Raw genomic sequence first — 72,089 nt, forward strand, 5'->3', positions numbered from 1 at the left:
TTTAGACATAAAATTGTAACTCAGGAGGTAGTGACGCAGCTGGAGTTTTGATCACTGCTGTGTGTTATCTATAAAAAGCATCAGAAAGAAACTTCACCAAAAATCAGTATCAACCAAAAGAGCTTAACCTTTACTGTGTTGCTCAAGTTTTTTAAGGTAGATTGAACCATGGTGTTGTTTCTGTATAATAGTCCAAATATACAAATCCATCTAGAAATTTGCCTTCCCAATTTGATGCTTCATTTGGGTACACAATATGTTCACCCACACAAATCTGTGGTCTCCAGAAATTGTTTAATGGACATAAAATCTTTCTCCTAATGTTGCTGCCTAGAAGAAGCTACTAGTGCCCTTATGAAAAATCTCATTTAAAAAAAGAGGAAAAAAATCTGCCTATGCAAAGTCTGTACAATGCAAGTGCTCTGTCACTTAGTATCGTTCTCTAGCTCCAGAGAAATTTAGGAACTCACTGACCTCAGTTCTTTGTTACAATGTTTCTCAGTCCCTAGAGTGTTGTTTATTCTCTGCTTCATTAGAAATGAAAATAATTTAAGACTGTTCCTGACCTAGCTTTTTGAGGGTTTTATTGGGACAATGATGCATGAGAGAATTCCAGCAAAATGGAATGAGGGATTCTAGGATGAGAATAGGTCACGGGGAGGTAGACACACTAAGAATTAGCAGTACCCTCTCATGGATGCATCGACTTAACACATTAAACAGTGCAGAAGACTCAATAATAAGAAGAAACGGAACCTTGCTCTACATTGTTATGTTATTTTTGCTACCTTTCAAAAGCAGATTTTGTTTTTGCTTGCTAAATTTCAGCTAGCAATTCATTAATCAATTAGAAGTTTACTTATTAGGCATGTCTTTAACAGATCTGAGATCAATGCAAGTTATCTACATCACAATACAGGAAATAAACACTCTTCTTTCAAGCTAAACACTAAATAAACACTCTAGTGTTTATTTTCTGTGAAGGAAAATAATGTACTGATGATTATGTTTTACAAAACTAAAATAATTGGGAGAAGGTTCTTCATGGCTCTATATGTGTGTGTGTTGGGAACATAGTTACCAAGAGGTTGATTAAGCTTCTGATATTTAAAACTCTAAGTGTTTCTGCACTTGCATGGATTTGAACAATTTAGGTATTGCTCTAAATTATGACTGTTGTCTGTGATTCCCCAGGGGATCACACTCTAGCTGGGAATTACCAAAACAAGTCTCACTCCAACTCCAGCTTGCAAACAATCTGATCACAGATAGGGAAACTGTATATATGCTATCCTAAAGAAAAAGAAAAGTTATTAGAGATGGCTACAGAGGTAATCTGGTGTGCTAATACAACCTTGCCTTCAGTAAAATTGCAATGACTGACAACAGCAGAAAATCTGGTCCCAAGAATTCAACACCATTGAAAATTTTCAATTTGATTGAAATATGCAGTCACATATTTCACACATTAAAAAGTCATTTGTGCCCAAACTATATGATTTCAACAACTCAGGTCCTACATTTCAGGGTGAATTTGTAGGATTTTTTTTTTCTTCTTTTAGTATGGCACAAAACTTAAACCACTGTAAATATATGTTTTCTTTTTAACTTTCATTCCAACTGATTCTTGCTGAAATTTTTCTGGCATTTTCAAAGAATCCAGAGAAACCTGGCCCAAAAATCCTCCTTTCAGTACCTTAAAAAAATAGACTTTCCTCCCCACTCCTGCCCTTTCCTCTTCTCTCCATTCACAGGTTTAAAATAGCAGGGTCAGTGATATTGAGCAACTTTGTCTTTCTCTCCCTTTTTCTAGACTGTTAAGATATTCAGTGTGTTATTTTCCCTGAATACAAATTGCTGTCACAAAGCTTTTTACTAAGACTGAAATAGTTCTGCATATTAGTCCAGAACTGGAGTTTCCACAATTGTTGCCTGAAGAATTTCCAGTTTATTTATCTTTCCCCCTGCATTGTCTAAGGGCCTTGTATTGTTTCAGTATCTGTGAATTCATAATTCCCCATTGTCCTTCTCAGCCCCGGCAGAACACAGAGTCTGTGGAATGTTCAACCTCTCGTTTTTAAAGTCAACTGAGGGGAAGAAATATTTCTTCCCCATTATGCACCTCCACACTTCCAGAATCAAAGTCTTTCATCATCAAAAAATCTGAGGCTCTGCCTTTTGCTATGGATAGATTGAAATCCAATACTTTCAGATGGGCTTTTGGCAGAGTGTTTGTTTAGCTTCTTGCTTCTGTTACTTTATTTCCCATTATAAAGCACCGTGAGACATCCCATATGAATAGCACTGTATAAATATTGCTGTTGTTCTTGAACCAGCATTAGGCTACATGGGTGCCAAGCCATGGTAACACATGGAGCTTTCACAGTTCAGTACCCAGAGTCACATTTTTGTAGGGGAGAGTTCTAAATGATGCATAGGTCCAGTTCCCTGAAAAGTGACTGGTTGCCAAAAAAAACCCTTAAATTAAAGAAACACATATGGTCATGAAATATTTTCCAGTTTTTAAGCTCGTTTAGTAATGAAATAATGATGATTTAATTTCATGAGCTTGAAAAATGTAAAAATAAGCTCTACTTTTTTTAAGAATCTTTTATGGCATTGATGGTTCATTGTTCTTTGCCTATACTATTTTTGCCAGTTCAGATAAGACAAAGACCATATTAACCTAGATAAAGAAGGACAAGATTAAAGAATCAGCTATATCTCATTTCTTCTGCATTCTTTTTCAAAAAATAGTAATATATTCTTGCACTACTGGTATAATCCTTTCTACTAAACAAGTTTCTGTATTCACTTATATGTTCCTCAGATCAGGCAATTCTTTTAACACGAGTAGATTGACTAGTTTCAATGCAGCTGTAAGAACCTAAATCTCACATTTTTAATACCTTCTACAAAATATAAACTTATATAAAGAAACCCAAAAATCAAAACCAACCAACCAAAAAAAAAAACCCCAGTAAAATATTGAGCAGACAGCCATTTGAAATGTGAGTATTTTTAAAAAAAAAAAAAAAGTATTGTCCCTTTGACTATGGACATCTGCAACATACATGGACTCCTCTTGAAACATTATATTTTAATGTGCATTTTTGACCTCTCCTGCTACAGTCTTCTTTACAATAAATTAAGGGTCTGAGAAGATTAATGATTACTTCTCCAGCCTTAGGAAATCCTCCTGTGGTAGAGCTGAACACTGTAAAAACCTACATATTTGCATCTCTGGTGTCATAGTTACCCCCGTTAGATTACTTCCATGGGACAAAATCATATGGACAGCCCAGTTGTTGCTCTGAGCCATGTCTAGACTGATGATGATGTTGAGACAGCTTTATATACTAGGAGTCTGCAAGGATAGCTGCTGCAATAGAGAATATGTTGTGACTGGTAACAGCAATCTTTGTCATAGGATTATAAAAGAGTCAATGGACTGAGTAGAAAAAGTACAATCACACAATAGCCAGAATCTAAAATGTTGTGTAGTAAATATGGTTTGCTTTTCTATTAGTGTTTGTTTCAATTATTCTAAAAAAAAAAATCAAAAAAAAAAGAAGAGGAAAAGTAGATGTAGCAAGACAGTGGATGTGGAGGATTGCATTTTTTATAGGTAAATTGAAAGCGATTGAGATAATAGTATATATTCCATGAAAAGGGAAATATTGAATTAATTGAATAAGTTACTTGTTAAAAGTTTTTTACTGGCTAACTCCAACATACTTCATAAGATCAAAAGAGAACTTCAAATGCTGCTGTTAAGCTTCAACACAAGCTTAACCCTTGTCCTTTAGAGAAATCTTCTCTTCAGATATTCAGATCACTTCATGAAATTCAGATTCATAGGTTACTGCAGTGACTGAGGTGTTTTTCCCCTAATTTTGGGGGTATGCTGCATGGGTTACTAGCCATCTGGCTGATTCTCTACACTTGGGACCTGATCCAATAATTTCAGCTTGTGTCAGGTAACACTATGAATGCTACGATAGCTGGTGGTGTTTTAAGTCAGTTTTGCTATGGCATAAATGACTGTGCAAAGTGTTAAACCATGCAAAGCGTTAAACCATACAAAGTGTAAGACAGTGCAAAATCATTTTCTACATCTTCAAACCTTCTAAAGGTGTCCATTATTATACTTATTAAGTGATGAACACAAGTATTTCCATACATATATTCATCTTTCCATACTATTGAATTTTTTGAAACAGCTGCATATTCCTCTTGTATGTGTATCAGTTTTTCTATAAATCTTTAAGTAAAGCTCTATCAAACACATCCTCACAGTCTATTGCAACCACCTGTTAAGCTTAAGCTTGATGGGATAATCACTGGTGTTACTTCTGCCAGTCATCCTTGAAGACTGTTTAGTCAGTCAATTGAAACTGGTAAAAAGATGTGGGATTTAAAAAGATACACAGGTAGTGCCTGCTTTAATAGGATACCTTTTTAATAATTTAAATATCTGTAACTTAGGTATCAAAGAAAGCAGTTTATTTTCACCTGAAATATAATTTTTTTGAACAGGAGAACTAAAAACTTTCACCTGAAAAGTTAAGATTAGCAGAGAGTAATTTATTTTTATATCCAGTGAATTGATATGATAGTTTAGGGAAACTATTTTTGAACTGATGGGTGAAGGTAGGAAACATTTGTACCTTTCATACAGAAGTCATGACTATATGCATTTGGATGTCATGGTCACTGGTCACTGGTGCCTTTAGCTCTAAACAACTAAGTCCAAATAAACATTCTTTTTTTTCACTGCAAGCAAACAATTATCTCGAGGGTTGATCTTTCCCTCTTTAAGACTGATTTGTGAGAAAAGGTAGATAATTCACTCTCCAGATATGTCTATTTCTCGTTATTGATTACAAAGGGAAGTGATCGCCTCAGACTTAGAATTCTGATTTTCAGATACAATAAGTCAGTTGAAATTAATTCCACCCAAAGGAAAGAAATTTTAGATTTGTGATTTCAAAAACCTAACCAACTTATTCTTATGTGCTGAAATCAAATTCTTCTCTTACCATATTCTTGTTGCATTTCTACATGTTCATTAAGCCAGCATCAAGGACAGATCAGGCTAAGAACAACTGAGTTTCCATCAGTGGAACACTATTGAACACAAACACAGCATTCCGTCTCTGTATGTGATACTACTGTAGGAAATTCAGGCATTATTTCTCCCTATATTATTTGTCTTTCCCTTCTTCATAATGGGTAATATGTTTTAACTGTCTTTAAGGTGAAATTCTCAGCATATCTTTGTAGTGTTTGAAGAAAGAAGAGGATTTTAATCTGTTCCAAAATGAGAACTGTTTCCATTCTGATTTGTATGGTTTGTCTTTTGGGGTTATAGAAATGTAACACGCTTTAAAAAGTCTGTAATTTCACCATAATAAAGGGAATTTTTAGTATTTGCATTTTAAGTTATGTCAAGGGTTCCCAGAGTAAAAGAGTGGATATGAAATCTAAGTAAATTAATTAAAGTTCTTTTAGGAAAATGATCCACATTTCCCCAGAAATTTCCAACAATTTTAAAATAAGAAACTCCAGCTTGGTGGTAATTTAAAATTTAATAGCATATTTTGAGAGTAAGTACTTCAGTGGAAACAATGTTCAGTAACAAAATACATGACTAGGTTTGTCGTGTGTTAACGTGCAAAATCCTCACCTGGGACACATTTTCTTATCATTAAAGCAGAAATTAACAAGTCAGTAATTGGCACTCTGAACTTCATTAGTGTATAGCTCACCAACAGTCTACCTCAATATCTGCAGGTCAGATAGAATTGTAGAACAATACCCACTTCTTATGCAGGTTTTAAGTGAAAGTATATGCATCCTTGCAATAACATTCACCTCTCTATTTGTGTACATAAGGTTGGCTCCCAAGACCATTTTCATCTAGTCACAGAGAACAGATCTGTCTTCTGTAGAGGTAGAAAATGAAAATGAGTGTACCGGAGAAACTCCTGGGAGAAATACTGCATATTTTTTAGCTTCAAAATAGTGCAAAGAACCACCAAGTTGCAGAAGGGCAGAGATGCAGAGAGGCAGGGCAAGAAAGGAAGAAAACAGAGAAAGAAAGAGAGAGAAAGCATGAAAATGAAAGAGAGAAAGAGAAAGGGAGAGAAAGAAGGAAAGTGAGAAAGATAAAAAAGAGAAAGGGGAGAGAGAAAGAAAGAAGAAGTGAAAGAGAAAGGACAAGAGACAAAGAAAGAGAGAGAGAGAGAGAGAAAGAGAAAAAAGAAAGAAAAGAAGGAAGGAAGGAAGAAGGAGAGAGAAATGGAAAGAAAGAGGTTGAGGAAAAGGAAGAGGAAGAAAGAAAAGCAGGTTATACATATATATAGTGCCTTGTAGTGTTTAGATTACAGGTTGAATTGTTTTCGTTTTGCTGATACTCATGAAAGAAGAATTTAAATACCATACTTTTAGTTATGTTATTCTGATTCAAAGAATTTTTTTTCTTGTTTAATTTATTTCTATTAGTGAAGTCCATAGCAAGGAAACTTTGTTGAATAATTGAACACATATTCTACACTGAATTGTAAAATATTGTCATGACTGTGATGAAATTCAGTACAACAGAACTTTAATTGTGAGAATTCAAGGAAGTTTTGGGTGGTGGTTGGTTTTTTTAGTTTGTTTATGTGGGTCTTTTTTTCCTATCTGATCATGGGTTTTTCCTTATTTCTTTAGTGTAATTTTTATTTGAGTAGAAAACTGTTCTGCTTATACTGAACAAGGATGGGGAAGTTAGGTTTCTAATTTCTTAATAAGGACATAATTCTCAGAAGACAAACATAGCCATATACACTGCTGAAATCAAATAGCAGGTAAGGCCCAGTGAGAAGAGTAGGATTTGCTTCATGATAGTTTTAATAAAAGTTGTAAATAATTGTAATTATTTCAGAAGAGAAAAAGAGAGAAGGATCTGTCACTGAAAACAGTTTGTAGAAAAATACAACTGCAAACTCCACCATTAAGACTCTGGCTATGTTAATAAATAAGACAGTCCAGGGACTCTTTGAACCTCAGGCTAATTGGCACAGCATAGCAGTTTTCTTTACAGCTAAGCTCTCTTACCCTCCTAAATAGACCAACTGTGTTCAAACTGCTATAGGGAATGATCTTTGGCTCAGGTTTTGTCTGGGAGAAAGTTAGCCGGTCTTAACAATGACATGCTAGGGACTGCGCTAGCAATTTTGTAGTATAGGTGACTCCATGCCAGTGCTCAGGCACATGCCATGTCCTATTAGATTAACTGTTACAGAAGAATCTCAAAAACACAAGTTGCTTGGCTCACAATACTTGAGTCGGATACCTACCCACAGTGATACCTACAAGGCTGAATACTGCAGGTCTAGACCTATGTCAGTTTGGGTCCTGACAGAGTTGACAAGCCAGGGCACTTATATGCCAGGGCCCTTATTTTATCTATATTTAAATTAAAGTTAGGGTTGTATTTACCCTATTTCTTTATGCGGACAAAAGAAATCTTTTTTTTGCTGAGGGCAGTGTACACATAGCTGGGCTAAATCATGTTTTGAAGTTTAAGTTTGTTTAAAATCTAAAACAGCTTTCTCTAATTTTTGTGCCTCGAAGAAGTGACTAAAGTAAATGGGACTAATCTTGTCCCTGGCAGTCTCTTTCCTTCTTGAATATTCCATGAATCTAACTGTTAAATGGTTCATAGTCGTACTTCAGATTTTTTATTTAACAACTAGTGTAAAAAAAAAAAAAAAGAAAATGTAATTGTGTATATTACCTTGTAATTACCTCTGTGTAGTTTCCACTCCATTAAATCTCTTCATACAACTCAGAAATTCTTCTCATTTCTTGAAACTAATCAAGGTGGAACTTTGACACTAATGAAGGCACCTGTTCTGCTTCAGTCCAGTTTCCCTAGATGGTGCCTAGAAAGGAACAAAAGAGATTTTAGTCTTCTAAAAAATTACTTATAGTGACAAATGCAAGAAAATATTCAGCTTATTCAGAAGCAGGTTTTAGAAGTTGAAGAAGATACCTATGGCAGCGATGGGTGATTAATTCAGTAGAAGCAAAAGATGGAATAAATTCAAAGATTGAAAACAAGTTAAGAAATTAATGCAAGAGTTGCAGTACCAGTTTTTTAATAATAAGATAAATAAAACATTACAATAACTTGCAAAGGAATATGGGAAAACACTTTCTGTTGGAAATGTAGTATTTTCAAATGTTATAACCTCATTTTTTCTGGATGAGATTGTAGCAGTTGACATGGGTTGGACATGGTTGACTATAGTGTTAGTGAATGAACTTTAGTTCTCTAGTTAGTAAAAGAACTTTAGGAAAAGGAAGTAGCCTAATTTAAGAATGGAGGAGCACCTCCAACATAAACAACCTGTCAATCAATGAGAAAGCTGCGAACACATGGAGAACCTTCCAGGGGGCAGATTTTGAGCACCAGTGATGGCAACAGCCAGATGTTAAGCACACAGGAACTCGAACGGGTTGATTGGGAATCACGTTTTCTCTACCTGATCCTACCAATGATGGTATCCAGACAGAGAGTGGAGCAAGAAGCCTGGGGATCCCATGGCCCAGCTCCAGGACCACATACTGCATGGCAGGGACCTCAACACTGACCTGCCCAACCTTCCTCCTAGACTGTACCATACCTCCTGCAGGACAGGGAAGTCACATAACTCCTAAAATTATGCATTTATCTATGGTTAAAATGTCTTGGTGTCAGAAGTGGGGTAATGATTACATGAATAAATTACAGATAGCTGTGGGAAGGGGAGCAAGAAAGAAGACGATCTGGTCACTGGATGGGAGGATGAATGGCACCTCTTAACATGATGTTTAACCCAAATGTATGCCCCTATTAGAAGGTGAGTGTAGAGAATCCTGGGGTATTGGGAAACCAACTTCAGGAAGGGTTCAACCTGGATAAGGGGAACAGGCAAAAATGTACAACCTTAGTGTGGGGTTGTACCTTTGCATACAAGATTTTAGTGGAAAAAGTACAGAAACCGGAGGAAGAGAAGGATGATCCAGAAAACAAAGCAAGTGCATTAGAAAACAGTAATCACTTGTTAAGAGAAACTCTGAGAACTGCCCACCAAGACTGTGATATAGAGGAGAAAAATGCACAGAGAGCAGTGGTGGAGCTGCCCCAAAGTGGAAGTGGCTGCCAAGTGAAAAGGGCTGTGTTCTTGGTCTCAAAGGTCACTGTAGCCATGTGCTCCACTGGGACATGGAACGTTGGGATGGGGACATCTGGTCTTCCTTTTTCTCCTCCTCCTCCAAAGATAAGGGGATTGGTTGACTCTACAGAAGGGGGCAGCCCATCACAATCATTAAATAACAAAGGTAGAGGTGGGGCAGAAATGTTGGCACCAGGAGCCGGCTGAGGCACATGACCAGGGGGACAGGACAAGGTGCTCAGGCTTCTGTGATGCAGCCTGAGTGGCCACAGTGGCACGTCACCACTCACGCTTGCACCCTAGCAGGGTTGTGAGACCTGGAGGGGGGGAGTGATCACATGGTTGCTGCAGCGCAGGAAGCTCATGTAATTTGTAAAACTGCATACATGTGTGATTAAATGATCTGGTATCATGTCTACTTAGTCTCCACACTATCATTTGGTCTTGAACCGTGACAGAGGTGGCAGGGGTGTGTGAATCATAGAATCACAGAATCATAGAATCATTAAGGTTGGAAAAGACCTCTAAGATCATTGTGTCCAACCGTCAACCCAACACACCATGTCCACTAAACCATGTCCCTAAGGGCCTCATCTACACGTCTTTTAAATACTTCCAGGGATGGTGACTCCACCACTTCCCTGGGCAGCCTGTTCCAAGGCCTGATCACTCTTTCAGTAAAGAAATTTCTCCTAATATCCAATCTAAACCTCCCTTGGAGCAACTTGAGGCCATTTCCTCTCGTCCTATCACTAGTTACTTGGCAGAAGAGACCAACACCCACCTCACTACAACCTCCTTTCAGGTAGTTGTAGAGAGCGATGAGGTCTCCCCTCAGCCTCCTCTTTTCCAGACTAAACAACTCCAGTTCCCTCAGCCGCTCCTCATAAGACACGTGCTCCAGGCCCTTCACCAGCTTCGTTGCCCTCCTCTGGACACGCTCCAGCACCTCAATGTCCTTCTTGTAGTGAGGGACCCAAAACCAAACACAGTATTCGAGGTGCGGCCTCACCAGTGCCGAGTACAGGGGGACAATCACTTCCCTAGTTCTCCTGGCCACATTATTTCTGATTCAGGCCAGGATGCCGTTGGCCTTCTTGGCCACCTGAGCACACTGCTGGCTCATGTTCAGCCAGCTGTCAATCAGCACCCCCAGGTCCTTTTCCTCTGGGCAGCCTCTTCCCCAAGCCTGTAGCGTTGCCTGGGGTTGTTGTGGCCGAAGTGCAGGACCCGGCACTTGGCCTTGTTGAACCTCATACAGTTGGCCTCGGCCCATCGATCCAGCCTGTCCAGGTCCCTCTGCAGAGCCTTCCTACCCTCCAGCAGATCAACACTCCCGCCCAACTTGGTGTCGTCTGCAAACTTACTGAGGGAGCACTTGATCCCCTCGTCCAGATCATTGGTAAAGATATTGAACAGGACCGGCCCCAGTACTGAGCCCTGGGGAACACCGCTCGTGACCGGCCGCCAACTGGATTTAACTCCGTTCACCGCAACTCTCTGGGCTCGGCCGTCCAGCCAGTTTTTTACCCAGCGAAGAGTGTACCTGTCTAAGCTGTGAGCCGCCAGCTTCTCTAGGAGAATGCTGTGGGAGACAGTGTCAAAGGCTTTACTGAAGTCCAGGTAGACCACATCCACTGCCTTTCCCTCATCCATGAGGCGGGTCACCTGGTCATAGAAGGAGATCAGGTTAGTCAAACAGGACCTGCCTTCCATGAAGCTGTGCTGGCTGGGCCTGATCCCCTGGTTGTCCCGGACATGGCTCGTGAGCACCCTCAAAACGAACCACTCCATGATCTTCCCTGGCACCGAGGTCAGTGTGTCTCCTCCTGTCAGCAGTGCTTTGTGATGCTGCAGCAGAGCATAGCTATAAAGCTTTTACCACTTTCCACTTTTACTCATTATTAACATTTTTGGGTCTAGTTACAGATTAAAAACAAGTCATTATGTTAATGACATGACTGCCTTGTCTGAAGAGTTGCTGAAGCTGAATGGTGATTTTAGTCTCTTCCACTCTTTGGTCAAAATTTATTCCAGTGCCCTGAACTTTATCAGATAAGCACCAGCTTGCATTGGGATCCCTCCAAAGGCAAATGTCAGAAATAAAACTCTCAAAGCACTATGCAACAAGACCTAAATCTCGAACCAGACAGCTTGAACTAGGCACGCAGCATTTGCCTGAAGTCAGGCGAGGTGAATCCGTCCTTGCTTAGATGCCTCAGCTGATTGCCTAAAAGTGGGTGGAAGCAATCTGAAACTTGATATCAATGAAACTATTTTTAAAAAGAGTTATTTTCAATAACCTAGTGATATTAAAAGATTATTCTGTCATCACAGAGTTTTCCTCTCCCTATGTCTCTACTGTGAATTTAGAACAAAGACCACCATACAACTCCGACAAGAAATCCCAGGGAGTTCTTGGGAATACAAAATGGAGATCAGACCATGGGTTGGGTGCAACTTAGTGGGGCCCATGGCTGGGCAGGGTAGGACTGTGGTGAAGCTGGAGACTGGCATGCCTTCAGCATCGCTGAGGCAGGGACTCATGGACCTGGGCTGAGCTGAAATGGGGTTCTTGGGCCAATGGGCAGGGTTTGGGAGCAGGCCCAGGGGAAGGGCATGACTAGTCAGCACCAGTGAGGCCCATTAGAGCATTCAGGGCCCCAATAATTTTTGTTAATGAAAGTTGTACTTGCAGAGCAAATATGGGATGATAGGCATGGAGAGGAACCTTAAACTAACTTTCAGGGTGTGATCTTCATTGCACTGATTTTGTCTTATGCTTGTTTTCCCAAATATATTTCGTCATCTCACACTGGAATAGTACAATAAAAGAACTTACATGTGTGACATTTTGTCTCTTGATACAGCTGCTTGAAAGTCTCTTTAAACTGCTTCCAACTCAAAGCTTCAATGTGGGGGCAGAGTACTTAGCAGCTTCATCTGTAGCAGGGTTTTTTTTTCTGAGAATGGCAACAAGGTTAGTAATGGAAGAGTTTTGTTATTTTTTTTTCCTGTTGTTGCTGCTTTTATTATTTTTTCCATAGCACTTTATTCACTGACATTCACGTTCCTGTTAATGCTTCAGCAGAACTCAGAAGCATTCTTTGTAGTGCCAAAGCTGTCAAAGGAAGGTTAGCACTTCAGTGGAAACACAGCAGAAACATGGACAACCCAGAGATGATTTTCACAACATTGAAATAGTTAAACACTGATCGTAATGGCATGCCAATCCAAAGTCTAAATGGCTCACAGATTTGTGCTGAGTGCCTATTTATCAAGGAAGTCTGTCGGTAGAGGTAAGGATATGTGTGCCCACAGAACCTCTACTTTCCAATTTAATTCTATTGATTAATAGGTTTATCTACTTCTTTATTACCTGGAGGCATTAGATAATGTGAATTTAAAAAACAGAGCAGAGTAGGAGACTGTAGCCCCATCCATGTATTGTGCTCCTTATTGTATCTTCAAGAAAGACCATGTGTCAAAATCAATACAGGAAGCAAAATGCCACCAGAGAAACTCTGGGAGTAATTGTGCTTGAAGCAATAATAATTCTTTCTGTAACTTTGAGGAGTAGAGAGGAAAAGTGGATATCATTCCTTATTTGCTAAAAATTGTCATTTTAGTCTTTACCCAATAAGTTTTGAAAGCTCACAGAGGCAGGGTGTGTTTATGGAGCTAACACTTTGCAGAAACCAGTGACAATTCCATAAGATACTTGGAATTTAAAAATCTCTTGGTCAAGAAAAATCAAACATTCACATTTTGCCTGATCCTCATTTAATGAAACAAGATGTTTAGAAAAACCTTTTTCTCTCTCACAGTCAGAGCAATGACAGTTGTACCCAAAAGCTTTAAGGGAAACACAAAACTACATAACTCCTGTCAGTAAACGGCACATCAGGTGTTCCATAATGCCAGCTTCTTTAAAATGAAATATTTTAATTTCTATTTGAAGCTAAATGAACCACAGAAAATAATCCAATTGAAACCACATCAAAATAAAATACAGAATGGATTTTGCCTGCAAGCAGCACACAGTTCACTCTATATTCTAAATTTTGCCCCAAAAAGAAACTAGTTATCATTACATTCTATAGCCATGGCAACAGCCTTGCTGTTATTTTTTATTAATTCATTCACCTGCTCAGGTTAAGGCGTAATACAAGTTAATCCACAGTGTAACTGAGTACCAGAACTTCCCCATTCCATTGCTATGACAGACAAGGTTTTAAAACAATAAAACTCAGGGCATAGATTTCTCATCTGCAGGATGAATAGGTAAGAATATGTGAACTCTGAACTACGTCTTATGGTGCTGAAAAGTTGCAGCTTCAATTACTTTTGAAATTTTTTAATAGTAGTTACTATAGATTAGTATGTTCTCAGAAGATTTTAAGACTTTCAAGTATGTTTTTGGAAAAAACCCAAACAAACAGAAAACTCTTCACCCACTAAAAAAATCTCTGGCATTTGACCTTCAGAGCACCAGTAAATCTTCAGTCATTTAAGAAATTCAAGGCCCTTCCAAGGTGTGGTTCACATTCTAAAACAGAATCTGAAATACAGCTGATGAATGGCACCTTGGTGATTTCTATTTCTCCTCTTTGACTATGAAAGGGCAGCTGATGGTGACTTTGACAGTAAACTTCAGACCTCTATGGTGAGTTTAATACCACCCAAGGAGATTCACTCTTTGCCAATAACACACACAATCATGGCTGTGCCACATTCATCCTTTTTGGTGAAACAACCTAGACTTAAAATGCTGAGCCATGAAATGAGACCAGCAATCAGGTATCCAAACCTCCATTTTACACATTATTTGTAATATAACACTGACAATAGGAAAAGCTAGGGTTTAAAGTGGAGCAACAGAGTTGCTCTGTATTCCTCCCATGGATTGGTTTTGAGATTTATGGGATCACACAAAGAAGAAAATATATGTAACAGCATATTAACCAGTAAGAAAAGCATCCACTTGAAAAGGCTGTTGTCATCTGTTCCAGGTAGAGCTTAAACATTTGCATTAAACATTCACTGTATAAAATGCAAACAGACATTACAGTGAGCTGTCTGCCTTAAGATATCCACCATAGCCTTTAAAGTTCACTTTCATTTTTTGTGGCTGTGGTAGTTTTTCTTGATCATCTTCTGTTTTTCTAGCATCCCTTTTAAAATCTGGACTGTAACACTATAAAGTATTCTAGCATGTGTCTCAGAGCACTGGCTTTCAGTATAAAATTTTGTTTTGGCATGGGTTACACAGGAAGCAAGTGTAGGCATCTTCCTAGTTAACCCCAAAACAAAGTTTTCACTTTCTCTAACCACCTTCTATATCTTGCAGCTCACCATTAAGTGCCCCATTGTCTACCTGGTCTCTCTTGGCCTTCCCATACAAAACTGCCCTTTCTCTGAATCATGTCTGCCAAATTTCTTCTCTACTGCCAGAATTGCTTCAGTGTTGTTAACTTACGCACATGCCATTTGGCACTCAGCAAGATCTATCAGAATTTCCAATTTATTGGATGCCCTCTATTCTCCACTTGGCTCCCTCTCTTCAAATAATACCATGCTTCCATTTATAATCATACAGCCACAATGCAGAACAGCCTGACAAGAGCTTATGAGAAAAGAAAGGGAACAGCTGAGAGGAAACAGGATAAAGAACCTTATTGTGTATTAGCCTGCTACTCTTCTTCTCTCCTCCTAGGCTTCCTATTCTGTTTGGTCAAGTCTTTCATGTCTGTGTTTTCTATTTTATAGGGTCTGGGTTACTTTTCTACTTTAATAATTGTTTTTTTTTTTCAGTGTATTTTCTTCAAATAATACAGTATCTTCAGTTTTCAGAGGGGCATGAATAAAAGGCCAGTTTAAACATCTGAAGCTCTTGACATTCTCTTCCAAGTCAGGAACATATGTACTCTAGGTAAGCATATGCTCACTAGACTTTCAAACCTGCCAAAGGCTTATATACAAGCAGATGTGTATATAAGCCTCCCCGTTTGAAACTTTTTATCTTTCTTATATATTAACATGTGGTGTCAGTTTCTACAATACCAATTACAAGTGAACTTCTTTTAGTATCCCTAGCAAAGATACAGCCAACAGAGTCAATGATTTTTTTTTATGTTCTGGTAAAACATACATTCATGTTCACAAACAGAACCTTATTACTAGAATCAAAGGCTAATCGGCTCATAATTTATTTTTAAGATAAACCACAATAAGCAGCCCTTCAAATGGAAGGAAGTCCATGAATAACGGCTTGTCATCTATCAGGAGTCGATAGTTATGTACTCAGGAATGACCTTAGTATGTTAATCCATTTTCAAGGAAAGCTGAACAGTCACCTATCTGGGCTGCCTCCAAGGCTGACCCATTTAATTTTCTGCCTGGGAGACATTTCAGCGTTCTGCCTTCTCTTTCAGACCAAAGTGAATAGTTACTTGCCTGGGAGGCACTATACCAAGTTTGATGAATTGCCTCACAGGCTGGCCCAAACCAATACCTGTCTGGAAGGCACTGTCTTTCTATTGACCTAATTATTAAGCAGACTGTAACAGTTACATACCCTAAGATGTGTAATGTAAATTATATCTAAAAGTGAATGTCTGTAGCTTTTGATTAATAATTCATATTTAAAGTCATCTTGATTTTTAAAAATAGCAGTGACTTTTCCTTCAGAAAAAATATTAGAATATTCACTTAACCATTGCAAATCATAGTTCTTTTTTCTTTACTTCCTCAGTTTAATGATCTTTATGCTGTAAAGTGTAAAAGAACAGGCATTTATATTTCAAGTTTTCAAGGTCATTGCGAAGCTTAATTTATGATCATAAACACCTTTGTAATCTTCGTTTAAAAGATGTTATAAATATAAAATAATAGTGGTAGTATTTCTTAAATCTGTTCTGGAGATCACTAACCTCTTAAAAAATGAGCAATTGACCTGACAGCTTAGTTTTCTAGTTGAACATTATCAATGACTACAGAAGAACACAAAGATGAATTTGATAGTGGAAGAATAATAAGAATAAATAACAAATTATGTGCTAAATAAAGAAGGTTAAAAAAAAAGACAAGTAAAGGATGATCTGGGTAGTAAGACTAAAGGAAGATTAGAAAAAATAAACAAAATTAACACAGGAAAAATTATGAGTTGAGAAACATTCAGAAAGAATAAATTAGCATCAAGAAGCAATAATTAATCCCTTAAGAAATGTTATCTCCACCATTATCACAGTGAGGTAAATATATTTTCTCTGCAAAAATTTTCAGAAGAACAAACGACAGAGAAAAAATAAGAAGAAGAAATAGAAAAAGATCATTAAAATCAACTTGCACATTAGCGATAAAACATTATTTAAATTGCAGTGATGACCCCAGCTACCCTTCACACGGAAGCCTGATGCTCCCCACAAGAAAACAAGGAAAATTTCTTCCTTTGAGCATGTTTGGAGCTCTCTATTATTACAGATGTGTGTCAGAGCAATTTGTCAAGTGAGTGAAAAAGACCAAAGTAAAGCAGTCTAACCAGTTAAAACGTGTATTGATATTTTTTATGTTTTTTTGACTCATCTGATCTTTTCCTTATAGTACTCAGAGATATCTGCTTAGCTATTTTCTTCAACTTTCCATTTAGAAAGAGTATGGTTTTGAAATAAAAGTGTCTAAGCAATACAATTTCCATGTGTGATGAGTCAGACTCAAGTACCTGCACATATGCAGTAGGAAGTGTAGTAGGTGGATTTAGACACACGATAACATAGCCAACCTTCAAAGTAAATAATTTATTTTCAAGGTTATGGACGTGAATATCATTACAGAATACAACAGGCAGCTCAGAAACTGCCTCTGAAATCAGAGAATTCATCAGAGAGAGGAGGTTCAAGTCGCAGAATACAGACTATGACAGCCGACTGAGCTGTAACCTGTCTGTCTGGGATCCATAAATGAGACACTCTGCACTACGGACACAGTCTCAAGGAAAACTTCTCTGTCCTCTTTCTGCGTACCGTGGATTAGTTCAACAAGTGCTCAGTAGTCATTGCCACAGAACCTAGGTGCAAAATCTATCCAAACAATTGACCTCTTTCCCCTGGCTGACAACTAGACTTCTCTTTTTTTGACATCCTGACTCTGCCAGTTCTAAAGGCTTTCTGTCCCCCGTCAGGTGAATCTGAGTAAGAATCTGCTGATGATTTCTACTACCTTTTCATGCTACCTCAACCTGTGTAACTAAATCACTTTTTTGGGTACAGATCAGTATTCATTTTTAATCATTGCCACATTTGACAGCAGTAGTAAACACTGTGCTTCTCTGCTTAAAGTAATAATTAGGGCAATTTGTACACTGGGAATAGTGATTTATTCTTACTATTACTGCTAGTACTGTTACCAATTATTTATTTATTAAATTGTGCCAGTGGTTTTATGAACCTCCAGAATATCAAATGAAACACATCAAACAACCTGGCCAGTCATACAAACTCAGTTCAAAGGTAAACCAACTTGACTTTTTTGCTGTTTAACAAAGTCTATGAGAAAAAAGAAGTAACATAATGCCCAAAGTCCTCTTTCTTTGTCTATGGAATCAAATGTCTAAAGAGGGAGATCTCAGTTTTCTAATGATCAGAACTGTTGAGTAATTGGAATTTCCATCCCACAAAATTCCTCATATTTAACAGATATGATTTTACTTTGAGTCAGAATACATATCTGAAAATGCAGTGGTTCCCCTGGAAGGGAAATTTTCAGAAATAATTCAGTTTCCTACTCCCCCATTCTGTTACTCTGGAACACCAATCAAAAGGTTTTTTCTTTTTTTTTTTTTTTTTCTCTTTTTTTTCCTTTCTTTTTTTTAAAAGCATAAAAAAACATAGGAAAAAATTAACATTAAAACAATTTTCTTTTTAATATTTCAGTGGTACAGACTTTCAGAAAACATGTTTAAATAGAAAAGAATACTCCATAAATTAAACACTCTCTTACTCTTTAAATTAGGTGCTCTTATTTGCTGTGTGCCATGGATCTCATTCTTTCTCATTTTTTTTAAGTCTTCCAACTGAAAACAAGACAGAGAGGATCTTAATTTTTAACATGATGAAAAAGTGAGTTTTGTATTTTTGCACATGTATTTGTGTTCAAAAGCACTTTCAGAATTCGTTTTTTGATACTATAGTTAACAGAAATCACATAAATGCATAAGGAAAATGATCGAATAAGTTTTAGAAAAAACATACTGAAAGTTCAGGTCAACTTGAAAGATCCGTGTTAAAAATGGGGTTCTTTTAAGTTGAGGTTAAAAAGTAAAAACCCTGAAGAGTTAAAAAAAAAACAGCTTCATCTTGTGCTTAAAAGCCCTAAGGGCTGCACTTACAATATGTCACCTTATCACTCATGCTTGAAGTCCTTTACTGCTTAATCATGTAATAGTCTCAGCTTGAACAATATCTGAGAGAATGAAGAAACTCTGTCTTCTTCAACTCTCTCTAGAGCACCGTGCGTGATAAGGTAGAAGGTTTGGTCAATATGCTTTTGCTTTTTTACTGCTTGTTAAAATTCTGTAAAACTTACTGCAAAATTCTGAAAGTAGTAGTGAGAAAACTCTCCTCCACCAGGATTTCTCTCAGCCCACTTTTAAACATGATCCATAATTTGATCAAATGCTCTTGGGCACTATTAAATAGTAATAATGAACTTCACCTAAAGCCCTTAGTAATTTTGTTCCACATTTCCTTCTCTAATTATCCACTATTCCCTATTTATTATTGCTTCATTCCCTGCCTTGAGGCCTTCTAAAAATACTAAGAATGATAAATTAAACAATACATTTTGGCACCAAGTTAACCAGTGGGGAGGGTTATAATTTAATGGGTTGTCTTCTGAATTAATTATTTCTGAATTATTTAATTGCAGCTTCTAAACAAAATTTCTTGCTGAAAGTGTGACACTGAAAGACAGACTTTTGCTATAGTCTCTAGCAAAAGGAAAAGCAAAACATTAAAAACATACATGTTTAAATTAAATTCACAATGTGTCTCTATGCAGGTCAATAGAAGCCTTCCATTTGCATTTATATTTATATTTTTGCTAATGAGCAGTATCTCCTCCCAAGAGCCATAACAGTATTTTTCAGGGTAATCTCATAAGTGTAATCACTAGTCAAATGACACTCTGGAGTTAATGTCTTTTTTCCCCATCTTTATTTTTTAAGTAAAAATAGTCATTGGCTTTTATATGATGTCCTTATGTTTTTCATTCAAAATATATTTTAAATAAAACTCTGATTTTCTTTTTAATGTTAGAACTCCCTGTTCACTCCCTGTTCTTTTCCAGCTTTATTATTCAGTCCTGGTATAACCTCACTTGGTCTTAGTTTCTAAAATAAATATTTTAATTATGTTGAGGAATATGACATTTGCAGGAATGTTAAGTAGAGGGTGGCATTTGTGTGTTTTGTTTAACCAAGTTCATATGGATAAACCTATACAAAAATTTTGCTGAGATACAGCACAGCAAGTCTGCCAGTATCTAGATGCATACTCTAGACATGTTTTTTTGTATTGATACTGAAAATTCTTACTATGGAAGTAATTAAACATGCTATGCAGCTTGTCACTTCTCTGGGATCGACAAAAGGAAGAGAAAATCAGGTCGTGTGAGCCATTTAGTATGATGGCCTACATTTTGCAGGACTGTGTTCTTTCCTGAATAAAGGAAGATCATATAATTGCTGCATTTATTAGGCATGTGGAAATCTGAGTTTTATTCTTCGTCCTACTAATTAATGTCTCTGATTCAGAATAAAATTTTCAATACCATTGTGTTCTTCAGTTTTCATAGTTTTATACTTTTGTTTCAGAACGTTTGTTTTCCTGCTATCTTTGTTGCTATGGCTATGAGGTGCCATAACAATTAACAAATACTCTGTTATTTATCATCCTACCAAAAACTGGTGCAGAGGAGGAAAGGAAAACAAGTCCCAGCCACCCAGAAACTCCAGATCATCTTAGAGTGAATGCATTGGCTCCTGAGTAGCCACAACAGATAAGAATATATTCTAAGAAAGCATGTCCTGCTTTCACCATTTAAATAGAAACTTACTGAAGCTTTTGTTGACATATTTTTAAATATATATTAAGCAGGGTGGTTCCTTCAAACCCATCAGATAATTAATTGTGTTTCTCTACCTTAGGGCATATCTGCAGACTTGTCCAGGTTCATTTTAAGACACTATCTTTGAATTAAGAAGGCAAAGTTTACATAACATGTTCGATAAGGGATAGAGCAAAAAAGCCCCACAAAAAGTGTGTAAGAATATATGAGCTAAAATTTGGCTCCTTACCATTTTATTTGTGTCTTCAGCACTCCTAGACCCATAATTGTTCCCTTTTCATTTACCAGGATACTCCCTCCAAATATATATGTGGATTCTGTAGGTGCTCCAACCACTCTCTCATGAACGGGAGGGGAGGCAGAGAAATCCTCTGACCCAGCTTTTGTCATGTAATGTGTCACTTTTCTAGCTCAAGCCTAAGCTGTGAGTGGTGGTGTCTGTAGCAGCTGCCTTCCTGGCGTAGGAAGAAGATGATCATGATAAAGTAACATGAGCTATACTTGCCTGGAGGATCCTAAGCTTTAAGGCAAGGCAGCAAATTAAAGCATCTGAAACTGCAGTAACGCGGCAACTTTCCATGTATTATCTGAAGCAAGGTGAGAGCCTGTGGGCCAGAGTTCTCCTTACGCTGGTCTGGCAATTCTGCTCCAGCCTACTCTGAATTTCAGTCTGAATCCCTTAGAGGAATTTTGGTCCAAGAAGGGTGGACAAAAGCCTAACAACCCTCTGCCACTAGAAAAATGTCCAAGTTTTTGTGCTGCTACCAGGGACAAATCCTCAGCATTACAGAATGTTATTAAGTCTCAGGGCTAAGACGGAAAGTGTGATAGATAGCAGAGGTGTTTATGGTACAAGGATTAAATATTGCATGCTTTCTGGCTAGGCAGCAGTGAAGAAAGCTAGATATTTGCATTGCCTTAGTTTCTGCTTTTCTCATCAAGAGAAAGTTAACTATGGACAACTGTCCATTTCCTGTTGGAAGAACTTTCTGGAGAGTAGAGCAACAGAAGCAGTAAAAGGAATACAGCAAACTGTGATCTTTTGGCACATGATGAGATTAGGAAACTCCTGAGAAGAGTGTACTTTCTTGCACCAAGGAAGATCCAAGCCTTAGAAATGGTGAAAAGAAGGAAATTATCCAAAGTACCCAAAGGTGGCTGAGTGACTCTTTCTGCTATTCACAAATTCATAGACTGAAAAGGAGTGGAAGAAAAGATCTGCCTTGTGAAACTGCAGAGTGGTACGTTTTGTTTTTATTTAATTTGACTCATAATGACACCTGCAGTTTTCTCTGTTTAAAGAACTGTTCTGTTCTAGTATCTTATTTTCTGTTTCAAGCGTATCATTGATCTAAAGCCTGGAAGCAATGGGAAGACTGGCTTGGTGGAATAACTTCATAAAATAACCATTTTGCTCGTGTTTCTCTGATCTCTATGAGCCACTTAGAGGCAATGCGTTGATGAGTATCTTTTCTTTTGTTGTTAGGCTTGATCATCCAGGACATAATTAGTCATAAAGTTGCTCTAAATTGCATATCTTCCAAGTCCAGCTGATTAAATCTAGACATAATGGCCTCAATCTTTTTAATAAGCCTCCTTAATACATCTTCCTTAACTCCAAGTCTGGAAGCTGTTAATCATATCTGTATTATGTGTAGGTGATTTAGCTTTCCTTTAGTCATCTTTTTATAAATACTTGGCACATATCTGGCAATGAAGTAGCTTGTTTGGTGAAAGCATGCAGTCATATATACTTACAGTGGCATGCAATCTTGACTACAGCTAATAAAAATATCTCATTTTCTGGAGCCCGATAAAATTTATCTAAAGAAATCAGATTACAAGAATTATACTGGTTAAGGTTAATAAATTAACCAGTAGAGAAAATAAAGGTAAAGCAGGAAAAATTGTTCTAAACAACAGCAAAAAAGAATTTAGAAGGGTTTTAATTATTGATATATTATTATTTCACTTTTTTGTATTAAACAAAACTGTGAGAACAATGTTGCAGAACATATTTATTAATTTACTAATAATTTGGGTAAACACATATGCACAAAGATGTGTTTTTTAGAAAAAAAATTCTGTTTCACATCTGAAAATAATGAACATGAAAATCCTCAAGTATTCAGTAAGTTATACAAAGTCCAAAATGGCCATGTAATTTTTGAACATGAAAACATAATTTGGCTTTAAATAACAGCACAGAAGATTTACCATGTGGCTTTTACAGATAGCTATGCCTGAGTATCTCTGTTAATTTTGTTAATAATTGCCTTAGGTTAATTGTTTTGAAATAATATCCACAAAAATACGGGGTTCTTTTTATTTATTTTACAGGTATCATAAGCTATTTTGGTTCAAGTAATCTAGCATTTAATATTAAAATAATCTAGAGTTCATATATACAAAAATAAAATATTTCCAGAGTATTTTATTTACTTCTAAGAAGCTTTGTATCTGTGTGTAAAACCACTTCCTGTTTCTTCGATCAAAACTATAATGCTCCTGATAATTCTCTAAATAAATTTTTTAAGCTATGTTTTGATGCAGTATTTTTCATACTGATTTAGGAGAGTACAAGTACTGTGTATTTGCTTTTGCTAATGTCCTAAGCTGGCAAATGGGCTAATGCTACTAAAATATACATGTGAGTTTTTTTCTTTAATAGAAGAGGATGAAAAAGAACTGCCATTCATAACTGAGTTTTGAAATAAAGATTTGAGTGATTCCAGTAGTCAGTATTATCAGTATTCACAGAACAAATCTTTCTTACAGTTTGCACATGATTTTACCACTAGCTTTTTCAGCACAAGTTTGATTTTTTTTTCTTTAATTTAATTGCAAGATTCATGAGCTGAAGCCTGCTACATTTTAGCTTCTATTTCTGCATCTTTCATTATCCCACTGTCATGTACCTTACATCCTCATGCAAATGTACAGAGTGACCTGTTCTATTCACAGTCATTCAGAGATAAGTACTGTAGTTATTTAGGGGTGAATACAAAAACTGAAGTAACATTTGTAGTCTCAGTGTGGATTTTTCAACTGAAACACCGCAATAACATATATGTATGCTCTCTATTGAGCTTCTTATTCCTTTTGTACAAATATGGTATTAAAGTATTAAAGGTTCTTTGATCACTTAAAATCTCTTTATGTTCAAGTTCTTGTACAAATATTAAGAACACTTTCAGGAATCAGGCAAATTTGTAACTTTTTTGTGTACTGATAAAAACTAAATCACTTGGACATTTTTTCAGAACTCCTAATCAGTTTTGAGTTAAGTATCATATGCACAAAACTAAATGTTTATAGACAAATCTTAGCTAATTCTTCTTTCACTGAGACAGTCAGAGCCAGACCTTGGTACATTTTCTGGTTTTTCTGTCATGACAGAGCTAAAGAAGAATTCTCATGATAATGGCTGCTATCCCTGAAATGTAAAAGCTACACATTTAAAAAATGGTGGCATCCACATATCTGCGCAGGAGTTCCTGAGCAAGAGTATGTATTCAAGGCCCACAAAGTGCATGTATGTGAACTGATTCTAACATATCTGTGTAGTGAACTCCATGCTCCAGGCTGTCCCAGACTTGCTGTCCATCTGTAGACCGTAGGCATAAAGTGCGGGATAAAAAAAAACACACAAAAAAGGAGTTTGGTTACTACACAAAACTACTGCAAAAAGTAGTAGATATCATGCTCCTCATGGAGTATCCCTATCCCAAATATTTGTATTTCCTTGAGTATCTGTGTTAACTAAAAGCAAACACTATAACCTGATTTTTCCAAAGAAACCCTGGTACTTTTTATGAATGGAGAATAAGATGCTACGTTAGGAAACTGAATCAAAATTCCAAATGTTTGGAACTGCTCTTCTTAGGGAATATATTTCCTTTTAGACCAACATGTGAGACAGGAGACAAGGACCAAATTTGCTTTCTATCTATACTTTCTAGCTGGTAAGGAAACTTCCTTCAATGGTAGGACCATCACTCTGACCGAGCTATTGGGAGTTCCTTAATTTTCTTAAAGCTTGGAGAAGATGGGCTTCTCACAGCACTGCACGTCCAGTTCAGATCAACAGCAGGCAACCTTATCCAAACCCTGAACCTAGAGCTGAAGAGCTAGCTGGTACAGTACAAATAATTCTGAAGGCCTCTCTATCAGAAGAGCTAGTTTATCTCGGTTCTTTCATTATTATTGAAAATCTTAACAGTGTTCTGCTCTGCAGGCTGCCCAAGAGACACCTCTTTTATATCTGAACTTGTACTAGGATTACCCCTATGTTGTTTTCCTCAGCCCTTGTACTGTGATGTGTAAGGCAGTGGAGGTATGGGGAAACAGCAAAGTTAAATCATTCCTTTGCCCTCCTTTCTGCCATAAGGACCTTGGGAAGTCGTATCTGGTCTCTGAAGTTTAATTTCTTCATCAGCAAATTAGAATGAGTTCCAGTTTTTCCTTGGCAAAGAGTTTTTTGTTCCCCGGCTGAAAAAGAAGCAACAGCCACTAATTAGGTATTATGGAAATATTAAAGTGTTTAATAGCAAGTACTCCTATGTGCACTAGACAGACAGAGAGTTTTCTTGTACTTTATTTATTTGTAAAAAAGGTATTGTGTTATGATTTCTAGAATCACCAAGTGAATCTGTTATTGACATGTTTCTAACTTCGTTGTATGATTTGAAAGCATCTTTTTTATTTAGTGTTGTTACCCTGAGGGAGGTAGAGAAAAAAAGCAATAGAATAAGATTGACTGTAAATCACTGAGGACTCTCAGAGAGCCCGATCTGTTGCAGGGCTCTGCCATGGGGAAGACCACAGTGGTATTGTTTTATTATCTCTGCTTTCAAGATTGCATGCTATGAATACTAATGTTAAGTGGCAACAATGAGTAAGAGATGGGGTGCAGGTATATAATAAGCAATAATAAAATGAGCTTGTCAGCTGTTACTTCCATCTTTTACAGAATAACTAAGTCTAATCTATAAGCAATTAATTTTGTTAAAAACAGTTTACATGCACATTGTAGTGCATTGATTCCAAATTCTTGAGCTGCTCCCAAACAAGATAATGTTTTTCATTAGGCATATATAGTATCTCAAAACTAGAAAAGCTGACAATTTCTCTTTCAGAGTAAATTTAAGCAGCAATGCAGCAACAGTATACTTCAAAAACTCCTAAAAAACCCTCAAAAAACCCCAAACCCTTAAAATTTCAGTATATGTCACATGATAGTCATGAATAGCAGACTATGTGACAGGATAAGACATGTTATATTATGCTGTCATTAAAAATATGCCACAAAAGAAAGTATTAAAGGAAAAAAGAAAATTAAGTAAATAATGCTCAGAATTTGTTTTTGCTGAAATTCCATCTTTTTTTTCTTTCCAAAGTATTAAAAGACTTTAAGCAAAATATTTTACAATAAACATAAGATAGTTTAAATTGGAAGGTCACCTGGTCTCACCTCCTGCTATAAGTTAGGTCAGGTTGCTCAGGACCTTGTACAGTTAAGTTTTTAATACCTCCAAAGGTTAAGATTATCCAGCCTCTCTGGACAACCTGTTCCAGTGTTTGACTGTCCTCACTGTGAATTTATACACACATTTGGGATTTCCATTGTGGCAGCTTTTGACCATTGCCTCTCAACCTTTCACTTTGCACTTCTGAGAAGTCTGAGAAGACTCTGGCACTCTCCTCTCTATAACTGGCAAAAGATAGCTGAATGCAGCAAACAGGAAGTCTCTTAGCCTTCTCTTCTGCATGTTGAAATCTAGTTTCCTCAGCCTTTCTTTATTTCATGTGTTCCTCCTGCCTCTTCATCATCTTAGCAACCCTCTATTAAGACTTACTCCAGTTTGTCAATCTTTCTTCTGTATTGGAGAGCCCCAAACTGGAAACAATACTTCAGGTGCAGCCTCAGAAGTGCCACATAGAGCAGACCAGTAAGTGGCTAGCCTTCACTGAAACAAAGGCTCACTGCTGACTCATGTTCAACTTGTTGACAACCAGGACCACCTCCTTTCATATAAAATAACTCCCCATCCAGCCAACATCCTCCTACATTGTGGCATGGTGTTATTACATCCCAAGCACTTTGTGTTTGTATTGGTTGAATTTCATGAAGTTTCTGTCAACCCATTCCTCCAGCTCGTAGAAGTCCCTCTGAATGACAGTTCAAATTACTCCCCAAATTTGCTTTCTTCTGCAAATTCACTAAGTGTATTCTTTCCCACTGTCTAGGTCGTTGATGAAGATCAAACTTGTTTGATTCCAAACAAGTATTAATTCCAAAAAAATATCACTCAAAAAGATGCTTTTGAACTGTTGATTACTTATAAGCAATTTTTTCTTCAGTCCAGTCAGTCTTACCTAGCTTGTTCTCCACCTTTCTAGGCCATTTCTCTTCCGTTATACTACAGGGATATCAGAGGTGACCTTGCTGCACTTGCCCACTCACCAGTTAACTCAATGTAGAAGACAATCATATTGAACAGGCATGATTTGCCCTTGGTGAATCCATGCTCGTTGTTTCCAGCTACCTTTTTGCTTGGAAATAGCTTCCAAAGGATTTGCTGCATTTTCTTCATGGATAGTCTGTATTACCTTGGATTGCCTTTCCTTTTTAGAAGATGGGCATAATAATTGCCTTTCTCTAGGCTACAGGGAACTCCTTTGACAGGTACAACCCTTTGAAGATGACAGAGAGGGACCTTGAAATGGCATCTGCCAGGTCTCTCAGCACTTTTGAATGTCTTCAGTCTGTCCCCGTTGTATGTTTATACAGTGTGTTAACATGGTCCCTAACTTGATATTTTTCTGCAGTTAAGGTGTACTTCATTTAGTCAGACATGGGAGGCCTGACAGCAGACATTGCAAGTACAAACTGACACAAATGAGAAAATTAGTATCTCTGCCTTTCAATTCTCCGTCATCAGCAAGTCACTTGCCTCACTAATAGCAAGCCTATGTCATCTTTGGTTTCTGTTCTTGTTGTTGCCAATGTACTTGCGGAAGCCCTTCCTGATGCCTTTCACATCCCCCAGTTTCAACTACAGCTGAGCTTTAGTTTGCCTAATTGCCTAATTCCATCCATGCATCTCATAATATTTCTGTTTTCCTCCTGGCAGGCAGTCTCTGTTTCTTCCTTCCATAAGTTTCTTATTTGCATTTGAGTTCAGTCAGGAGTTTTTATCCATGCTGGCCTTATGCCAAGCCAGTTTGACTTCAGTACAACAGGATGGACTATCCTTGTGCTTTGAGGAGTTTGTCCTTGAAGATAACCAGCTCTCTTGGGTTTTGGTTTGTTGTTTTTTTAATTTTTCCCTTCCAGGCAGCATCCAAGGGATTCTTTCTACCAATTCCCTGAACAAGCAAAAGTCTGATCTTCTGAATCCCATGTCTTTATTCTGCTTGCTCTCTTCCTCGTTTTCCTGAGGATATTTAATTTCATCATCTCATGGTCCCTGGAGTGAAGGCTGTTGTTGACCAATCACATCACTTATTTTTATTCACAAGTAGCAGATCTGGCAGATCTGACCTCCCAACTTCTGTCCATACAGCATCTGCATCAAAATATTGTCCTCGATGCACTCCAGAAGTCTCCTGGTTTGCTTGCATCCAACCATGTTGCCCTTCCAACAGATGTTGGGGTAGTTGAAGTCCTCCATGATAGCCTCGTATTGCAACCATGAGACTTCTTTATGTGGTTTGAAGCATTTAATCAACTGATCAGGAGGTCAGTATCCAGTGCCTGCCATGACATTCTCCCTGGTTGTCTCTCCTCAAATCCAGTCTCAAAAGCAGCTAATCAGCCTGTCGTGGCTTCCATAGCAAAGCTTCGTGTATTTAGTTAACTTCTTGACATAAAGCACAACATCCCTTTGTTTTCTTCCCTGCCTCTTTTTCCAGTATGAACCCATCACAACATGCCAAACATCCCACTACTGCATGACTGCAAATTTAGCAAGATTTGTAATAATGTTAGAACTAACTTTGTTCCTAAACTATACATCTGCCACAAAATGTGTTTGTCTCCTTCACTCTCCTGTTCTCCATTCAATTACACTTCCCTTAGAATTCTGTATTTTCTGGGGATAAGACAGTTTTTATGAAGCTGAATCTAACACAACTCCATAATGTACTTCCCTGAGAATAAGCATATCTTTTCTGTAATTTACATTCTGTTTACATTTCGGGGTTTTTTTGGCCAATTCACATATCCACATCATGAGACAAATCTGCCTTAACAACACAGTGTGCCACAATACAAAGCTGCTTTTTTGCTACAAGTTATCCGCAAAATGCATTAGGTTTCCTATATTCCCGTGTTCTTGCTTACATTTCAACTATTGTTAAAAAAGACTTGCTCATTTTAACTTTATATTTGTGCATAAAGTGAGCAATTAACTATAACTCCATGACATCATGCACATAAATTTATTTTGTGTTTATTATCTGAGAGAATATTAATGTGAAAATACACATACTTGCCCCCCCAAAGTCTGTGAAAACTTCAAACTGAAGCCCCTTTGAGAAAATGACTATTTCTTGACCAGAATTAGATTGTCAATTAGTTGATACAATGATCCCTGCATGTTTTTGGTTCATCCAACTTGCACTTTCCAAAACAATTTCTCAGTGTTATTCAACAGCTCCCATGGCTAGGGGACCATTCCCAATTAACAGTTTGGATGTGATCAACATGTTTTAGAAAGTAAAAGAGTTTAAAAGTATCAACACAGTCTAGTCCGTGCCAGTTGGCAGAGGCAGATAATGGTCGTGTACATATTTACTTTCCTGATATGCACACATTCAGTAGATGGTTCATTATTAGTTATCACTCATATTGAGTCCTAATTTCAAAAATTTTTTATTATATATTGTGAAAAGTCTAAAGATTGGATAGTTTATAAATACAGTGTAGGAATTCAGTTAATAATCATATGAGCGGTGTCACTCATAAGTAGGGAAACATAACATAAATACAAATAAATCATGATGGCACTGCAGATGAATGAATTGTCGTCAGTACTTTTCTGTCACATTGATTTACAAGGCTGCTTCTTTTAATCTTAGGTTTAGGAACATTTTATTTCTAGTCAGCTTGGAACTGTAACTTTATTTTGAGAATTAATTGCAACTGTTTTATAAAACTGCTTTTTAAAATTACATGTCTTATGATGTAGAGTACTGATTGGTGCGGTGGAGAGATTTCATTGCCCTGATGTTAGCTCTCACTGAAAGATGATTAACTGGATTTAGGATACTCTTCAGCTATTCAGATCACAGCTTTCATCCAAGTCATTACATATTTTCCTTTTGTCAATTTCAATGTTTCCATTCCATTTATGAAACTGTACAAGCTGCCACACTTTATAAATTTAACATATTCACAATCTATCCTTTCCTTAAATCGAAAATGCTTTAAGTTAGACTGGTGGTTAACATGACTGACATGAATTAAAAAATAACAGGACCAGTGTGTTATGGTTCTATTTTAATTAGAAACCTGTTGAAGTGGTACTAGGCAAGTCTCCACAAATGAGTGAAATTAATTCCTAGCTTCCCAGTTCAAAGATATATAGACATGAAACTGCAGTGTGAAATTATACCTGCCTAAAACAGTACACTTCTTATTTTGCTCCTCATCTCCAGTCAAGACTCAAACTGTTTTGTACATTCTATAGCTATTATATCCTATGGCTAGTTTGAGAATACTTTAGTAGTCCATGTAGCTGCAATGCCTGGCTCATTGGAGGGACAGTATCAATTCTTTTTTTATTACCTGTCGTGGTTTAACCTAGCAGGCAGCCAAATACCACGCAGCCGGTCACTCACTTCGCCCCCCCTGCAGTGGGATGGGAAGAGATTCGGAAGGGTGAGTGAGAAAAACTCATGGGTTGAGATAAAGACAGTTTAATAGAACAGAAAAGGGAAAATAATGATAATAATAATAGAATATACAAAATGAGTGATGCACAATGCAATTGCTCACCACCCGCGCTGACCGATAACCAAGTAGCGATCGGTACTTCCTGGATCACGCCTACCCTTCATATACTGAGCATGACGTCACATGGTATGGAATACCCCATTGGCCAGCTGGGCTAGCTGTCCTAGCTGTGTTCCCTCCTCCCAGTCTAGCTTGGTAACTTCCTGGAGGGTAGTTGTCCTTGACAAGATACTTAGCAACAACTGAAAACATGAGTGTGTTATCAACATTCTCCTCATACTAAATCCAAAACACAGCACTAGGAAGAAATTTAACTCTATCCCAGCCGAAACCAGGACATTACCCTAACCTCTTTTCCCATTTCCCTCCAGTCTTAAGGTAGAGGTGAAACAAATGTGGGGGTTTTTTCCATATACATAAATTGTATGTAGGGTTATAGGTTATAGGGTTATAGAGTCCCCTTAGATTTCCTGAAAATGACACAGGAGACAGATAAATAAATCTCACCCTGAAAAATAAAAGTTCATATTCTGACCTAGACTTGGGCATTTAACAGTTCAATGTCTAACAGATTCATGTTATGTGTTGTTTTTGCACTCAGTAAGATACAGTTAGCCACCTCCAGAAGGTAATTCATATCATGTTAGGATAGGCACTAAAAATTACATTAATTACCCTCTGGGGGTGCCTATTTTTTCTGCTAGGACATGAAAGAAGACTTAAGATGACTACACTACAGATGTCTAACTTTTAGACATACAAAATGAGGTGAAATTAATTTTACCCTATGTCTAACAGGTGGTAAAGTTGTCTTTAATGTGATAAAGATTACATTTAGACAAATCATACAGTCACGTAATAACACTTTTTTTTTTTTTTTTTGCCCTTGAAACACAAGTCCTGGACAACAGCTTTATATTGAAAGTTTTGGCTTTATTTTTAGAACAAATTTGAAAGTCAGATTTTCCGACAAAACTGTGATCCATACAAGTTTATAGTATAGACTGTAATGTTATTTGTTGTGGTGGTTTTTTTTCTTAAGAGGATGAAATTTTAATCCAGTCTCTTGACTCTTTTAAAAATCTATATTTGGCAATATTATTTCTTTTTTATAAAGTATTTGGTTATTGCTTGATTACAGCAGGTCAAAATACGTAAAGGTCTTGTCCTTCAGTGTAAACCTTGTTAAAGCACTCTTTATAACCAGGCAGGCACTTAGCACATACAAAATACCAGCAGATTCTATCACCTCTGCTACTGCTATCTATCTGTGACATTTTTACTGAGCAAGTTCCTGATTGCCAGATGGGGAAAGAGGGGAACTGATAGTGCTGCAGAAGGTACAGTACAAGCTGTATCAGCTTGCCAAAGGGGCCATCTCAGGGTAGAGAGAGATAAAAATCAGAGAGGTAGATAATACCATCTTATTAATCCGTGTCTCACAGGAGGAAAGATCTGGGAGGAAGTCCATGCTCCTTGAACAAAAGGATAGATTTAAAAAAGAACATAGGCTACTGAAGTAGGATTTAATTGGAGTTTGATACAACACCATTTGTAATTCTATAAACATACATGTATAAGCACTTACATACATTTAAGATGCATGCATTAAGCAATTCAGAACAGATTTAACACAAGTCTGCATGATCAGGTTCTATGCACAGTAGTAGTAGTGTGGACATCTATCTTTGATAGAAAGGTCGGAGAGGTTTAAACCCTATAAAGAAGACTCATTTGGTGGTGTATGATAAATGATATTTGTTGACTAAAACGTCACACCCGTATTCCCTTTAAGCATAAAACTGGAGAATCCATCAAACCCTGCCTGTGTTGCTCCATATTCTCACACTCCCTGACCCCTATTCTTACCCTGAGAGTCACTTAGGTGCCCTGCAATTATCTTTTTTATGCCAGATTTGGAGCTTTCCCTAATAATCGCCTGTGGCCCACGCAGATATGCAAAAATGAGTGTTGAAATGTCATCTGGTATATTTTGAATGAGTGTCTGTATGTATTGAGACAGAGAAAATGGAAAGATCACAATAATGACAGCAGTTTTTTGTCAGAAAGTCTGTTTATGGGTATCTAATTGCCCTGGTTCCGGCTGGGACAGAGTTAACTTTCTTCCCGGTATCTTGGGGGGTGTGCTGTGTTTTGGGTTTGGTATGAGAGGAGCGTTGACGGCCCATTGATGCTTTGGTTGTTGCTGGGTGGTGTTTGCACCGGGGAGACTTTTGGTTTCTCTTTTCACCCTCCCATGCCCTGCCACGTGCAGGGCAAGCTGGGGCAGGGGGAGGGAGCACAGCCGGGGTGGCTGACCCAGCTGGCCAATGGGGTATTCTACACCGTGTGACATCATGCTCAGTATAAAAACCAGGGGTGGGGGGGCCTCGTCCCTGTTCGTGATACGTGGTCGGCGGTCAGTGAGCAGTTGCATTGTGCATCGCCTGCTTTGTATATTCTGTTATTGTTGTTGTTCTCATTGTTATTATTACTGTTCTACTTCATTTTATTTCAATTATTAAACTGTTTTTATCTCAACCCGGGAGTTTTCCTACTTGTGCCCTCCCGATTCTCTCCCCCATCCCACTGGAGGGGTAGGTGTGAGCGAGCGGCTGCGTGGGGTTTATTTTCTGGCTGGGGTTAAACCACGACACTAATCCTCGCAGAAGTTTGTAAACCTCCATTGCAGGAGAGGAAGAGGTGAAGACTTAAGACCTAATCTCTTAAACATTGACATCCATATTGGCAAAAACATTATCATACAAAGATCTAAAATTCTTTCTTTATATTACATCTGGAAAATGCAGGTAAATGTCCTTAGCTGCTCTGTGAAAGCACATCGAAATACCTGGATAAACATACAACCAACTTGTGGAGTACTTTTATGTGATTATTTTTTCCAAAGGATATTTTAGTGTATGTGAATCTGTCCAATAAGGTAATAATTTCTAGCAATGCAACGAAAGTGTATTTTCCACATATTAAATGTGAGGAAACTGTTAGCACTGTAAGAAGTGGTTTGTTAGTGAAAGCCTAGCATTCACACCCTTACAAAAAGGACCTTAAACCTCAACACTTATGAGGAACATTCAGACTTAGAATCAGGAAAATGAGTTTTATTATTCTTACTCACACAGTCTTTCACCTGAAAAGATATTTTTCTTTGTTTTTAACAAGCTAAGGAATATAGTCTTTCTTTCAGTTTATGCCTCCACCTGAATTTCTCACTTCATTCTTCACCTGTGTGTCTACAGGAGAGAAAGGAAGCTGATAGCATTTCAGATTAGAACAGAGAAAAGAGAAAACCCACCAGAAATCCTTTAGATAGAGATGTCACAGTATGATAACCATAAGAAAGAATAACATGGATTTCCTATTGCCATACCTTTCCTTCCACTTCATCACATTTTATATAAGCAGATTCACACTGAGGAGATCCAAGAATGTATGGCAGAGGTGTGGAGAGACGATTTTACCTCTGGAGTTTGAAATGTCATTAAAATAAATGGAGACATACAGTTTCCTACATTACAATTGATAATCTAACTAGGAAAACCTGTCCTAATGAAATAACTTGTGATTATAGAGGTATTGTTCGTCTATATTTTGTTACTGCACTCTTAACTAATGCCTTTTCAGATTCCTGGTGAATCAGTATTCATAAAATAAGTGCATAAACTCTCTGTCAAATCAGTGGAGAGGATGTTCCAAATGTGAGCATTTTGGTTAGTGCTTCTTCTTTCACAGTCACAAATCATGCTGATCAGTTTCACACTTAAGAACAATGGCTTATTCCTGTGTCAGAAACTTTAACCAAAGGGTTATAATTTTGAAAAAAAAGTATATTAGCCTTCAGAAACAATCACACTTCCTATCTCTCCAGTCCAGTAAACTTTGTATTATTTAAAGAAAGTGGATTAGCGTCCACTTCAGCCAGGGAGAGATTTTCCTCTATTTTCCTCCAAGTAGCTCAGAATAGAAAAGATCTGGGTACAATTCCCTGCTATTAATCAGGCACCTGAGAGCATATCAAATAACGTTTATTGCTTTTTAGCCATGAGGTTACTGGAAAAATGTGCTGCAGCCAGCATTCATCCTTAACTTTCATGCAAGAGTAGGTCTGGCAGCCACTCCACAGAAGCTCCCACCAAATCAGGCTCCTGCAGGGGATACTATGGAAAACTTGTGGTCTGATGTAGGATTTAGGCACAGGATGACTAAATGCTGGGATTCAGGCAGTTTTCATGTCCAATGTTAAACATAAAAAATGTCTTACTGATGAACATTGAGGAATTTCAACCCCTTTCATAGTTTAAAAGACATTGATGTGGTGGGCTGATTTTGGCTGTTTGCCAGTCCCCACCAAGCTGCTCTCTCACTCCCCCTTCTCAACAGGACACGAGAAGAAAATAAGATGGAAAAACTCATGGATTGAGACAAACGTGGTTTAATAAGAAAAACAAAAGCTGTGTGCAGAAGCAAAACAAAAAGGAATTTGTTCACTACTTCCCATTGGTTATTAAGTTGGTGCTGAAAAAGAGGAATGAGAACCAAGATCAAATCCAGTGTTGCATGAGGAACAGAAACTTGGCATGGAACAAGACAGGATCCAAGGTCAGAAATGGAACGGGAAGCAGAACACTGGAAGCACAGTCAGGTACGGAAGGAAAGGGACCAGTTTATGCACTAATATGCAACCGGGAGTACCTTGAGCAACCTGCTCCACCCGCGACTGAGATAAAACCCTCTTATTGTATGACACCTGCTGAGTCGCTTCCTTGGTCCTTGCTCTGTTGACATTAAATTTGCATGCTGGTATTATTATCAGCTTCCTTGTTTTGAACAATTTTGTCATCTACAGCTACTGAAGTTAATGGGACTGTTTATATGCCCTAAAGCATAACTGCCGAATCAGTGTCTTAAATGATAAATTGTATTGATTAAGTGAGAAGTGATGACATACATCATTGCAGAGGAGTTTCTCATGATCGTTCTCCCAGTGCAAAATGTCATCTCCAAATGTTACAGTAATATCTATTCACTGAAAAACCATTGACAGTTTATCCAGAATTTCTTAACACCAAATATTTGCTGAAATTATGATAGGAAGATAATGTTTCTTTTCTCTTCAAAACAGAACTCTATGCTTAGACAAATGCTTCCCCTTCAAAGTCAGAAGTTTTCCCAAGGAGAACCCTGGGTTCCACACAGGTTTGTCACAAAACTAATAATCAATGAAGCTTATACACATAAAACTCTCCAAAGGATTGTGATAAAGAAATAAGACATTCCCACTTGCCTGGCATCAGAAGAGGTTTAGCAGAGGAAGCCTAAAGCAGTGTGTTTTCCACTGGGAAGAGGTAGATGTTAGAGATCAAGGGAAAGGCTAATATGTACCTTTTCACAAATTAAAAGCTACGTGGTAAGTTTAATGTAAGACAGCTTTAATTGTGGATTGTTTCTTTTCTTTTTTTTTCCTCTTCTTTTTTTTTTTCCCTCTAGCTTTGTGGTTTGGATAGCTTAATCCTCATTTCTCAACAGCTGACAACACGGAGTGAAAAACTAAGCAGAAGGACAATGGTTGCTGAAGCAGATAATATAGCTAAAAATGTGATGGATACTGGCTGGGATTCTAGACGTGTTGCATTCTTTTTATTCTCTGGACTGAGAGAACCATTAGATTCTTGCTATGAACAGTGCAAAAATGTGATGTGTAATGTACAGAGGTCAGCAAATTTGATTCAGCTGGCAATATAAATAAATAAAATAATGCAGTCTGACATCCTTGTTAAAACCTGGAATGTAAACATTTAAATAAGTAATCATAGATTTTTTTTCAGGGAAAAAAAGGAAAAAAGACTAAGCAGAAATTTTCCTGAAAGTATCAATGTTAAGTTTCTTTTTCTGGTAAACAAGAATATTGTTTTTTTAAATTCATTCAGATGTGTATTTCTTAGAAAATATGACTGTATGATTATTTTTAGAAAATATTCACTGTGTATGTTCGAATTGAGCCAGATTCTCATAACCTTCCAGTGAAATCAAAGAGATTATATAAACTATATACATGATATAAACTATATACACTATATAAACAAAGAACTATATAAATTAACATATATGTTTACTTTAGGGTTTTGTCTGCATACCATTGAAATTAATTTATGGGTTTCCCAATCATAATGATGAACAACCCCTGTCCCAGTAACATTGTCATCTGAAGTAAGTAAAATGTTTAAAACCCCATACAAGCTCTCTTTTTTTTAAAATTAATTAATATATTTTTGTTTTATCCTATATAATTTTATAAAAAGTAAGCTACTTTGATATTAGGTATGAGAACAGATAATTTTTAGTTGTTTTCCTTGCCCAAATATGTCCCTTTTTTCAGCTTTTATTTGAACAACTACCCTCGAACAGACACTTCATTTTGATACAAGGCACAAGATTTTGATAACATTTGAAAATCTTCATAGAGCTAAATCTGGAATATAGAAATCATACCCACTTAAAGTAACAATAACCATAGGCCCTCCTCCCCAGCTTTCAGATATCAAATAAAACCTTGTTCTTTTACTGATTGTTCCACCACCAATTTCTTCAATTTGTAATACTGCTCTCTTACCTTTCATAAATACTAATACACAACAAGCAACAGAAAACAAAACAAAACAAAAGCCTAATAAACTAATCAAACTTTATCCCAAAACTTAGGATGGAAGGAAGATGAGACAAGGTTATCTCTACAAAATACAATTTTCCAATCTTGCAGTCAAAAAATTTATTCTTTTATTTTTTAAAAACACACAACAGAATGGGAAAAAATGCAAATTTGACTTTTAGTCAAATACATATTTTAAAGGACTCAAAACCTGCAAAGCACAGGAACATCAAGTAATCTTTCTGCTGGCAAGCCATTTCACTCCTGTGCTCACTATTTTCCCTCCCTTGTCTCTATCACCCATCTCTCTATCAAAAAACTTGACAAAACTGTTGAGCTAAGGGCCACACAGATGAGTAAGGGACTGCAGCATCCGATATACAAGGAGAGGTTGAGAGAGCAGGGACTGTTTAGCTTCCAGAAGGCAAGGCCCAGGGGGATCTTATCAATGTGTATAAATACCTGATGGGGACAGTAAAGAAGATGGAGGCAGGCTTTTCTCGTTGCCCATTGATGGGACAAAAGGCAATGTCACAGAAATTAAAATTAATGAAATTCTATTAAGATGTAAGAAGACAACTTTTTTTACTGTGGGGATCGTCAAACGCTGGAAGAGTTTTTCTGGAGAGGCTGTGGGGTCTCCATCCTTGTAGATATTCAAACCAGACTGGACATGGTCCTGCTGTAGCTGACCCTGCTTTCAGAAGGGGCTTGTACTAGACAGTCTGCAGAAGTGCCTTCCAGCCTCAGTGACTCCGCGATTCTACAATTCTGTTATTTGGCAAACCTTGCTTGCAAAATTGCTTGTCCAATTCAGTACCTTTTGTTCTGTTTATTTGTTTGTTTGCTTGCTTGTTGCAAACATTTAGAAGACAGATTTTGCTCTGTACAAACATTTCAGAAAGAGCTTTAATTAATAGAAGTACAGAGACTGATGTGCAAATGAGTGTTCTTGTGTTTGATTACACATTCTTGAGCGCAATTATGGGTATTCACTTCAAAAGTGCTATCATACCCCTCCATAATGTATATTCGTGTCCACTGGTACAACTCCTATTTCAAACCTTTGAGCAGATCTATCAGCCCAAATTTAAAAGAAAATAGCTTACTAGAAAAATATATTTCCCTTCTTTCTCCCTACATGCCTTCTCCCTCCCATCATCGTTACCAGAATCCAATCCTTAAACCTATAACCGTATCAGTTATACAACAAACTATAGTCTAGTCATGTGCACCGCCAGCTTGCCTTCAGTTTAAAAGGTTGCTTTTCAGGTGGTCTAAACACTGACTGTTGGCTACCATCAGACAGAGGTGACCTTTCTTTATCACTATGAGTGAATGTCCCCTTAATTCATTTCTTTGTCTCACAAGTCCAAAAGGACGTGGGAGCTGAACACCAATGCAACTTTTCCAGAGCAACATTGAACTATACAGTTCTTGACTAAATCCCATTTTTTATTAGAATTTGACATGAAAAAAGCAGAACTGGGATCCAGTCCACTTAACATAAACACCTGACTAGTGATTGCATTTTGTGCACTCCTTAAACCAGTCTGCTGAATATTGGTGCGTTACATCCCAACAATAAATGAAGGTTGCTCCTAAATGGGAATGAGCTAGTGCATTCTGTGGGAGTGAAAACATTGTGCCTGATCACCAATAATCATGGGTTAGGGTTTTTTTGATGCTGAAAGATCCTTTAGTTTCGGATGCTTCTAAAAAGATATTTTGTGCTTCTTAAAGCCTTTGTACATGTATATTTGAGGCGGGATTAACCTGAAGGTTGATACCCAGTACTCAAAACAGTTACTTAAATATTGGCATCTAATGCGACATGATACCTTAGTTTATCTGCACAGAGATTGCCGGTAGAGTGCCTGTGAAGAAGGTATAGATAAAAACCTGTAGCATTTTCAACTGTCACAGCTGGAGTCCAAGACAGTGTACTCCCGCACTGCACACCTGTGCTTAGGCAACTTAACACATCCCGACTTTGATCAGATGACTCGCTGTGTAAACTGCACTAACTATAATGGAAACTCAGACACTCAGCTTATCTGCATCGCAGGCAACAGAATGGGCATCTGAATCTCAGCTCATTGTGCATTATAACTAAAGTTTGGTGAACAAAATGCACAACATAAAATTTTACATCATGGAGGCAAGGCAGCACTGTCAGGCATGATCTGAGCACTTTTACCTTTACTAGACCCCTGCAAAAATGAACAACATAATCCTTTGGATATTGTTCTTTGAGTTGCAAAGAAGATTTCAGAAGAAGGGCTACAGAGTCATATGGTGAAACCTGAAAGATAAATGGTTACCTTCTGAGCTTAAAAATGGTTTTGGAAACAGAGTTGACACTCTTCTTTTCCAACAAATAAATAGGCACAAAAATTTTCTCATGTGTAGCTATGAGGTTATTGTGCAGATACTGGGATGAAGGAAAGATCTGGGCATGACTCTAAGGAAAGTAGTATGGGTGACCATACAAAGTCTGAGTAAGTAAATCTAATCAGTCTTCAGCAAAACTCAAGGAAGAGATCTGTGTGCTTTTGAACAACAGTTTTACAATTTATGCAAAGCTTTAGAAGCCAGAGTGTGCTAATATTTTGGAAAGCTATGCGTAGAAAAGACATAATCTGCTAGGAAAAACTGAAAAAAGGCAAGGCTGAAAAATATTTCGTAAATAGCTTTAATTTCCCTGATGGGTACAGGTAGAATTACCTTATATACACATATCTTTGTAATAAGCAGAACTTCTGTACAATGACTATGGACTAGCTAGTGAACTATGTACAGTGGCACAGTAATAGAAAGTCCAATTGGAGTCATTTGTGCTTTTCTAATTTCTTAAATTGCAATCCACAAATTGATCATGACTGTGACAGCTCCATCATCAAATGGAGATGTCTCCATTAAATCTCAGGATAGTCTTTTCAGTGTCTGGAATGAGAAATGATTTCATATGGGTTAGTAAAAATAGCCCCTGGAAGGTAGCTGTAGCAGAAGTGACTAGAATGTATCATACTGTTGCCCACAGTCATTTGTGTAGAGTATTTAAATGTAAAAGTAAATTAGAGAGAGAGTAAATTAGAATTCATGCATAGCTGAATTCTACATTTTGGCATGACTTTGCTTATTGTTAACAAAGTATTATTTCCTCTTTCAGTTGAAGACTTTGTCAGAAAGGGTATTGTTGATACTGCCTCAAATCATGAAAATATTAAAATGCTTCTGATATGTATTTGTTATTGTGCATTTAAAAGAGAAATAATCATTTGTCCTCTTGATTGACTTCAAGACAGCAATTACACTGCATATTTGAAAATGTAAGGATACTACAATCAGGTAGTTTGAATCTCTCTTCACAAAAGGTTATCATTTGCATCTTGTAATGTTAATGTTAACTTCAAGATAACTACTCTGTTTATTACTTAATCAAAAATGACAATGAATGTTCACTTCTAACTGTTGTCCAGCTCATTTACTGCACAGAAATAAAGTAAAATCTAAGTCATCTGATCCTCCAAGCTGTGATACCCTACACCTTAAATTCAGCAAATGTGACACAACCTTTTTGAAAACTTAAGGTAAGATTAAATTCACTTCCTCTTTAAAACCAAAAATATGATTTCTAAGTCTGAGTTGGTCTCTATTAGCTTCCTTCATAGTCAGTGGAAAGAAGTAGTTACTTTTGGAGAGCAATTCATCTCATTCTGAGACAGAAAACTATAGCAGGTCAGATGGATCACCTTAAAGGATTCATGGGACTGCTCCATTATACAGTCCTGTGGCTGTAAAGGGAAACTGGAAAGTTTTCTTAGATTAGATGGCTAGATGGCTAAAGTTAAATAAGATTAATCTTACCCTTAGTACCTAGTGTTTTGTATGCTTCCCACGTCATTCCAAAGCATGAGACAACAAACACAGCCTCAACATGGTGACTACAATCTATGCTTTTTCCAACACTGTTGTAGTTTTTAGATGATGTCTACGCTATTTATTGAGAGTGGGTGATTAAAATTATTGAAGAAGAAAAGAATAAGAGTAGCAAACTACAAAGATTTATCTCCATGCTTCTCCAGAGTGCACCATATATTAGAACTGCCTTAGCAGCAGAGGCATAAAATTGCTGAGTTGCAGCTCTGACCTGAGCTGGTAGAAGTAACATACAACTCTCACTCTGTTTAATTCACCTTAGTCAGGTAGTTGTTCTTCTTGATCTGAGAATTTTAATAAAGAGACTATAGGATGTAAATACAGAAATAATTTTAAAATAAAAGGGAGCAGTTAATAAATTCAGAATAGATAGATAGAGACTACTGGTGAACCTGTGACTTTGTTTTTAATGACTTGCTGCAAATTTAAATAATGGTTTAATATATACCATTCAAATAAGATGCCTGGTGAATAAGATGCCAAGAGACTTTGCTTACCCTTGCACTTATTTTTATTTTATTTCTCAGCCTGATTAGAGGAAATTCTTTAATATTCAAGGCATCTCAATGAGCAAAGTGTGTTGTATTATTAATAGTTTGAGATTATTGCTAGAAAGACTTCTACAAGAAACAGGTATAATTCCCTTTTAAAATGCAAGACACTGATTTGCTGACCGCAAGGGGTATTACTAGAGGTCACCACATTGCATATAATATGTCAGAGGATTGTCCATGCACCCACTGCATGAACAGAAAGCATATTGCATATCTTCCTTGTGTGGATGTAGATTAAAAATGTATGATAATACCGTTCCTTAGAAAACACAAGCAAGTGCTTTACTGAGCTTTTTCAGATATTTGGAAATTCATCCGGTTTATGGAAGGCTAGTGCTAAATTTAACTATGAAGGGTCCCCACTCCATCATAACTTTCCTCACCCAAACTCTGAAAATTGTCACTGCTTCCTGAAAAATGAGAAACTTCAAACATAATGGTTATTCTCTTTCTTATGGAATATAGTGCATTCCCAAATTAGTTCTCTTGACTCTTGTTCTCCTTGTATATGTCAGGACCCTAAAGGCATTATAGGTCTTATTGCCTCTGCCCAGCCTCACCAAAGACCTCCCCGCACCCTATCCATGGACCCAGGAGCCCCATTTCAGCTCATCCCAGGGCCATCAGCTCCTGCATCAGCAATGTCACAGAAGTGCCGGTCTCCAGCTCTGCTACAGCCTTGCCTTGCCTGATCATGGAATCTCTTGATCCAGACCTCAACTCGTGGGCTGAGTTCCTGGTCTGATCTCAGCCCCCACTGTCTCTATGGACCTGCCTGGCCACCATCAGACCTGATCCTAGCTCTGACCTACGGATTGGCTTTCCAACTTGACCTCAGACCTGCCTCATCACTATTATATGTCCTTATGATCCGGACTCTTCGTTGGCCCTGGCCACCTTCTCTGAGTCTGCCCTGCTCACCTTGCCGGGTCCTGTGAGACAGGGCCTGCTGGCCCTGGGATTTCCCCCTTAATGCCTGGCTCATCTTCTCTGACAGTGTATCAGCAGTACTTATACTCAGACCTCATCGTATTAGGATGAAGGCAGTTTATGTTGGCTTTCAAGATACTTTAAGAAACCTAGAATTGCCTTGCACCCTTGTAGGAACACCGCCTGGAAATTCAAAATAACATGTCCCCAAGAGTTTCAGGGGAGCATTCAAACGAAGGCACAGAAATCAAAGTAGAAGTAGAAGGCCTTAGGTAGTCCAGTTACGCTTTTTTTTACTCACAAATGAATAAATAAAGGACAATTTCCGGACAGTCGAATTCTCTTTGGAAATGTTCTTGTCCCAGTGACACACAGTAACGCATCAATAACAGTTGGTTTTACTCTAGAAGGAAATCCATAAACATCACTAACCACATACAAGATGCAAATAAACATTGCTAAAAACCGTCTTCCGAGAATTATTGACTTTATTAAAAACTCAGAAAAAAATTGTATTTTTCTAAAAGTTTTCTGTACTAGTATGTGGGCAGCACACGATATGAAAATTTTCATCAGGTGGGTTCCCAGAAAGCCACAGAACAGACAAATAAATTTTGAATTCTACATATTGATTCAGCATCTACCTCAACTGAGATCTACTTGACTGTGTGCATCCTTCTTATGGTTTAACAATTCTTGAAAATATTTTCTGCTTTCTGTTCCCTGGCAAAGGTATATCTGTTTCTACAACCCAACCCATGAGGTAGTCATAGCATATAACAAGTAGTTTTTATCTACCAGGAATAAAATATTAATTTAAGATTCTGGCACAATATTATATGCTAGACATGTAAATTTCTTGTTTCTGTGTTATTTTTTGTCTGCTCTAACAACCTTATCTAAGGAAATATAAGGACTTCCTGCACTTTCTACTTTTAGAAAATACAAAGAGAATTGATTCAGGTCAAAAAAGTCAGTTCATTAAGTACATAAACCAAGAAAACTATTCTTGGAGATTTATAAATTAATGTGTGCCCTACTGACCATTAAAAAACATGAACCTTGCTTTTATCCTGTTTATAAGGTTGCTGTGAGGTTGAACAGAACAAAGCTGACATATCTGTAATCTCCAGTAGGTCTACTAATCCCTCCCCCTACTGCTGTCCAAACATTAACTTGTGACATGAGTTGAGATGCAGCTCTCATCAATGCCAAATGTCTGGCAGGTACAGTACATCTATTCTTTACAGATGAATAGAGGTTTTTAAGGTTTAATATAAATCCTGCAGCATTTGTATTTATATTCCTTATGTTAATGTGGACAATCTTTTGACTCACAATGTTGAGCTCAAATACATTTTCTTCTGAGCTCCTAAATTCCTAAAAGATTAAACCAAAAAGGATTTGTTCATCACAACAAATTACATATTTAATATCATAGACAAAGGGAATTTATTAGGATATACTGATTTTTAAAAGCTTTTGGCTCTGTAAATCAGGTTTTCTGTTTTTGAGACTAATGTAATATGGGATAACTGATAAAATATTACCATATCTTTGTTCCCATTAGAATATGAAAGTAAAATGTAATTGCCATAAACTATAAAATACAATAGCAATTTTAAAACTCTAGTGATTTCTTTTCTTTCCCCATTCCCTTGATTTTATTGCTATTATTATTCAACAAAGTTTGGAGTGGAACTGAAGTTCTGGGTGAGATGCAGCAAACCAGCCTCCTTCAAATCTCGGAGAGTGGGGATGAAAATGGAGGGGGAAGGAGCAGCTCAAGCCAGTATGCCTCCCAGAATTCTGTTCAACTATTAAAGACCTGTATTCAAAGTGGGGAAAAACCCTCTCCAGATCATGACCCTCAGTGATATGTGTAGTGAATCACCTAAAGAAAAGGAGTTCCTGTGTAAACAACAGACATAGGCAGTATCATACTCAGGTGAAAAATACTGAAGGCAATGAAGGAGTGAGCTGTAAATGAGGATGTAAAATAAGATTGCATAGAAAAGTGTGTGATCGCACTTCTGTTTAACTTACCTTCATGACTTGTGCTAGGAAGTAAGCCTGAATATTTGTATTTTTGGGTGTGGAAATTGAATTGTTCTATTATCAGAGAGTGAAACTAATCAGAAAGGGAAAAAAATTGAGTCCAAAGCGATGACAGCACCATTGAGTTTTACTCTTCTCTGTGACAATTTTGTCTTTGACTTTATAATTAAAGCTTGAAGAGTTTCCTGTCTTATTTCTCTAGATTTCTTCAGAAGAGAATAAAAAAAGAGATGGACTTAAACTGCAAAGTTCACCCTCTCCTGCTACTTGCACTAGAACTGTTAGTGCATTCAGGCCAAAATGTTTTGTTTGAATCATCTCAGGCTTGACAAACTTTCAGGAAACCTAAGGCCCAGTCCAGAAAAAACCTGCACCTGGACCATGAAATCTGAATCTGTGGCATTTGTGTAGGAACTCCCCCTCCACACAATGAAGAAGGTTATTTTAGAAATAATGCAGCCTGCACTTACCTGGGGTCTATCTCAACCTGGAACATTGTCAGCACCTTGTAAAGGGGACCACTCCTCTGGTTGTGTTCTTCTGGAACATAACAGCCCAAGGAAACAAATGCTGAAGGTGGATTGTAGCGTAACTCCCTACATGAATATTTTTCTTTTTCATCATATGTATCTGGTCTGCTTAACCTATTTGTTAGATAACTTGGCCAAATAGTTACGTAGAGCTGAGAGAGTTCATCCAAGGTTTCTGGATGTAGACGCTCCAGACTGTAACTTCTTCATAATTGTGGAAGCTCCACTGCCTTTTCCTACCAATCCTAATCCTACTTTTTTCTAGAGCTCCTAATTCTCCTGCAGTCTAGATTCATAGATTGTGCCAACTAAATTCTAGATTTGTTTGTTCTTTTGGGGAACATAACAACAAAAGTAAAGGGACATAAAGTCTTTGTAAAGCTGTCTTAAAAAATCTTGCATCTTATTTTATACAGGACAAAAATACAATTATGTGTATTAAATATACAACAGCTATGCATGTCACAACACTTAAATTCAATTGATTTGGCCTCTTTCTTTTTCCTTGGTAGAGCTATTAAGGTGCCAGTGTATGTCCACGTGGAAGACCTGTGGGAACCACAGGTACCTGATCTGCACAGTTGTCCATTAGACACGTATTCCTTGCGTACAGTGAATATCTCTGGGCAGAAGGTAACACCAAATTAAATAACTAAACTAAGAAAGGTAATATTTAATAATGTTGGATTTTTTAAAAATCTGATTTTATAAAGCTTAGATTTATTTTTAATTTTAGAGGATGGATTATTTGACAAAGTAAAATATCATCTCCTATTTCTTACTTGGTATTGTTTCCAGATTTGGATTACCCATAACTTGGATTCTCTTTTACTCTTAAATCAGAGATTTTCAAAGTTAGCATTAAAATTTGAACAAATCTATGCAACAAAGCAAAGAAATGCATTAGAGAGTAGCAATAAGAACACACCAGAATTCAGGTGATGCTTACTAGAAATCAGTTATGTCAGCTGGGGAACAAAGAAATAGAGGAAGATTTCTTGTAGACAAACCCAGAAACAGCATTGTATTTTCTGGATTCATTTTCCATAAGTTATATTAAATCTGGATGCAATAAGATTTCCTGTCATATTCTAAAATATAAGCGGTTCTGCTCCCAAAAATGAATCAATTATTTAAAATGGAGATTCAGAATAGTGGGAGAAGGTTATGATGCCCAGAAAACATCATATTTTTGTAGTATACAAGTCAATGGTACTGTTCAGTCAACAGAATTCAGGGGCAGGAAAAAAAAACCCAACACTACCATTTTGCACATTAAGCACATTTGGCTTAGGTCAGTACCAGCTGTCCTTGGAGAACATCCAGCTTCTGCAGAAAATGGTGTTACAGGATGTAGCACTGTTTCAAGGTCTTTGCAAAAAAAAAAAAGGAAAATTAGTCCTTCCTCTTTCTACTTCTCTTCAGAAAAAAAACACTATGGGGATCTTTAGCTTCCCTTTACCTTCATGATTTAACATGAGAAAAACTGTAATTTCTTTAATACTTCCAGGGTCCATTATAGATGTTGTAAAAGGTAATCAGTCTACAGTACTGGGACCTTACGCTTATTTCTAAAAACCTCCAGGACAATTAGTACCATTATATTTTTTCACGTCTCTTCTGACAGCACAGGGAAAGCTTCATTTCATCTCACAGATCTGATGCTCATTACTGGTGTTAGTTTATTTATTATCTCTGTCTCATAAACCCCACAGTTATCCAAACTAATAGGTATGGTACAAATGTCATTGAGTGCACCATGAGTGGCCTCAAAGGATGGAAAGACAGGAATACATTACTGGTCATGGATTGTCATGGCTACCCACAAGGACCTGCAATTCACAAACATCCAGTCCTGTCATACTCAGCAAATCAGTTCAGATACTCATGGTTGAAATTGATGGTATCTGATTCAAAGTAGGTTTTCTTCTAAATTGTAACTGTCATATTGAATTAAGTCATATTATGCTGTGTCACATCAGTATACAAGATGCTACTTAAACAGTATAACCCAACATAACAGAAAAAAAATGAAGGACTGTAAGATACTTACTGCACTACACAATCTAGAAACAAATTGTACTTACATTCACTTCCCAAAATTTAAGGATCTCTCATCTACTTTGAAAGGGGAAAACTCTCCAAATTCCCAATCACCCATTTATAACTGTTACTTGACACTTCTACTGTCGTCCATACAGGTTCTAATGCCTCAGTTATTTTCTCATGAAAGCTTTCACCATCTCTTACTCTGTGATTTACTTATGATTTATCTCTTTTTCTTTCTAAAAAGGCACTATTTTAGAATAACACATATTAAGCTATGCATATGAATGTGCAGCACTATCCCATTTTTACTGGTACATTCAGCACATTTCAGTGAGCGGTCTAAACGCAGTATAATACCTTGTCAAATTCACTGAAAGCCCAGTGAATGCAGAGTTGTGGTACTGAGGAAAATACCATGTCCCACTGCTCCACTGCAGTTCTGGCCAATCTAGGATTCAAAAAAGAAGGTCAGATCATCTGTCCATAGGCAAAGAGTAATCACAGCAGTTTGGATGCCTGGAGGAAGCAATAAACCATGGGTAGAATGAAAAAAAAAAAAAAGAAAGAACTAAAAGAATTTGTTTGCCATTAGGGAACGCTAGCAATCATGATAGCCCACAAAAGGTATATTTAAAAAATGTGGATGAATACAATAAACAGATAAAAAGATTAAAATGTTCTATATTTAAATAAATAAATAACTACAGAAAAACAAAAAGCCAGGGTCAGACACCCCTCCCCCACAGCATGACTTGACAGGGTTGAGTATTCATTAACATGAATAAGGTGTGATGAGTCAAACCCTAAAAGGAATGGAGGAGGGCAGAGAGGCATTGTTATCCAGATACTTTTATAAGTCATCATCACAGTATCAGAAGGATGGAGTGTCTCCCACCAAATCGTGTTTTAAAAGAAAACACCATTTTCTCTCCCTTTCCCTTTATGGCCTCAGTCTTCTCAGTAGACTACTCTGTCATGAAGACCCTCTTCTCTCAGCCACCAAGGAGAAAAATATTCTACGCAAAGCAGAATAGCCTCAGTATTGGGCTGGGATTGGGAGAGAGAGAATAATCCTCAAAGAACTGTTTGGTTGGGATCTTCCTCTAAAAGTTGTTGTCTCAGACTACTTACAGGCAGAGGAGGAAACTTAATTCATGTCTTCCAAATGCTGAGTGGATTCTTTGGCTTCTGGAAAACATGAGAAAGGTGTGTGTTAGAGGTAGACAAATGGTGGTGGGCTTCAGGATCCATGGGAATTTCTCCTGTCCCAGCCCAAGAGATGTGAGGTTGCTGTTATTCTGTGTCCCCAGCCTAGTCAGCAGTGAAGATGAGCACATTTCCAGTAGTGGCACACACACACATACAGACGCATGCACTGGCCACACAGATGGACACACAGACCAACAAATACAGAAAACAACACCTTTCCCAAAGTTCACATAAATACCCACAGCACTCACACAAAGAACAACCACATGTAAGAATGGGTGGTCTGGGCTGTTCCTCCACTCCAGCTGATAAGAACCGAAGGACGCTGATGTAATATATTCACACACACACACACAGAGTCACTCAGGATAGAGAGGACACCCACACAGAGAAATAGGATTTCATGAGAATATAGGACTGAGTGTGGTCATCAAGCTCAGGACTCAGTCAAACCCGTCAATAGCAACCTGTTTACACTTGACCAGCCTCCCTTTACACCTTTTTACCTCTAATTTCCCGTACTTGTTTGTCCTCAGCACACCTTGGTCTTCCTCTTTCATTTAGCTGGTTCATTCTGGTGGGTTTCACTGGAAGAACCGTGGTCTAATGTTTCTCCTTTGATGCCCATAGGAAATAGTTGAGTCAGGATCCTCCCTTTTCACTGATTAGGTTACTATTGTTCCTCTACCCATCATTGTTCTTCTGATCCTCCCTCACATATGTGTTTACTGTGATTAGCTTTTTATCATATAAGCTAATAGTATGTAAGGTATAGAATATTCTGTGACTAACAGTATGACATATACTCTGTCAATAATATGACAATATGACATAACATACTATGATTAGTGAGTCAAACACGTCCAAGACCATTTTCTGGTTCAGAGGTCATCTGGTATGGAATGGTAAATCTACATACAATCATATACTTTTGCTACCCAGAACAGGGTGATCACATAAAAACAGCATAGTAGAAAAGTCTCTTCTAACTGTGCCTGGGAATTATCTGGGACAGTTCTGGCTGGCCTGTGCCAAAACTATGCCAAAAACCAATTCTAACAAATTAGCAATCTGGATCACCTGTTCTAGTTCCAGGAAAATTTTCGGGCACTGTCTAATATAGTAGTATAGCTGTACCCTGTATTTTGTGAGAAAATGTTTGTCTATAAAACCAAGGGACAGTTCAGGACTGTGAACCTTGTTTTGTTATACAACATAGACATGCAGGAGAACAGTGAGGATTAAGTTGCATGTGCACAGACGTCACTACCTCCCACGGTGTTAGGTGCATACAACATTGGCCAGTCTTAAAGGAGGCTGTTAACTTCTGAGGTCACTCTCCCACCACCAAATTTGAACTTGTTTGTTCTCATATTCTTGGCTTGTTTAGGTAGATCCACATTCCTAGCTTTTATGGATGCCTTTCTTTGGTACAAATCTAATTAACCATTACCAGAGAAAAAAGTTAGGTTTCTTTCATTAAGGCATTGAGGTTACTACTCTTAGGACTATAAATCTAAGGCAGTTTTGGAAAGATATTTTGAGCCTTCAAGTGACTTAGATGCTTCTGAAAATTGCCACTTATTTGTTAAACACGTACCTCTAGACACAACTATAAAATTATGTGAAGCTTGCTCCCTGCCCCCCTTTTCAAAGAAACAGCCACCAGTTTTTCACAAATAATGATTAGCTAAGTAGTTAATGTAATTAATGCAACTCAGTAGTGTGTCAATTTTAAAAATATTTCTTGATTGTGGATACTGTTCTAGTCTATATTCTGCTTAAAATGTTTTGTTCTTGCTCTTATATCTCAATAGTACAGCTGAATAAATATATTCTGACTCTGCATTGTCATCAGGTTTTAGATTTGGTCTCAAAGATAAATTCTTGATCTGTTTCAAAATTTATTGTCATCAATACGTTTTATTAGGCTGTCTATTCTGCCTAAAAATATAGAATACATTCTGCAGACTGGATTGTGTCTCAGGGAGGATAACATTAAATAAAAATACAGATGTATACATAGCATTTGCTAGGGGGGTCATTAGCAGATTCTTCAAGAATGCTTCATATTCTACATGCTGTGCCATTAGATCATAATAAAATATTATGTAAAAGACAGAAATACCTTGAATGAATATAAAGTACTCTTCACGCTCTCTTTTCACACAAGTTTTGTATTTACTGAGGAATTTCTTGACATATAATACATAAGTTGAGAGTCTTCTGTTCATTTAAAAAAAAAAAAAGGAAGGTTGTCACTACTGAGAATGGATAACAATGAGCAAACATTTGCATGCACTTGAGATGGCTGAGAGGATAGTGAAAGAATGGACAATATTCAAAATGTCTAATTTCTGTCTAAATCAGACTTTTACTCTCAATGTGTTTGCTTTACAGTCAACCTCCACAGAGTCACTCAGAATTCCAAACTATGTGATCTAAGGCTTCTTCTGAAGGGCACGCCTCTCCCTCACTACTGACAACAGAGACCTTTAAGTGAAGAGTTGCTAACGTCTCTTGGATAAATCAAGTATCTGCAATTGAGTTTGAACATTCTTGTTCTTCATAAAGTTGTCTTGCATGAATGTCATTAAAACCAAAATTTTGGAAGCAATTAAAAGATGTTGAGATTCACAAAACTTAGTTGGAGACTGGGAAAAAAACTTACTGGGATTACTTGCTAATCTGCCAGCAGCTGTAGCACTGAATGATTGTAACTGTCATTAATTACTGAAAGATCTGAATAGAAAATACCTGACTTGCAGTTAAACCTACATTCAACTGCATTTTCAAAAACCATTAGGAATTCAGTTACAAGAAGAAAAGTAAAAGGAAGTTTATTTCTTTAAAGATGCAAAAGAACATGATAATTGGATTGCCTGAAAGGGGAGGGATGGGCTTCCACTGAACAGTATTTAGGAGAAAACAACTTTAAACTCTGATTCTCAGGAAACCAGATATAACTTTATATCCTATTTGAAAGATGAATCTTAAATTTATAAATATATTTATAATATAATTTGAGGTTAAAGGATTGTACTATGACTCATGATATTTAGTCTACTAGTCTTGCTCTGCTACAGACTCATGGTATAGTCTTGGCAAGACATGATTTTCTTGTGTTTTAGCCTGGTATGGGGAATATAGCAATAATGCATTCTCTATGAAGAAAGAAGGAACTACTACAGGAATTAATTTTATTCTATTGTGTAATAAAAAGTGTAAGTGTACTCTTAATCAGTTCCTCTTTAAGCTAAAATATATATTTTTAAAGAAGAGACATCTAATCTTAGTTGAGAAATTGTTACTGATATAAAATTCACTATAGCCATAGATAGGTAAAACTTTCATTGACATTTCTTAAATCATTAACCTGAGTATTAAAAATCATGTATTGTTTCTAGATGGGGTTACACTGTTATTTCATTTTATGTAAAAACTGTAGTCAAAGAGCTTAAGATCAGAAAGGAAAGTTATTTTTAATTTTTTTATACCCATGAGTTTAACTTTAAAAATGATTTTGAAGCCTTTTGGCTGGTGTCAAATATTCGAATAACCTGGGCACTTCAGAGCCATTTTCTGAAGTACACAATATTGGAGAAACAAATGGTTTATTATCTAACCTTCCTTGACTTCAAGAAGAGGTGGGCATCCAGATCCTTGCCTCCTTTCAACAAATTTCTGTTCTTCTGGAAGCAAAGCATTAAGTTAAGGAGCCAGTAGGATCTAAAAAATGTGTTAGCGGTGTAACACTTATCAACATTCTAAAACAAGTAAGAACCGGTAAGACCCTAAAAGAGGGGTTTCTGATCCAGAATGCAAATCAGGATAGGTGATAATGAGCAATTAAGCCATGAAATCAGCATTGACTATTACCTCTACTACCACCTGTATATTACTGGTATCAGATTAGGAATATTGAATCACAAACATTTCTTATTCTCACTTCTTTTAAATTAGGAATAACTTCTGTATTTGAGTGATTCTGCTGTTGATGAGATTGATGAAATTGTTAATTTTTCTCAGTAGATAGAATTTAAAAGTGGGAAAGAGGATCAGAATTTGTCTGTCACCAAACATCACATCATCTGTCAGCCACATGTTGCCCAAGGAAATGGGCAAGCTGTTAGCCTGTTACTAATTTTAGTTTGTTTTTATTCAGCTTGGCTTGTTCTCTTGGGTCACTAATTAAAGCTTATGTGCTATGATTCAAAAATTAAAAGTTTTTCTTTCTTCCTGAAAATATTTGCTATAATGAAGAACTACCTCAATTTCTTATCAAAGTATTTATATCATAGATTGTAAGGTGTTAAATTTTTTGCTTTACAGAAACAGAGAAGAACATGATATTTTGAATTTTTTGTAGGATTAACTTAACAGTCCCCATCATAATTACTGCTGTAAAAAGAGTAGTTCCTGATGAGCTTGTATTTACATGCTCCCAAAAATCTGAGAAAAATAACCAACTGTGGGGGTGAATTTTTCACTAAAAGTAAATTTGAGAAAAATACAATGTTGAATTCTGTGAAGAATAAATTACACCTTCACACCATTTTCAAGTCGCTATTTGAAAAGCCATACTGAGATACGTTGGAAAATTGATCAACATCCAATTGAAGACCGGTTGCAGCTTCTTTAAAGACTTAACTTTGAATGCAATCAGCATAAAAACCAAAACAGACTCAACTCTTTCCTCGATTGTACCATTTTTTGTTCTGGTAATAAACAGCATGATTTGGAAAGTTTATATGAATTGGAATCAAAAGCTATTGCTACTTTTTTCTACCCCTGTTAAGCACTGATTACAAATCATAAGATAATTTAAGTCTGAAGGGACCTCAGGAGGTCATCTGATCCAACCTCAGTAAGCCATGCCACCTTAAACTGTTCAAATAGAATGGAGGATCAGGCCTAGTATTATATCCAGAGTGTCATGTAATAAGATAATTAACATACATAGTTATGCATAATGATCAAGATCCAACCGTTCTTAGCTTCAAACATGGTGATACATATTTGCTACCAACTGCCATTGATGTGATTCTTTTCCAGTATACAGATTTGCAGAGATTTTCTCACATGAAGCTACAACATAGTTTAAGTTTTCCAACTGTGGGATGAAAGGCTAAAAGTAAGATTACTTAACCTGCAGAACCATTCAGAGACAGGACTCATTGACAATATGGGAAAGTCAACATTTTCCACTCTGGCTACAAGAATGGATAGTTTTTTCTTCAGTCAGTAGCTCTTCCTGGAGCAAGGTACTTCTCTTAATGTCCCCAAAGACCCTAATACAGAAAACCATAAAAATAATAAAATGACTGTTTTTTAGACCCCAAGAGAATGTTACCTTCATAAAGTTGATAGTTTTTTTTTTTAAGTACTGTTGAATTAGAATGTTATATATATGGCCAACACTGCTTTAGAATTTAAATACTAAGAAAATTACAAGAATCTGGGACAAGTTCATCAAAATATATGAATTTAAGGCAAACCACATAACTAAATGTTATGAGGGAAGTTAGTTACGTCCAATTGGTAAAATAAGAAGGAATTAATCTACTTTTTTTTCCCCAAAGTTTGTTGTCCTGGTTTCGGCTGGGATAGGGTTAAATTTCTTCCTAGTGCTGTGTTTTGGATTTAGTATGAGGAGAATGTTGATAACACCCTGATGTTTTCAGTTGTTGCTAAGTGCCCTCCTAGTCCAAGGACAGCTCCCGTGCCTACTGACTGAGCTAGGTACACAAGATGGGAGGGAACATAATCAGGACAGCCAGCCCAGCTGGCTAATGGGGTATTCCATACCATGTGACATCATGCTCAGTATATGAAGGGTAGGTGTGATCCAGGAAGTACCGATCGCTACTTGGTTATCGGTCAGCGCAGGTGGTGAGCAATTGCATTGTGCATCACTCATTTTGTATATTTTATCATTATCATTATTATTTTCCCTTATTTTTCCCTGTTCTATTAAACTGTCTTTATCTCAACCCACGAGTTTTTCTCACTCTTACCCTTCCGATTCTCTCCCCGTCCCGCTGAGGGGTTGGGGAGGAGTGAGTGAGCGGCTGCGTAGTATTTGGCTGCCTGCCAGGTTAAACCACGACAGTCCTTTTTGGCGCCCAACGTGGGGCTCAAAGGATTGAGATAACGACACATCTGACCCGAACGGGTTAAAACAAATTTGTTATAAGCATTCATTATATCAGTTTAGTACTCGATGTTCACAATGTTGGTTTATTTGCTCTCAGAGTTGTTGGATCTGTTTTTGGAGTTGTGGTATATAGCACCTTACTGGCTGTCTATACTGCTGATTATCAGTTTTTATGTGGGGTTGGTCATCTCGGGGAAATGGATTAAGGTCATTGCTTTGCTATACTGTGTGACCTGGCTTTATGTTATGATAAAATTATTGGTCACGAGCCTGTACTCAGCACTGCCATCATTCCTGTTCTTCGGGAGCTACATTTTGGAAACTATTAATAATTACACTTTTTACGTCTTCACCTCAGAGGATGAATTTAGGGGGGAGACAGGATGGGACACTTTCTCCCACTTGTTCACCTTCCCTTCCATATCTTCAGAAACTCCTTTTTCTTCTATCCTCTTCATGAAGACGTCCACAATATTCCCTGAGAATTTTGAATATCCTTGGGATGTTCAAACAAGCATGATCATATTGCTATGTCTCCTGAATGTGGTTCAGGCCTTGTTTAGAGTGAAACAACTATTCAGGAATACTGTCCAGAGATCAACCCCAGCAACAGACACGGTGACTACTCAAACCCCCACGACAGGCACTGTAACTCCTTCAACCCGCATGACAACCACTGTGGCTACTCAAACCCCTGCGACAGGCACCGTGGCTACTTCAACCCCCACGACAACCACTATGGCTACTCAGACCCCGGCAACAGTCACTACAGTTACTCCAACCCCCGCAACAGGCACTGCAGCTACTCAAACTCCGCCAACAGTCACTGCAGTTACTCCAACCAGTGCGACAAGCACTGCAGCCACTCAAACCCCGGCAACAGTCACTACAAATACTCCAACCCCCGCGACAGGCACTGCAGCTACCCAAACCCTCGCGACGGGTACTACAGCTGAACCAGAGGACCAACTGTTGCTGGTATCCGTCGCCCCTGTACAGAAGAAGAAATCTTGGAAGCGGAAGTCAGGTCGTTTAGAAAAGGATGATGGAAAAGCAGGGCCATCACGAGGAGGGGAGGAGGGAGAGGAAGAACTCATAAACGAGACGGAAACCACCCGATCCCTATCCCTGAGTGAGCTGCGAGATATGCGGAAAGATTTCAGCCGTCATCCAGGCGAGCAGATTGTTACCTGGCTGCTCCGATGCTGGGATAATGGGGCCAGTAGCCTGGAATTAGAGGGGAAGGAAGCCAAACAGCTGGGATCCCTTGCTAGGGAAGTGGGTATTGACAAAGCAATTGGAAAAGGGACACAGGTCCTCAGCCTCTGGAGGCGACTACTGTCAGGCGTGAAGGAAAGGTATCTCTTCAAGGAAGATGTTGTATATAGCCTAGGCAAGTGGACCACTATGGAGAGAGGTATCCAGTACCTGAGAGAATTAGGCGTGCTGAAGGTGGTTTATAGTGACCTGGACGATGTCCGAACACCCAAAGATCCAGATGACGTCCAGTGCACGCGACCCATGTGGCAGAAGTTGGTACGGAGCGCACCAACATCGTATGCCAGTTCATTGGCAGTACTGTCCTGGGCAGAGGAAGAAGCACCAACGGTGGATGTCTTAGTTAGCAGACTTCGGGATTTCGAAGAAACTATCTCCTCCTCCCTTGTCTCTGCTGTGGAGAAGCTGTCCTGGAAGGTCCAGCAACTCGAAGAGAGTATGTCCTATTCTCCACCTGTATGGAGGAGCATCTCAGCCATTAGGAGTCAACGTTTTTCACCTCAAGAGAGAGGATATCGAAAGTACACACCACGGGGCACCCTGTGGTTTTACCTGCATGACCATGGAGAGGACATGAGGCAGTGGGATGGAAAACCTACCTTCATCCTAGAGACACGGGTATGTGTGTTGCAAGGAAAAACAATCACACAAGGGGGTTCTCCCAGGAAAAATGCTGCTCCAGTTGTCAGGAAAAACCTGTCTCACGACGGTCCAGTTTCCAGTGAACAGTTCCCCAGAGAGAGTAGAAGGGCTGATCTTACTTTGGATTGTAATTGCGATGAAGAAATTCTTAACTCACGTTTGCAAGAAGTGAGAGATGGATACTATGATCAGAACTAGAGGGGCCCTGCCTCCGGCCAGGTGGAGGAAAGGGACAACCGGGTTTACTGGACTGTGTGGATTCGATGGCCTGGCACATCAGATCCACAGGAGTATAAGGCTCTAGTAGACACCGGTGCACAGTGCACCCTGATGCCATCAAACTATAAAGGGGCAGAACCCATTTGTATTTCTGGAGTGACAGGGGGATCCCAAGAGTTAACTGTATTGGAAGCCGAAGTGAGCCTAACCGGGAATGAGTGGCAGAAGCACCCCATTGTGACTGACCCAGAGGCTCCGTGCATCCTTGGCATAGACTACCTCAGGAGAGGGTATTTCAAAGACCCAAAAGGGTACCGGTGGGATTTTGGTATAGCTGCCCTGGAGACGGAGGAAATTAAACAGCTGTCCACCTTGCCCGGTCTCTCAGAGGACCCTTCTGTTGTGGGGTTGCTGAGGGTTGAAGAACAGCAGGTACCAATCTCTACTACAACAGTGCACCGGCGGCAATATCGCACCAACTGAGACTCTCTGATCCCCATCCATGAGCTGATTCGTCGACTGGAGAGCCAAGGAGTGATCAGCAAGACTCGCTTACCCTTTAACAGTCCCATATGGCCAGTGCAAAAGTCTAATGGAGAGTGGAGACTAACAGTAGACTACCGTGGCCAGAACAAAGTCACACCACCACTGAGTGCTGCCGTGCCGGACATGCTAGAACTTCAATATGAACTGGAGTCAAGGGCAGCCAAGTGGTACGCCACAACTGACATTGTTAATGCCTTCTTCTCCATCCCTTTGGCGGTGGAGTGCAGGCCACAGTTTGCTTTCACTTGGAGGGGCGTCCAGTACACCTGGAACCGATTGCCCCAGGGGTGGAAACACAGCCCTACCATTTGCCATGGACTGATCCACACCGCATTGGAACAGGGTGAGGCTCCAGAACACCTGCAGTACATTGATGACATCATCGTATGGGGCAACACAGCAGAAGAAGTTTTTGAGAAAGGGGAGAGAATAATTCAAATCCTTCTGAAAGCCGATTTTGCCATAAAACAAAGTAAGGTCAAGGGACCTGCGCAGGAGATCCAGTTTTTAGGAATAAAATGGCAAGATGGACGTCATCAGGTCCCAAGGGATGTGATCAACAAAATAACAGCCATGTCCCCACCAACTAGCAAAAAGGAAACACAAGCTTTCTTAGGCGTGGTGGGCTTTTGGAGAATGCATATTCCAAATTACAGTCAGATCGTAAGCCCTCTCTATCACATGACCAGGAAGAAGAACGACTTTAGATGGGGCCCTGAGCAACGACAAGCATTTGAACAAATTAAACAGGAGATAGTTCATGCAGTAGCCCTTGGGCCAGTCCGGGCAGGACAAGATGTAAAGAATGTGCTCTACAGCGCAGCCGGGGAGAATGGTCCTACCTGGAGCCTCTGGCAGAAAGCACCAGGGGAGACTCGAGGTCGACCCTTAGGGTTCTGGAGTCGGGGATACAGAGGATCCAAGGCTCGCTACACTCCAACTGAGAAGGAGATATTGGCAGCATATGAAGGGGTTCAAGCTGCTTCGGAAGTGGTTGGTACTGAAGTACAGCTCCTCCTGGCACCCCGACTGCCGGTGCTGGGCTGGATGTTCAAAGGGAGCGTCCCCTCTACACATCATGCAACCGATGCTACATGGAGTAAGTGGGTCGCGCTGATCACACAACGGGCCCGAATAGGAAACCCCAGTCACCCAGGAATCTTGGAGGTGATCACGAACTGGCCAGAAGGCAAAGATTTTGGCATATCCCCAGAGGAGGAGGTGATACGTGCTGAAGAAGCCCCACTTTATAATAAACTACCAGAAAATGAGAAGCAATATGCCCTGTTCACTGATGGGTCCTGTCGCCTTGTGGGAAAACATCGGAGGTGGAAAGCTGCTGTATGGAGTCCTATACGCCAAGTTGCAGAAACTGCTGAAGGAGAAGGTGAATCGAGCCAGTTTGCAGAGGTGAAAGCCATCCAGCTGGCCTTGGACATTGCTGAACGAGAAAAATGGCCAGCACTTTATCTCTATACTGACTCATGGATGGTGGCAAATGCCCTGTGGGGGTGGTTGCAGCAGTGGAAGCAGAACAACTGGCAGCGCAGAGGTAAACCCATCTGGGCTGCCGCGTTGTGGCAAGATATTGCTGCCCGGGTAGAGAACCTGACTGTAAAAGTACGTCATGTAGATGCTCACGTACCCAAGAGTCGGGCCACTGAGGAACATCAAAACAACCAGCAGGTGGACCAGGCTGCTAAGATTGAAGTGGCTGAGGTGGATTTGGACTGGCAACATAAGTGTGAATTATTTATCGCTCGGTGGGCCCATGACGCCTCAGGCCATCAAGGAAGAGATGCAACATATAGATGGGCTCGTGATCGAGGGGTGGACTTAACCATGGACGCTATTGCACAGGTTATCCATGAATGTGAAACGTGCGCTACAATCAAACAAGCCAAGCGAGTAAGGCCTCTTTGGTATGGAGGACGATGGTTGAAATATAAATATGGGGAGGCCTGGCAGATTGATTATATCACACTCCCACAAACCCGACACAGTAAGCGCTATGTGCTCACCATGGTGGAAGCAACCACCGGATGGCTGGAAACATACCCTGTGCCCCATGCCACCGCCCGGAACACCATCCTGGGCCTTGAAAAGCAAGTCCTGTGGCGACATGGTACCCCAGAAATAATTGAGTCAGACAATGGGACTCACTTCCGAAACACCCCCACAGACACCTGGGCAAAAGAGCATGGCATTGAGTGGGTCTATCACATCCCCTATCATGCACCAGCCTCTGGGAAAATTGAACGATACAATGGACTGCTAAAGACTATGCTGAGAGCAAGGGGTGGTGGGACATTCAAGCATTGGGATACACATTTAGCAAAAGCCACCTGGTTAGTCAATACCAGGGGATCTGCCAATCGAGCTGGCCCTGCCCAATCAAGACTCTTACGTACTGTAGATGGAGATAAAGTCCCTGTCGTGTACATAAGAAATACGGTAGGGAAGACAGTCTGTGTTACTCCTGCCTCTGGCAAGGGAAAACCCATCCATGGGATTGCTTTTGCTCAAGGACCTGGGTGCACTTGGTGGGTGATGCGAAAGAATGGGGAGGTCCGGTGTGTACCTCAAGGGGATTTGATTTTGGGTGAAAATAGCCAATGAACTGAATTTTGATGTCAACTGTTACATGATATTGTATATCATTATTTCTATGGTTGCTATCAATGGTATAGCAGTGAAAATCAACCAGATTAATGAAGAATGAACTAACTCCGATGAAACCGAGCGAAGTGCAACGATGATAGAACTGAACGAGTGCAGCAGTACCGAAATGAGAACTGGCTTCAGGATGCAACAGCCCAACACCACACACCATCTCTTCGGCCCTGAAAGACTGTTATAACAGATGGAGCCCAAAGTCATGGACTAAATGAACTCAGTGGACATTTTAGAGGGATAGTCCATAGACCAAGGGAATGATATCTGTGCGTGCATATATATATATGTGTGTATATATAAAGAAAGACAGTGGTGGTTAATTGAAATGTATTAAAAAAAGATGTGAGACCTAAGCACAACATAAATGGTATAGAATAAGGGGTGGATACTGTCCTGGTTTCAGCTGGGATAGGGTTAAATTTCTTCCTAGTGCTGTGTTTTGGATTTAGTATGAGGAGAATGTTGATAACACACTGATGTTTTCAGTTGTTGCTAAGTGCCCTCCTAGTCCAAGGACAGCTCCCGTGCCTACTGACTGAGCTAGGTACACAAGATGGGAGGGAACATAATCAGGACAGCCAGCCCAGCTGGCTAATGGGGTATTCCATACCATGTGACGTCATGCTCAGTATATGAAGGGTAGGTGTGATCCAGAAGTACCGATCGCTACTTGGTTATCGGTCAGCGCGGGTGGTGAGCAATTGCATTGTGCATCACTCATTTTGTATATTCTATCATTATCATTATTATTTTCCCTTATTTTTCCCTGTTCTATTAAACTGTCTTTATCTCAACCCACGAGTTTTTCTCACTCTTACCCTTCCGATTCTCTCCCCGTCCCGCTGAGGGGTTGGGGAGGAGTGAGTGAGCAGCTGCGTAGTATTTGGCTGCCTGCCAGGTTAAACCACGACATTTGCCATCAGGCTTGTTCACTTTTGCATACTCTGCCCTATATGATGTGTTTGAGAATTAGCTTAAATGGAGATAAGTTATGCATATCCCTTCATGCCTTCTTAGTTTTGTATTAGAATCATTACCATCATATACGAAATTAATAATACCATGTGGGTTTTTTTCCTACAGAGATTTTTGAATGTAACTGACCAGATGCACAGATAATATTTTAATTAAACATATTGAATTTTAAAATGCAAACAGTTTTAGCAAAATACATTGTATTCTTTTGTTAGAGATATAAGTGACTTGAATTTGCTTAACAACTTATATGAAATCTGAAATAGGGGTACCGCTGGAAACTAACACTTATCTTTCTTTTGTAGCATTTTTAATAGGTCATTAGAACACAGAAAAATAAAATTGTGTGGATAAAGGACAAAACTTATGAACACTAAACTGATTAATGTCTGTTCTGCTGAATATGAAAAAATAAACTGTGTAGAAATCAGGTTTGCAGTTTCAATGGGTTGAAGAATAAAGAAAATATGTAGTATGACTTTAGGAAAAATTCAGTATTTTGAACCACCTCAATACCTAAAAGATATTCCAAGAGCTAAAAGAAAACCAAAAAAACACAATATTCTCTCTGGGGTCTGTCAGTCGTCTTTCATTGTTTCCTCTCTTGGTAGTTCCAACCACATCCATCCGGAAGCTCTCATTCCTGCAGATTGGTAAAATGAACTTTACACAGATGTAGAAAAAAGCTGAAAATTCTCTTCTATGGAAACTTATTTATGGACGGTGAATGGTTTTCACATTTCTGTGTCCTCTCACTTTTCACCAAACCTAACTCTTCTTTGGACAATGTGTCCTAGTTTTGGCAGGGATAGGATTAAATTTCTTCCTAGTGCTGTGTTTTGGATTTAGTATGAGGAGAATGTTGATAACACCCTGATGTTTTCAGTTGTTGCTAAGTGCCCTCCTAGTCCAAGGACAGCTCCCGTGCCTACTGACTGAGCTAGGTACACAAGATGGGAGGGAACATAATCAGGACAGCCAGCCCAGCTGGCCAAAGGGGTATTCCATACCATGTGACGTCATGCTCAGTAGATGAAGGGTAGGCGTGATCCAGGAAGTACCGATCGCTACTTGGTTATCGGTCAGCGCGGGTGGTGAGCAATTGCATTGTGCATCACTCATTTTGTATATTCTATCATTATTTATTATCATTATTCTCCCTTTTCTGTTCTATTAAACTGTCTTTATCTCAACCCACGAGTTTTTCTCACTCTTACCCTTCCGATTCTCTCCCCGTCCCACTGGGGGGGCGGGGGGAGTGAGTGAGCGGCTACGTGGTATTTGGCTGCCTGCCAGGTTAAACCACGACAGTCCTTTTTGGCGCCCAACGTGGGCCCTCGAAGGGTTGAGATAACGATAGATCTGATCAAAGTGTGTTAAGGCAAAATTGTTATAAGCATCCATTATATTGATTGGTCACAATGTTGATGTATTGGCTGTCAAAGTTGTGGGGCTGGCTCTCAATGTTGGGTCATGTAATACCTTGCTTGCAGTATGTGTTCCCTTTTGTGCTGTTTATCATCAGTCGGAACTGGGCCAAGATTATCATTTTGTTGCTGTTTTATGAGGTGATAAAATCATTGGTCGTAAGTCTAATCTGGTATCTGTCCTCGGCACTGCCGTCATTTCTGTACCTCGGGAACCACCTCTTAGAAATTATTGGTAATTGCACTTGTTCCTCCTCGGAGAATGAATTTACGGGGGAGACGGGATGGGACACTCTCTCCCACTTGTTCATCTTCCCTTCCATATCGTCAGAAACTCCTTTTTCTTCTATCCTCTTCACAAAGATGTCCACAATATTCCCTGAGAATTTTGAATATCCTTGGGATGTTCAAACAAGCATGTTCATATTGCTATGTCTCCTGAATGTGGTTCAGGCCTTGTTTAGGGTTAAACAACTATTCAGGAATACTGTCCAGAGATCAACCCTCAGGAACAAGAAAAGAGGGAGGGCAAGCAGTGGTGCCTCATCGGGGCGGGCAGAGCGGCGAGTCTCGGGGGCGGCTACAGACACGGTGGCTACTCAAAACCCCACGACAGGCACTGCGGCTACTCCAACCCCCATGACAACCCCTGTGGCTACTCAAACCCCGGCAACAGTCACCGTAGCTTCTCCAACCCCTGCGACAAGCACTGCAGCCACTCAAGCTCCGGCAACAGGCACTACAATTACTCCAACCCCCATGACAAGCACTGCAGCTACCCAAACCCCAGCAACAGGCACTACAGCTGAACCAGAGGACCAACCCTTGCTGGTATCCGTTGCCCCTGTACAGAAGAGGAAATCTTGGAAGCGGAGATCAGGTCGTTTAGAAAGGGATGATGAAAGAGCAGGGCCATCACGAGGAGAGGAGGAGGAAGAGGAAGAACTCATAAATGAGACGGAAACCACCTGATCCCTATCCCTGAGTGAGCTGCGAGATATGCGGAAAGATTTCGGCCGTCGTCCAGGCGAGCATATTGTTACCTGGCTGCTCCGATGCTGGGATAATGGGGCCAGTAGCCTGGAATTAGAGGGGAAGGAGGCCAAACAGCTGGGATCCCTTGCTAGGGAAGCGGGTATTGACAAAGCAATCGGAAAAGGGACACAGGTCCTCAGCCTCTGGAGGCGACTGCTGTCAGGCGTAAAGGAAAGGTATCCCTTCAAGGAAGATGTTATATATCGCCTAGGCAAATGGACCACTATGGAGAGAGGTATCCAGTACCTGAGAGAACTAGGCGTGCTGGAGGTGGTTTATAGTGACCTGGACGACACCCGAACACCCAAAGATCCAGATGACGTCCAGTGCACCCGACCCATGTGGCGGAAGTTGGTACGGAGCGCACCAGCATCGTATGCCAGTTCGTTGGCAGTACTGTGCTGGAAAGAGGAAGAAGCACCAACGGTGGATGTCTTAGTTAGCAAACTTCGGGATTTCGAAGAAACTATCTCCTCCTCCCTTGTCTCGGCTGTAGAGAAACTATCCCGAGAGGTCCAGCAACTCAAAGACGATAGGTCCTATTCTCCACCTGTACGGACCAGTATCTCAGCCATTAGGAGTCAGCGTTTTTCTCCTCAAGAGAGAGGATATCGAAAGTACACACCACGGGGCACCCTGTGGTTTTACCTGCGTGACCACGGAGAGGACATGAGGCAGTGGGATGGAAAACCTACCTTGACCCTAGAGGCACGTGTACGTGAGTTGCAAGGAAAAACAATCACACAAGGGGGTTCTCTCAGGAAAAATGCTGCTACAGTTTTCAGGAAAACCCTGTCTCACGACGGTCCAGTTTCCAGTGAACAGTTCCCCAGACAGAGTAGAAGGGCTGATCTTACTTTGGACTGTAATGAAGGAATTCTTGACTCACGTTTGCAAGAAGTGAGAAGCGGATACTATGACCAGAACTAGAGGGGCCCTGCCTCCGGCCAGGTGGAGGAAAGGGACAGCCGGGTTTACTGGACTGTGTGGATTCGATGGCCTGGCACATCAGAGCCACAGGAGTATAAGGCTCTCATAGACACCGGTGCACAGTGCACCCTGATGCCATCAGGCTATAAAGGGGCAGAACTCATTTGTATTTCTGGAGTGACAGGGGGATCCCAAGAGTTAACTGTATTGGAGGCCGAAGTGAGCCTGACCGGAAATGAGTGGCAGAAGCACCCCATTGTGACTGGCCCAGAGGCTCCGTGCATCCTTGGCATAGACTACCTCAGGAGAGGGTATTTTAAGGACCCAAAAGGGTATCGGTGGGATTTTGGTATAGCTGCCCTGGAGACGGAGGAAATTAAACAGCTGTCCACCTTGCCCGGTCTCTCAGAGGACCCTTCTGTTGTGGGGTTGTTGAGGGTTGAAGAACAACAGGTACCAATCGCTACCACAACAGTTCATCGGCGACAATACCGCACCAACCGAGATTCCCTGATCCCTATCCATGAGCTGATTCATCGATTGGAGACCCAAGGAGTGATCAGCAAGACTCGCTCACCCTTCAACAGTCCCATATGGCCAGTGCGAAAGTTTAATGGAGAGTGGAGACTAACAGTAGACTACCGTGGCCTGAACGAAGTCACGCCGCCACTGAGTGCTGCCGTGCCGGACATGCTAGAACTTCAATACGAACTGGAGTCAAAGGCAGCCAAGTGGTACGCCACAACTGACATTGTTAATGCCTTCTTCTCCATCCCTTTGGCAGCAGAGTGCAGGCCACAGTTTGCTTTCACTTGGAGGGGCGTCCAGTACACCTGGAACCGACTGCCCCAGGGGTGGAAACACAGCCCTACCATTTGCCATGGACTGATCCACACCGCACTGGAACAGGGTGAGGCTCCAGAACACCTGCAATACATTGATGACATCATCGTGTGGGGCAACACAGCAGAAGAAGTTTTTGAGAAAGGGGAGAGAATAATTCAAATCCTTCTGAAAGCCGATTTTGCCATAAAACAAAGTAAGGTCAAGGGACCTGCGCAGGAGATCCAGTTTTTAGGAATAAAATGGCAAGACGGACGTCGTCAGATTCCAATGGATGTGATCAACAAAATAACAGCCATGTCCCCACCAACTAGCAAAAGGGAAACACAAGCTTTCTTAGGCGTTGTGGGCTTTTGGAGAATGCATATTCCAGATTACAGCCTGATTGTAAGCCCTCTCTATCAAGTGACCAGGAAGAAGAACGACTTTAGATGGGGCCCTGAGCAACAACAAGCCTTTGAACAAATTAAACAGGAGATAGTTCATGCAGTAGCCCTTGGGCCAGTCCGAGCAGGACAAGATGTGAAGAATGTGCTCTACAGCGCAGCCGGGGAGAATGGTCCTACCTGGAGCCTCTGGCAGAAAGCACCAGGGGAGACTCGAGGTCGACCCTTAGGGTTCTGGAGTCGGGGATACAGAGGATCGGAGGCCCGCTACACTCCAACTGAGAAGGAGATATTGGCAGCATATGAAGGGGTTCGAGCTGCTTCGGAAGTGGTTGGTACTGAAGCACAGCTCCGCCTGGCACCCCGACTGCCGGTGCTGGGCTGGATGTTCAAAGGGAGGGTCCCCTCTACACATCATGCAACTGATGCTACGTGGAGTAAGTGGGTCGCGCTGATCACACAACGGGCCCGAATAGGAAACCCCAGTCACCCAGGAATCTTGGAGGTGATCACGAACTGGCCAGAAGGCAAAGATTTTGGCATATCCCCAGAGGAGGAGGTGACACGTGCTGAAGAAGCCCCACTGTATAATAAACTACCAGAAAACGAGAAGCTATATGCCCTGTTCACTGATGGGTCCTGTCGCCTTGTGGGAAAGCATCGGAGGTGGAAAGCTGCTGTATGGAGTCCTATATGCCAAGTTGCAGAAACTGCTGAAGGAGAAGGTGAATCGAGCCAGTTTGCAGAGGTGAAAGCCATCCAGCTGGCCTTGGACATTGCTGAACGAGAAAAATGGCCAGTACTTTATCTCTATACTGACTCATGGATGGTGGCAAATGCCCTGTGGGGGTGGTTGCAGCAGTGGAAGCAGAACAACTGGCAGCGCAGAGGTAAACCCATCTGGGCTGCCGCATTGTGGCAAGATATTGCTGCCCGAGTAGAGAACCTGGTTGTAAAAGTACGTCACGTAGATGCTCACGTACCCAAGAGTCGGGCCACTGAAGAACATCAAAACAACCAGCAGGTGGACCAGGCTGCTAAGATTGAAGTGGCCCAGGTGGATCTGGACTGGCAACATAAGGGTGAATTATTTATAGCTCGGTGGGCCCATGATGCCTCAGGCCATCAAGGAAGAGATGCAACATATAGATGGGCTCGTGATCGAGGGGTGGACTTAACCATGGACGCTATTGCACAGGTTATCCATGAATGTGAAACGTGCGCTGCAATCAAACAAGCCAAGCGAGTAAAGCCTCTTTGGTATGGGGGACGATGGTTGAAATACAAATATGGGGAGGCCTGGCAGATTGATTATATCACACTCCCACAAACCCGGCACGGCAAACGCTATGTGCTCACCATGGTGGAAGCAACCACCGGCTGGCTAGAAACATACCCTGTGCCCCATGCCACCGCCCGGAACACCATCCTGGGCCTTGAAAAGCAAGTCCTATGGCGACATGGCACCCCAGAAAGAATTGAGTCAGACAACGGGACTCACTTCCGAAACACTCTCATAGACACCTGGGCCAAAGAGCATGGCATTGAGTGGGTCTATCACATCCCCTACCATGCACCAGCCTCCGGGAAAATCGAACGATACAACGGGCTGCTAAAGACAACACTGAGGGCAATGGGTGGTGGGACATTCAAGCATTGGGATACACATTTAGCAAAAGCCACCTGGTTAGTCAACACTAGGGGGTCTGTTAATCGAGCTGGCCCTGCCCAATCAAGACTTTTACGTACTGTAGATGGAGATAAAGTCCCTGTCGTGCACATAAGAAATATGCTGGGAAAGACAGTCTGTGTTACTCCTGCCTCTGGCAAGGGAAAACCCATCCATGGGATTGCTTTTGCTCAAGGACCTGGGTGCACTTGGTGGGTGATGCGAAAGGATGGGCAAGTCCGGTGTGTACCTCAAGGGGATTTGATTTTGGGTGAAAATAGCCAATGAACTGAATTTTATGATGTCAATTGTTATATGATATTGTATATCATTATTTCTATGGTTGCTATCAATGGTGTAGCAGTGAAAAATCACCCAGATTAATGAAGAATGAACTAACTCCGATGAAACCGAGCAAAGTACAACGATGATAGAACTGAACGAGTGCAGCAGTACCGAAATGAGAACTGGCTTCAGGATGCAACAGCCCAACACCACACACCATCCTTCTGGCCCTGAAAGACTGTTATGACAGATGGAGCCCAAAGTTGTGGACTAAAAGAACTCAATGGACATTTATATATATTTATGTATATATATGTATGTATATGTATTATATGTATATATGTATGTATATTTATTATATATGTATATATATAAAAAAGATAGTGGTGATTAATTGAAAGGTATCAAAAAATGTGAGACCTAAGCATAACGTAAATGGTATGGAATAAGGGGTGGATACTGTCCTAGTTTCGGCAGGGATAGGGTTAAATTTCTTCCTAGTGCTGTGTTTTGGATTTAGTATGAGGAGAATGTTGATAACACCCTGATGTTTTCAGTTGTTGCTAAGTGCCCTCCTAGTCCAAGGACAGCTCCTGTGCCTACTGACTGAGCTAGGTACACAAGATGGGAGGGAACATAATCAGGACAGCCAGCCCAGCTGGCCAATGGGGTATTCCATACCATGTGACGTCATGCTCAGTATATGAAGGGTAGGCGTGATCCAGGAAGTACCGATCGCTACTTGGTTATCGGTCAGCGCGGGTGGTGAGCAATTGCATTGTGCATCACTCATTTTGTATATTCTATCATTATTTATTATCATTATTCTCCCTTTTCTGTTCTATTAAACTGTCTTTATCTCAACCCACGAGTTTTTCTCACTCTTACCCTTCCGATTCTCTCCCCGTCCCACTGGGGGGGCGGGGGGAGTGAGTGAGCGGCTGCGTGGTATTTGGCTGCCTGCCAGGTTAAACAACGACACAATGCTATAGAAAAAAAGTACAACCTTTACTTTATAGAATCATATTTTAAAGATTAAGAAGTGATGTGCATGATTCTTATGGAGAAGGACTAAATAGGAGATGTGTCTTTGATTGTTATGAGATTCTATGAATTGAGGAAAAGAGCAATGCTGAAGAACATGTTTAATCTTCTAACTCTCCATAACCAGACTTTTTTTTTTTTAATTTGTTTTTCTTAACTTATGTCTTTTAGAAGGATCTCCACTGTGGATCATGGAGACAATCACATGTGAGTATGATCTTTAATTTGTTTGGTTTTTTTCCCATTCTACAGTCATATATAAGAACAAAGAATAAACGAATCTGAAGTTAATGATTTTGAACCAATTCTAGAGGGAAGGGTGGCATGCACACAGGAAGGGAGCTCATCTCCAAAAATATCTTTAAAAAGGTTTGTCTTCCTTAAGTTGATATCCTATGAAATAAAGCACTTTATTAACTCTCTCGTAAATGTCGATCTTGCCTTCCCTTGCAAGAGTATTACATCTCAATTTACAAACCTGTAAGTTGGTGATTATACTTCTAAACATCTCAAAATTGGTGTTTTGAGTAATTTACAGACTATTTTAACCTTTACCTGGCCAAAGAATATCTTCTAGTTAAAGCTTGCTTACTTTATCAATGCGTATTTACAAACATGTTTTCTCTGTGCATTGCTGTCAAAAAAGGAAAAGTGAGCAACTTACATCTTTTCTAATTATAGTTAGGTTCATGCAGAGCTGTCCCCAAGAGATACACACTCAGATGAATGAAATGTCAAGAATTTGAAAGAATCTTAGAACATACATAAACATGCAGGAATCTTTGCTATGTCTTCTTGAGTTGATGCACTTGAATTCCGAACAAAGCTGAGGATTAATTGTTTCTGATTCATGATTACATCTAGAACCTGTAGATTAAATCAGGAATGGAGCCACTAATCAAGAGAATAGCATGACCTAGATTAGATTTCACATAACTTAGGTACTAATTGGAAACAAATAAGTTAGGACACTAATTGAACTCCATAATTCATGCAGAGAGATCTTTCAGATGTCAAAAATTCATTAGCTTTTCTTCTTAAACATGCAGAAGATCCTTGATACTAACATAAAAGAGTAGAGTCATGTCAGTGATTACTGAAGTACTCTGAAAGACAACAAAAAACTTTAAACCTGCAGTCAATGATCACACCTCTGTGTGACAATGGACTTGTACACAAATAAGGTGAAGACTGGTTTTGTAAGAGAGAATTGTTTTTTCAGTAATTGGAAGGCAATAGGGAAGGGAAATAATGGCTGTTACCAACATCCCTACTTGTGCTGTTATTGCATAGTATCTCTTTACCTTTGCTTTGACAAACATCAGACATTTTAAAACAAGTGAAAAAAACCCAACCCAAGAATACAAGTAAAATGTCTTTAATCAGATATGCCCCTGGATATTGAAAAGTGAATAAATAAGTTGTGAAACCTACTAATTCTATTGCTTTGTGTGTTAATGGAAATGTTTAAATGAACAGTGAACACAGTACAAAAAATTATAGGTAGGCTAAAGTAAGATACAAGAAGACATTAAATGCTGATAATAGATGGGACAGTATGATTGTTCAGGATAAGTCAAAGTAGAAGAGTAAATTATATAAGTTACTTATTAAAAGATTTACTTGTAAAGGTTAGTAGCTCTGAAAACAGCCTAAGTAGTTGTGTCCGTGATCAGTACATACTCATCCCAAGAGATTTTCCTTCAGCTGTTCTTTGCATGTGTTATACTCATTGAGGCTATACTACCACGCAATCTGCTATAGGAGCTGTGTCATTTTCCTAATACATTTCCTGCTCTGAAAAGATGTTGTGTCTTTCCAGTCCATGTTTTTGTATTAATCATCTGCTCTTAAAAGTGATACTGTTTTTCTGGTTTGCATCCAGACTTTTACATACTATTACTTCAAACAAAATAATGAGCAAAAGAGACATCTAGGATCAAATTTAATAGTGTAAGTCAAAGGAGAGAAAGAATAGGAAGAAGTGCTCAAGATTGTCCCAAAGAGTCCTTCAGAACTGCTGCCAAGGCAGCTCTAGGATAAAAAAATCTTCATAATGCAAACTCCAAATAAGCTACTTATCATCACAGAAAATAAAAAAGGGAAACTGATGTGGTTGGTGGGCAAAAATAAAGTACAAACCACACCTAGCCAAAAAAAGCTTGTTTTTTTCTTGGTTTATTATTTTTTTCTCAAGACCAGGCTTCTCAATAACTTAATTTTCTACATGTTTAAGCAATAAAGAAACCTAAGATAAGTGATGCAATTTAGCTGGGCATTGCTCCTTGAAAAAAGACTTCTGAACATAATGTGTAATCTTGATGCAGTATAAGCAGGAGTGTAATTGGGTTTTGTTTATCAAATATGTTTGCCAATATGTGAACAGTACAACAGTTTATTGTGTTTGCTGACAGGTAAATTTCTCATTCAGTGAGAAGATAGCTCTTCTAAAAAAGCAAACACAGAACTTAATTGATAGTGAATGTTTAATTCATTTTCATAAAAATCAATAGTGTTTCTCAAGGGGATAAAGGTGAATTAATTCATTTATCTAGATCTTTAAAGCTGATGTATAGTAAACACGAGATGTTTAACAAAGGTTAAAGAGTGCTTGTTAAGAGGCCTTCAAGATAGCAACACCATTTGGATTTGTTTGATTTCTTAACGCTGGGAGGATTATTTGTATTAAATTATCACTGTATCATTCCACAGTAGAACAGGTGCTTCCTCATGTTATAGTCCTATTACTAGATATTTGCCACTCATGGAAATTCATAATACATGCAACACAATCAAAACAGAAAAAAAAGCCTATCTTGTTGCTGAATAGAAGTGAAATTAATTGTTTTGATATAAAAAAATGTAAAAAAAAAGTACAAAAAGAAGAGGTTGGTTGCTAAATGCCAGTAATAGTCTAAACAACATAAAGATCTGAAATACAGTAACCATTTTTACAAGCTTGTTGTTAGACTTCCTCTGCCCTGAGAGTTTCAGAGTCTCAATAACAATAAAAAGAATGAAGGGTAGGAAAAAGGGTAGAAGTCTAAAAATGGCAGGGCTTTCATACCGGTGCATTATTATTGACTTGCTTTGCTATTCCCTCCTTTGATTATTCCATCACATGTTGTTTTGGGGGGTTTGTTTTGTTTTGTTATTTTCTACAGCCTTTACTGTCAGCTACAAATCACAAAACATAAAGAGTCAAAAATCAGCCAAACCAGCAAAGAAACAAAGATTACAAAGAAATATGCCTCCCATTGTGGATTTAAATGATGTTTAAAAACATGTATTAAACTAAACGTATTAAGACCTGTATTTTCCAAATCTATTTGCACAAGTATAAATCCCCCCTCTAGGACATGCCTGGAGTTTTCTGTTGCTAAAATTGCTACTGAAGAATTGTGAGATTGTCACCAGGAGAGCAGATGACCTTGCTGAGAGTGAACAGTTGAAGGTATAATAATGAAGATATCATTTCTCTTCATATTCAGAATAAAATAAACTGAACACCTCAGTCACTAGCATTTCATTAATAAAAAAGCATTGTTTAATCTGCCTTCCTTTGAGATAAGAATTAAACAGTTTATTTCCAATAATCAGGCAGGTCTTAGTTGTTAACAACACTAAGTGCACATTGCATTTCTAAATTCAGTCCGCTCCCTCCAAAAATGGCAAAGGACAAGCAGAACTATTGGTTCAGATATGTTCAGCTGCACAGGTAAACATACACTTCCAAATTCAACCACT

Source organism: Calonectris borealis, chromosome 1, assembly GCF_964195595.1.
Source record: "Calonectris borealis chromosome 1, bCalBor7.hap1.2, whole genome shotgun sequence".
Lineage (NCBI taxonomy): Eukaryota > Metazoa > Chordata > Aves > Procellariiformes > Procellariidae > Calonectris > Calonectris borealis.